The sequence below is a fragment of the Zalophus californianus genome, chromosome 4 (genome assembly GCF_009762305.2).
Source record: "Zalophus californianus isolate mZalCal1 chromosome 4, mZalCal1.pri.v2, whole genome shotgun sequence".
Lineage (NCBI taxonomy): Eukaryota > Metazoa > Chordata > Mammalia > Carnivora > Otariidae > Zalophus > Zalophus californianus.
This window is the reverse complement of record NC_045598.1, coordinates 17,600,603-17,655,824: the sequence shown is the minus strand read 5'-3', so window position 1 is coordinate 17,655,824 and position 55,222 is coordinate 17,600,603. Positions and strand designations below refer to the sequence as shown.

Sequence of the window (55,222 nt, the reverse complement as noted above, 5' to 3'; positions counted from 1 at the left end):
AGCATTATCGTACAGACTTGTATGACTGCAAAATAATTAAAGGGCCATAAAGAATAAAAACTTGGAGGAAAAAAAACTCTATGGAAACTTTAAAACACACTTCAAAATAACTCACTGATCAAAGAAGGCACCATACAAGGAATTAGAAAATACTTAGAATAATAATGAGACCACTATGTACTGAACTTTGTGAGATGGAATGAAGTCTTTAGAGAGGATCCTGGGAAGATGACAGGAGGCACCAGGAATCTGTCTCCCGACCTAGACAACAAGTACACTGGCGGAATTTGGTGGATCTCTTGGAGAAGTACGGAGTCTACGAAGGCTCCAGCTTCCAGAGGAAGATTCGGATGATAAATTGTGGTTTTGGTCAATTCACCTACCTATCCCCCAGCCCCATGCATGTAGCGGGCAGCCATGAACGTGTTCCTGGAGCAACTTGCACACAGCTTGTGGGAGCCAACGTGGGCAAAAAGGACCCTGTCCTCCAAATATCTGGGATTTGAGCCCTGATCTCTAATTGCTGCTTCTGATCACGGAGCTATAGGCAAAGATTTTGGGCAGATTTTGTTGTACCCCACCCCCCCACTGCTGCAAGTTCCTCCTGTGGCTGAAGTGACTTCCAGTGGATTTAAAGGGCTGATGCCCCCCCCCCATTCAAATAGTCCCCCTTTTAGGAGCACACGTTAAAAACTAGGACATTCAAAAACAACTGCGTGGGGCGCCTGGGTGGCTCAGATGGTTAAGTGTCTGCCTTCCGCTCAGGTCATTATCTCAGGGTCCTGGGATGGAGTCCCGCATCGGGCTCCTTGTTAGCAGGGAGCCTGCTTCTCCCTCTGCCTGCCACTCCCCCTGCTTGTACTCTCCTTGTCTCTCAGGCAAATAAATAAAATCTTAAAAAAAAAAAAAAAAACACCATGTATGAGGAAAATTAGAAAATGACCACACATGCCCAGGGAAAGGCCTAAGTTTATACCTCTGGCTCATCTGCAACACAGAGACTGCCTACAACAATCAAAATGCAAAAATTATAACAAGCCCAGCAAGCCCTGGGAAGTGTGGGGGAGGGGGAATCTGATTCCCAGAGTTACCCCATTATTAGATTCCAATGTCCAGATTTCAACAACAAAAAAAATCACAAGGCATGCCGAGATACAGGAAAGCGTGACCCATTCAAAAGAAAAAACTAAATCAACAGAAACTGAAATAGACCTGGTGGCAGATAAACTAGATAGAACTTAAAACAGCTGCCTTAGAGATGCTCAAAAAACTAAAGGAAGCTGTGGGGGAAGTTAAAATGATACATGAATGAAACGGATATGTCAATAGATGGCTAGATAACCTAAGAAGAAACCACACACATACACAGTTCTGGAGCTGAGAAGTACAACTGAAATGAGAAATTCACCAGAGGGATTCAAAGGCAGATTTGAGTAGGCAGAAGAAAGAATATTGCACTTGAGTCTGAGGAAAGAAGAAAGAAGAAAAGACCATATGTTAGAGCAGAGATAAACAAAATAGAGAAAAACAACAGAAGATAAATGAAACAGTTGGTTTTTTGAAAAGATCAGCAAAATGACAAACCTGTAGCTAGAATGGACTAAGGAAAAAGAAAAGATTCAAATTATTAAAATGAAAATGGGGACATTACTACTAATTCTACAGAAATAAAAGGATTATGAGAACTAAAGAGCAACTGTATTCCAACAAATTGGTTAACCAAATGAAGTGGGAAATTTCTTAAAAACATGAAACCTACCAAGACTAAATCACAAAGAAATAGAAAACCTGAATAGATGTATAACTAGTAAGGAGATTGATTCAGTAATTTTAAGATCTCCTGACAAAGAAAAGCCCTGGAACCAATAGCTTCTTTGGTGAATCCTACCGAACATTTAAAGAAGAACTAACTTTTCCAGAAGAGTAAAGAGAGAAAACTTCCTAACTTACTCTATGAGGCCAGCATTAACCTGATGCCAAATACAAAGACACTACTAGAAGACTAGACTAACATCCCTTATGATCACTGATGCAAAACTCTTCAACAAAACACTAGCAAACCAAAATCAGCATATTCAAAGTATTACACACCATCACCAAGTGGGATTTATTCATGGGATGCAAGGATGGTTCAAGATACAGAAATCAATCATTGTAATAAACCACATTAACAAAATGAAGGGAAAAGAAACACGATCGTCTCAATTGAGGCAAAAAAGCATTTGACAAAATTCAACACCTTTTTATTTTTTATTGTTATGTTAATCACCATACATTACATCATTAGTTTTTTTTTTAAAGATTTTATTTATTTATTTGAGAGAGAATGAGAGATAGAGAGCACGAGAGGGAAGAGGGTCAGAGGGAGAAGCAGACTCCCCGCTGAGCAGGGAGCCCGATGTGGGACTCGATCCCGGGACTCCAGGATCATGACCTGAGCCGAAGGCAGTCGCTTAACCAACTGAGCCACCCAGGCGCCCACATCATTAGTTTTTGATGTAGTGTTCCATGATTCATTGTTTGTGCATAAAACCCAGTGCTCCATGCAGAACGTGCCCTCTTTAATACCCATCACCAGGCTAACCCATCCCTTCACCCCCCTCCCCTCTAAAACCCTCAGTTTGTTTTTCAGAGTCCATCATCTCTCATGGTTCGTCTCCCCCTCCGACTTACTCCCCTTCATTCTTCCCCTCCTGCTATCTTCTTCTTTTTTTTTCTTAACATATATTGCATTATTTGTTTCAGAGGTTCAGATCTGTGATTCAACAGTCTTGCACAATTCACAGCACTTACCATAGCACATACCCTCCCCATTGTCTATCACCCAGCCACCCCATCCCTCGCACACCCCCACCACTCCGGCAACCCTCAGTTTGTTTCCTGAGATTAAGAATTCCTCATATCAGCGAGGTCATATGATACATGTCTTTCTCTGATTGACTTATTTCACTCAGCATAACACTCTCCAGTTCCATCCACGTCGTTGCAAATGGCAAGATCTCATTCCTTTTGATGGCTACATAATATTCCGTTGTGTATATATACCACATCTTCTTTATCCATTCACCTGTCGATGGACATCTTGGCTCTTTCCACAGTTTGGCTATTGTGGACAAAATTCAACACCTTTTTGTGATAAATACACTCAAACTGGGAATAGAGGGGCACCTGGCTGGTTCAGAGGAGCATGCGACTCTTGATCTCAGGGTCATAAGTTCCAGCCCCACATTGGGTGTAGAGATTACTTAAAAATCTTTTTTAGGAAGGCCTGGGTGGCTCAGTCAGTTAAGCATCTGCTTCAGCTTGGGTCACAATCCCAGGGTCCTGGGATCGAGTCCCACATTGGGCTCCTTGCTCAGTGGGGAGCCTGCTTCTCCCTCTGCCTGCTCTGCCTGCCCCTCCCCCTGCTTGTCCTCTCTAACAAATAAATCTTTTAAAAAATACAGATTTTATTTATTTATTTGACAGAGAGAGTGCGCATGTGAGTGCACGAGCAAGGGGGAGGAACACAGGGAGAGAGAGAAGCAGACTCCCTGCCAGGCAGGGAGCCCAATATGGGGCTCCATCCCAGGACGCCGAGATCATGACCTGAGCCAAAGGCAGACACTTAACTGACTGAGCCTCCCAGGTGCTGCTAATTCCTGTCTTCTTTAATTTCAGGAATTGTTTGTAGTTTTCAGTGCACAATTCTTGAAAGTAAAAAATAAATATGTCATAATAGTCATGAAAATCACATAAATATTTTTATTTTTTTAAGATTTTATTTATTTATTTGACAGACACACAGTGAGAGAGGGAACACAAGCCGGGGGAGTGGGAGAGGGAGAAGCAGGCTTCCCATGGAGCGGGGAGCCCGATGTGGGACTTGATCCCAGGACCCTGGGACCATGACCTGAGCCGAAGGCAGTTGCTTAACGACTGAGCCACCCAGGCGCCCCTTTACATAAATATTTTTAAATAAATGTCATGCTAATAGTTTTGGGTCATGTTCAGTCCTCTAGCTGCAGGTTTGAGAAATCTGTGAGTACTGCTCTGTTATGATGGAGGAAATTTTTGATGCTGCAGAAGCATAACAGAACATTTACCAGGTCTTGTGCTCTCCCTACCTAAAATCTGAGGCCCCTGAAGGCAGGGACAGACAGTGCCCTCTCTGCCTCCCCTGAGAAGGCCAGTCAGTACACCTACCATTTGGATATCCACCCACCCAGTAGCCACAGTGACTATTGACGAAATGCAAATTTGATCATCTCTTTTTGCTTAAAACCCATCAAATGCATTGCTATGTGTTCTCCAAAGTGGGTGATATGGTCCCTGTCAATCTCTCCCATCTTAGTAGGAAGTCTGTCCCTACTCCCTCGCAGCTCCACAGTCATTCTGGCCGCCTTTCCATCTTTCTAAAACAATTTTTTCCCAAACATTTCTAATTGCAGCCTACAGTAAGAAATTTATTTTACATTGCAACCTGGTTGACATATATAAAAATAAGATTTGCAAAGCAATGCTTAGCTTTATTACTTATGCAATACACTCCAGTGCTTGCTTTTTTTTTTTTTAAGTTGGCACCCACTAGATTAATGTTATGACCAATTAATGGGGTACAACATGCATTTTGAAAAACACTGCTCTAAGCATTCAATTTCTTTGCCTCAGAGTCTTCGCATATGTTACGCTCTGGAAAACTTTTCTTGTGTCCTCTTCACCTGGATAAATCTTACCCATTTTAAAGGTATGAAATCAAAGGATGCTCTCGCTCACTAGCGCGCGCGCTCTTTCTCTCCCTCCCGTCGACTGCCTGTATTTGAATCCTGGAGATCGTGATGGAAGAGTTAACACGGGCGAAGAACTCAGAACAGCGCATGGCAAATAGTAATGCTTCGTCTTTTATTGCGAAACGTAGTAATTATACAACTATTTGTGTGATTATTAATGTCTTCCAAGAGCTCCCAAACTCTAAACCCCTTGATTATTTTCTGTTCATTTTCATAGTCCTAGCCTCACTTTTCCATGGCAAGTAGAAAGCACTCAGAGAAAAACATAACGGGTAAGGAAGAACTGGCCAGAAGGAACAAAAACCTAGAAGCTGGAAAGAGAGCCCGCGTAGGGCGTCATCACGTCGCTCCAGAAGCCCCGCCCCAAAGGCGGGGGCACGCCCACCTGGCCGTCGGCGGTCACGTGGGACTCAGCTGGGGGCCGCGGGGCAAGCTGGGCGAAGATGGCGACAATGAGGAAGGTGCTGCCGCGGAGACTGGTGGGCTTGGCGTCTCTCCGGGCTGTAAGTGCCCCGGCCCGCCGAGGGGTGGCCCTGCAGGCACCGTGACAGTCGGGGTCGGGGCCTTGGCCCGTGGCGGCAGCTCTATGAGAGGCGAAGCCGGACAGCTGCTCAGGCCACTATCGGGAGGGCTTTGGAGTCTCAGATGTACTTTGTCCCGCCCAAATCCCTTGAGGGGCATGGGGAAACTGAGGCTCGTAGATGGGGAACGACTTGCCCGGGTCTTGGAGACCTGGGGCGCCATCCCAGGTGTCCTGATTACGTCCAAGGCTCTTCCCGGCGACCCTGGCACCTTCTCCCTCTGAGCTTCCAAGCTCTGCAAGCTCCTCAGTAGTGAAAATCACGAATAATCTTCCAGTTTCCGAGGGGAAAAGCAAGGTCCTCCCCCTCCCTCTGCCTGCATTTCCAGCTCTTGTTGCGTTTGGGGACGCTTGGAGAGCTATCCTGGTGTGCCAAGTAGGACCGGGGTTGCGTAGAACCATGTGTGATTTGATTCCCTTGGGATTGTACTTTGGTCATGTTCGATCCTGATGTTTCCCCCTCCCCTGCTGGAGTGGAGGGAAAGCGTAGGAGACCGAGTTGAATGAGGGGTTGAAGAAATTGTTTTGGTTAAAGCTGAAGCTGTGGTGCCCCAGTGGTTCTGCCACTTTCTAGGTCGAATGACAATTATTTGCTCTCTAAACCTCAGTTTTCTCATCTATAACATGGGTAAACATTACCTCAGAGTTCTTTGGAGGTTAAGGGAAACGTAGGTAAAGCATTTGACATTGTTTTAGCTCATAGTAAGTGATAAATCAGGTGTGTTATTTTTGTTTTAAGTTTAGAAGGGGTTATAAGTGTGTAGTGGGGAAATTACACTATCTTGGCAAGTGTACCCCTCAGAAAGCCACTTTAATGTCTACTAGGCCACCCAGCCCTACCAATTACTAATGTGTAAAATAAAGATGGTACTTCCGGTTTGGAAAACTACGTGAGATGGTGGGTATTAATGTGCTTTGAAAAAATTCCTAGTGTTAATGAGGTGGTGGTTATAGGCTCTCCATGGGGTTACTAGCAGAGGCTTGGTATCAGAAACAGATGGTTAAAGGCCAGACTTCTTCACTTGGTAGCTATGTGATTTTGGAGAATCTTTCTGAGGCTGTTTCTTCCTGTATGGAGTTGAGATAATGATAGTCCCTGCCATGTAGCTACTAAATGAGGTACTGATCCTGAAGTTAGCACTGGGCTTTAGTTGCTATTAGCTGTTGGTATAGGTATGCCATAGCTCAGGAGGCTTGGCCCAGGACTTCTGTGGTTAGAGATCATCTCTGAGCAGAGCTGGGCAGAGGGAACCAACAGGGTGTTAACCAAGACAAGAGAAGATTTGGCGGGTGGGACGACAGAAAAGTGGCAAAGGGGCAACGTGGCCCAGGGTTTAGGAGGGAGCGCTGTAGATCAACACTGCCAGGTTCAGATAATGACTCATGACAAGCTAACTATGTGACCTTGGGAAAGCTACTTGATCTCTGGGCTTCTTATTTTTCACAGTAAAATACAGATTGTAATAGTTCCTACCTAATAAGGTTGAGAGGATGATAGGGTTAATATGTGAAAGGCTCTTATGAGTGCCTGGCAGATATTAAATGCTTAATAAATGTGATCTACTGTTTTATTATTATGTGAAGAGTTGTTATGGGGAGGGACGTGGAATTAAGTTTGTTCTGTTCTAGTAGAAGGAACCTGGAAGCAGGTCTTGCATGCTTTCAACAAGGCCCTGTTATGTCCCAGGGCCTTGGAATTACAGGAACGGATAAAACAAAGTCGCTGCCTCATGCAGCTTACATTCCAGTGGGATCGACTTAGGGCAATGTACCAGCATAAGCTGAACATCCCTGTTGTAGTGACATTCAACTTGCAGGGACCTTCTTCTTCTTCTTTTTTTTTTTTTAAAGTAGACTCCGTGCCCAACGCGGGCTTGAACTCACAACCCTGAGATCAAGAGTCGGATGTTGTTTTTTTTTTAAAGATTTTATTTATTTATTTGAGAGAGAGAGAGAGAATGAGAGATAGAGAGCACAAGAGGGAAGAGGGTCAGAGGGAGAAGCAGACTTCCCGCTGAGCGGGGAGCCCGATGTGGGACTCAATCCCAGGACTCCAGGATCATGACCTGAGCCGAAGGCAGTCGCTTAACCAACTGAGCCACCCAGGTGCCCAAGAGTCGGATGCTTTACTGACTGAGCCATCCAGGTGCCCCCTTGCAGGGACCTTCTAACCTAGCTTGTTGACTTCATGAAATTCAGTGGCTCATCACCTTAGTCTCTAGGAAGTTTTGCTGACCAAAAGCAAGGCCAGTTCAGGTGAGTTGTTCAAGTTCCAGCTGATTCATAGCAGGGAATGTTACCTTCCTTAAGGGTTTCAGGAGTTTGGGATCCTTAGCAGATTACCCAGTGCACTTCTTCCCTTTCCCCATTGCAGTATGTTTATCCAGATGAAATCTGGTAAAACGAAGTTATTTTGAAGAGTTACAGTATTAAGAACAGAGGAAAGAGGGAAAAGAAACCTCATACTGCTTGGTGGTAAGGAGGGGAAGATTTGGGGCAGACTTTAAATGGAGGAAATTCAAAGCCTTTTTATACTGTCTTCAGCTGTTGGTGTCCTCTCTCCCCAGACCCACTCCTTGTCATCACCCAGCCTATGACTGTAACAGAACAAGTCCTCCTCCATCCCCCAAACCCCACAAAGTCCAAGGCTAACTACTCCTCTCCTTTACCTAGGAATTGCCCTCTCCCCGGGGTGGCTATGCCCTTCATGCATTTATTTGTTGTTTCAGTGACTTTTTAGTGCATGCCTGCTTTGTGCCAAGCGCAGGGCCACACATGAGGGATGGAGCAGAGGTGGAGACAAAGTCTTGTAGAGCTTATATTCTCCTGAAGGAAACTGAGTAGGCATTATTGTCAGGGCTCTGAAGGAATTAGAGTTTTATTTTTTTACTTATTTTTTATTTTATTTATTTATTTATTTATTTTTAAAGATTTCATTTATTTATTTGACAGAGAGAGACACAGAGACAGAGGGAACACAAGCAGGGGGAGTAGAAGAGGGAGAGGCAGGCTTCCCGCAGAGCAGGGAGCCCGATGTGGGGCTCGATCCCAGGACCCTGGGATCATGACCTGAGCCGAAGGCAGACGCTTAATGACTGAGCCACCCAGTCACCCCATAGAGTTTTATTTTTTTTTTTAGAAGATTTTATTTATTTATTTGACAGCGAAAGAGGGAGAAGCAGACTTCCCACGGAGCAGGGAGCTGATGCGGAGCTCGATCCCAGGACCCTGGGATCATGACCTGAGCCGAAAGCAGACACTTAACGACTGAGCCACCCAGGCGCCCCTGTTTGTTTGTTTTAAAGCGGGGGCAGAGGCACGGGGAGAGAGAATCTCAAGCATGCTCCACGCCCTGTGTGAGACCCAGTGTGGGGCTCAATCTCACAACCCTGAGACCGTGACCTGAGCCAAAATCAAGAGTTGGACACTTAACCAACTGAGCCACCCAGGGACCCCAGGAATTAGGGTTTTGAGATAGAAAATAATGAGGGTCAGGGGATTGGCAGCTTTACAAAAGGCAGTCAGAGGCAGCCCATCTGGCTGAAAGGTGAGAAGGAGCCAGATGTGGAAGAGCCAGGTGAAGAGCATTCTGGGCAGAGGGAACAGTAAGCCTTGAGGCCCTGCTGTGAGAGGAAGGCCATTGGGGCTGCAGTATAGGGACCCCACTGGGGGAAAAGGGGGAGTCGGGACAAGTAATGAGTTCACTGGGGGATGTGGGACGGTAGAAACAAGTCATGAGCTCACTGAGATCAGCAGGAACCAAATGATAAGAACCTACTAGCCTGTGGGGAGTGGGGTAAGGGGATGAGTCAGGTTTCTGGCTTAAGCAATAGAATGCATGTGTTGTTTTTTACTGAGAAAGGATGAAGCCAGACGGAGCTTTAGAATTTAAACAGTTCTGTTTAGGGACTTCTGAGTTTAGGAGGTGCAAATAGGTTTGTGTAAGAAACAACCTGAATGCTCAGCTGGCAGACCGGCGGTGAGAAATGGGCCGGTACGAGGAGCAGGAATCTTGCCCATTCCTCAGTGAAATGCTTTAGTTCTTTTTGTTCTTCCTTCTACAATAAACCAAATGTGAGAGATACGGAGTGTTTACAGGGAGAAATACTGCTTCCTGTCGCAGTGAAGGTGGATCCATTCTTTTAGATCTGTCCCCTTGGAGAATTGTGACAATCTCCTCTCATCACTTTTTGTTTCCTCTTTTAAACCAAAGGTCAGCACCTCTTCTGTGGGTACTTTCCCAAAGCGAGTGAAAATTGTGGAAGTTGGTGCCCGAGACGGACTACAAAATGAAAAGGTAAAGATGGAATTCAACCAAAAGAGGTTTTTTGAGCAGCAAGCGTTGCCTGTGGTGGGCACTGCGGGGATGGACAGAGCAAGACATGATCACCCCCTCCCCCCAACTCAACGCAGAGCAAAGTAGAGAAGGCCAGGCAGTCGTTGGTGACAGTAAAGCAGTCTAAGACGGCGGTGCCTCAGGTGTGGCGTCCCCAGTCCATCTCAAGATCCCCTGCGGCAGGGCGGATGGGAAAGGCAGCAGGAGAGGAGAGGGAGGGTGAGGGCATGCCTGTCATCTGGCAATTCCCAATTCTGTGTAAGGCGACTTAACTTATCCCCAGGACGTCTCGAAGGCCACATGCAAAGATTTAGCCTTAGAGATGTTCCTCACAACCTCGTTGTAATAAAACAGTTGGAAACCACCTCAGTGCTCGGTGTGGAGAAAGTTAGCTCAAATACTTTTTTTTTTTTTTAAAGATTGTATTTATTTATTTGACAGAGAGAGAGAACACAAGTAGGCAGAGCGGCAGGCAGAGACAGAGGGAGAAGCAGGCTCTCTGCCGAGCAGGGAGCCCGATGCGGGCCTCAGTGTCAGGACCCAGGGATCGTGTCCTGAGCTGAAGGCAGATGCCCAACTCACTGAGCCACCCAGGCGCCCCTGGCTCAAATACTTTAATGACTTCATTAAATGGATTAGGAAGCTGTAGTAATAAGGAACATGTTAAGTGACTGAAGCAGATTATAAAATAATAGACATTTTCTTTCATCTTACACTTTTAGGTAAAACAAAAAAGTTTGTATATCTGTGGGAACATCTCCCTAGAAAAGGATCTAGAACAGTGCCGTCCGGTAGCACTTTCTGTGAGGATGGAAATGTTCGAGATGTGAGCTGTCTTGGACACAAGACTATTGAGCACTTGAAATGTGGCTAGTGTAACTGGGGGACTGAAATGTTGTTTTTATATAATTTAAATTAATGTAAATTTAAATAACCACATATGGCTAACGTCTACTATATTGGACTACACAGATCTGGAAAGTCACATTATCAGGATGTTACCAGTGTTATCTCTGGGAGATTTTAAGGGTGGTTTCCTTTGTTTGGGGCATGTTTTCTGAAATAATAGAGCATTATTTTTTCAATCGGAAAAGCTCTTTCTTTTTTTGGAAAGTGAAATAGTGAGAGCTTATTGATAACAATAAAGGATAAGCTCTGTGAGGGTAGAATCGTGTCTGTTCTGCTCACTGCTGTATCCCTAGCACCTAGCACCATGCCTGGAACATGGAAGGCTCTCAAAAATTATGTATGGGATGGATTAAGGTAAAGCAATGGAATTGAGGGGGTTGGCGTGAAAGGGCCTGGTGAGAAGGACTTGGAGTTCTTAGAATTTTTTTTTTTTTACCTAATCCTGTAAGTACCAGGGAGCCATGGAAGGCTTTTGAGCAGGAGAGTGAAACAATGGAGACTGTTTTAGATTCCTGCATGGTATGAATTGGTAGAGTGGGACCATGCCATAAAATACAGGGGAGAATAATAGTAGATTTGGAAAGAGGGATCCATAGAATCTGGTGAGCAACTAGGCACGGTGGGGGAGGGAGAGAGAGAAGCAGCAGGCTGACCATGTGAGGATGAGGTCCAGCGCCAGTTGGGAGACAGAAAAGGGGACAAAGTGATACTTTGGGGGCCCCATCTCATGGGACGCAGACAGAGGGTTAGTCATCTCTGCCCTTTGAGGTCATGGCACATTGCTCTCCATTTGCTTATGATGGGGTCATAAATTCACAAACAGTTAAGAAAAAGCCTTTATGATAGAAAAATGTTGTTTCCATGTAAATATTAACTCCTTTTCAGGCGAGAAGCTGCCTCCACTGCAAAATGCTATCTGTAGAACTTGGACACGTCCCCCGTCTATTGGCACGAATTACATGTGAATTCATGCTCGTGTTTGGAAGTTGAGATAGTGAAGTGCGTGCTGTAGCAAAGCTTTGAACTAACAGGCTCTGGGTCTCAGACCATTTTATTCCCACTGTTGCTAACCCCATCTTTTCTGGTGTTTCTTTCTCCATCACAGAATATCGTATCTACTTCTACGAAAATCAAGCTGATAGACATGCTTTCTGAAGCAGGACTTCCCGTTATAGAAGCCACCAGCTTTGTGTCCCCCAAGTGGGTTCCCCAGGTGAGCCCTGGCCCTCAGTAATAAGCGTTTCGCAGATGAGAGAGATGTGAAGTTTTGCATTTGCCCTGGAAGTAAGTAGAAGCTGGGAACATAGGTCTCCAGAGCTCTGGCTTGCTCTCGTGACCTGTGGGAGCATGGAGCAGCAGAAGACCATCACCTGGAAGGCAGGAGGCTTGGATTCCGTCTTGGCTTTGCCCCTGACTTGCTCGGGGGCCTTGGGAGGTCTTCCCCTCTCCAGGCTGAGAGTGACCTCTCAGGCCTCTTCTGGCTCTGGAAGTCTAGAATCTCTAGCCCTGTCTAGAAAAGTGGTACCTATGTTTGTAAAAGGGAAAGACGGATGACTCCTGTTTCACAGAAATAATCAAGTGGGAAGAAAGATCCTGTTTCAGCTGAGCGTTAAGTAACCCAGAGTCAGGGGTACGTGGGTGGCTCAGTCGTTAAGCGTCTGCCTTCAGCTCAGGTCATGATCCCAGGGTCCTGGGATCGAGCCCCGCATCGGGTTCCCTGCTCGGCGGGAAGCCTGCTTTTCCCTCTTCCACTCCCCCTGCTTGTGTTCCCTCTCTCGCTGGGTCTGTCTCTGTCAAAATAAAATAAAATCTTTTAAGAAAAGGGAAAAAAAAGGAACAGAGAGTCTGTTCTCAGTAAATGGCTGGTAGTGTTGTTACTGCTTGTGTGAAGCTGGCGATATTAGCTGTAGAGAGAAATTGGGGGACTTACCGGCCCCAAGGAGCCCTCGGGCCCATCCTCGGTCAAACAAAGAGTAAAAGCACTGGGGAGACATAGCTCTGGAAAGGGACTCATTCTTCAGGGGTTCTGGACAACAGAGATTTCGTGATAAAAATGTTTTCTCTACCTGAGCTCTCTGCCTGACTTGGCAGTGACCTGGCAATGTCTCCTTTGGCTCCCAGATGGCTGACAATGCTGAAGTCTTGAAGGGCATCCAGAAATTTCCTGGCATCAACTACCCAGTCCTGACCCCAAATATCAAAGGCTTCCAGGCAGCGGTAAGAGACTCGCTTGATGGTGGGCTCCCCTGAAATGAGATTGATGACATTGGTCCCTGTCTCGTCACTGGGCCCTCGTCCCTATCCTGGGCTGTCTGTCTCAAGGGCTTGTCTCCAGTAATGATGAGCACTGTCAGACAGACGCAGGGCAGTTCTGGCCCTGCCACCCCCAGCTCTCTGACCTTGACCAGCTATTTAACCCTCTGAGCCTCAGATTCTGCCTGTAAGGTAGGAGTGTAAGTCCATAGTACCTAATGCTGGGAGGATTTCAGAGGATAGAATGCACCTACATTACTTAGCAAGAGCCTGGGAGAAAGTAAGTTGTTTAATACATACTAGCTTTTGTTGTTATTATCCATTTCCTCTTTAGAGAAAGGTGATCGTGCTGTCCACGGTGGTTGCGGGTATCTGCCATCTTTCTTAGAGTGTTGGACAAGAACATCATTGGGGATGCTGACTCTGAATTTAGGCAGAAAGCTGTTCTTAAGAGTGATGTCCAGGGGGCACCTGGGTAGCTCAGTCCTTAAGTGTCTGCCTTCAGCTCAGGTCATGATCCCAGGGTCCTGGGATCGAGCCGCACATCGGGTTCCTTGCTCCTCAGGAGGCCTGCTTCTCCCTCTCCCACTCCCCCTGCTTGTGTTCCTGCTCTCACTATCTCTCTGTCAAATAAATAAATAAAATCTTAAAAAAAAAAAAAAAAAGTGATGTCCAGGGCAGTGATGTCAGCGGCAGTGCTGGGCCTCGGGGGAAGGCCAAGGGTGGTGGTGTTTCTTTAATGGAGATAGAATTCACTGTGTTAATTTCCTAGGGCTGCCATAAGAAAATACCAAATGCTAGGTGGCTTAAAACAACAGAAATGTATTCTCTCACAGCTCTGGAGGCGAGAAGTCTGAAATCCAGGTGGTAGTAGGGTTGGTTCCTCCTGAGGGCTGGGCGGACACAGTTCTCCTAGCTTCTGGTGAAGACTGGCAGTCCTTGGCGTTCCTTGGCTTGTAGACGCCTCACTCCCATCCCGCCTCCGTCTTCGCTGGCCTTCCCCTTTGTGTGTGTCTTCACAGGGCCTCCATCTTAGAAGGACGCCCGTCCTCTTGGAGTCAGGACCACTGTGACCTCATTTTAACTAACTACTTCTACACCCACCCTATTTCCAAATAAGGCCACATTCTGAGGTGCCGGGGATTAGGACTTCTACAGATGTTTTTTCGGGGGGACATAGTTCAACCTATGATAGTCGTGTGTTATAAAATTCACTGTAAGACAAGGGTTTTTGCCATGCTGGTGTTCCTTGAAGAGACAAAGGCTGAAAGGAATTCACCTGGCTATTGGCAGGTTGCTGCTGGAGCCAAGGAGGTGACCGTCTTTGGAGCTGCCTCAGAGCTGTTCACCAAGAAGAACACCAACTGCTCCATCGATGAGAGTTTACACCGGTCCGACGAAATCCTGAGGGCAGCTCGGGCTGCTGGTGTCCCTGTGCGCGGGTGAGTCACCGCGCGTTGGCGCCGTCTGCCTTTTCTTCGGTACCGTTCTGGAAGGGGGGCCAGGCTCTGACTCAAGCCACCGTCCCCCTACATACTCCCTATCCTGGGCGCAGACAGCCCATGCTGCACACCTTGAGATCTTTCCCACAGTAGCTGTGGTCAAGAAATCCTGGCAAGTGCTTTCTCCAAAACCGGTTTTGGGGTCAGTTCCCCAGAGGAATCCAGTAGGGAGAGGACACTCCCCGGGGTCTGTGGGTGTCAGATGAACCCCTCTCCGTACGTGTCTGAGGACCCCCGTCGGCCTCTAGGTCTCCGGGCATGGTCCCTGTGTCATCTGACTGTGACCTCGCGGTCACCCAGCAAGCAGGGCTCTCCCTGCTTCCAGAAGACAGACCCGGCTCAGGAAGGCCAAAGAGTCGGCTGTGAGGTCGCACACACCGCAGCCAGCGTGCTCTTTCTGAAGGTGCACGTGTGATCACCTCCCTCCCTGGTTAAAACCTGTCAGTGACACCCCGACTCTGGGCGTCTCCCCCGGCTCCCGAGACACCGCCTTTGTCTGCAGCCTCTCCCACTGCCACTCACCATCCAGCCCCGCTCCTCAGCTCGCGGCGTTCCAGCGCGACGGGAACTTCATTCCTTGTGTCCCTGCTCCCGCTCTCTCTCGCCTCTGGGTGCTTTCCATAGACTCAGAACTCTCTTGCCCTGCCTCCTACTTGTCCGGGCTAGCTCCTGCTCATCTTCCAGCTTCTCCGGGAAGCTTTCTCTGGCCCCCAGCTGGGGTTCGTGCCCCTCGTCGGGCTCTCATGGCCCCCTGGACGTCCTCTGACAGGGCACTTAGCTGCATGTTAGCTTCTCCCCTGCCTCGCACCCCCGCCGGACCCTGCACCCCGTGAGGGCAGAGCCCACGTGCCACAGTTCGTGGCGGGCTCCCTCCCGCGGTGCAGGGCCAGCACGCTGGGGTTCTGGGGATGCGAGGGGCACGGGGAAGCAGGGGCCCACAGGGTCTGCCCAACTCCCAAGCCTGTGCTCGTTCCTCAGCATCTCCCTTCTCTTTGCTGAGCAGTGACTGGAGAACAAGGGCGAGAAGGAAGTTGGGAAAACGCCTTGAGATCTTTGAGCCTGAAATGATGTACCCAGCCAACATCTGTGACGCCTGTCACATGCGGAACAGTTTGCCAGACTCGAGGTCTCAATGGGGCCTTAGCGCCAAGAGGGCAGGTGGGAACAGAAGCCCACCAGTGTCCAAAGCCAAACTCCCCGCAGCTGGCAGGTCGCCGGGTCGGCCCGCGCCCGCCTGTCCGGCCATGTGCTGTGCTCGCCGCCGCAGGCGCTCCGGGCCCGGCCCTCCGTCCTTCTGAGGCTTGAGCACACCCTCTCTACCACCTCAGGGGCTCCACGCTGCTCTGCGCTCTGCCTGTAAGGCTCTCCCAGTGGCTCTCCCGCCACCTGCCCCCCCCCCCCCCCGGCTCCCGTGTCACGGCCTCGGAGGTCTTGCCGGGCCACCCTGGCTCCAGTCAGCCTCCCCTCCGTCGCTCCCGCCACGTCCCCTGTTCTCCCCTCCAGCACAGCACTCCCAGGTCACCTCACCCGTTCCGTCGCTTGCCCGCGTATCGGCTCTGTCTCTAACTGGAAATAGCCTCCGTGAGGGTAGGCACCTTGTCGGCCTTTTCACAGCGTGACCCAGCGCCTGGCACGTAGTGGGCGACTCCGTCGGTGCCCGTAGAATAAATGAGTGTCCGAACCCTTGGGCAGCTCACCGGAGCAGCTGATCCTTGGCCCGCAGGCCGGCCCAGCCCTTCTGTTCCTGCTTGGGTTTCATGTGTCCTTGCCCTCCCCCCCCCCCCCCCCCGGGAGTAGGGCCCCAGCTGCCTGCGGCAGATGTTCTGCTCTATCTCACCGCCCCACGGCTCAGGAGCCTGCTCACTTTGCCCTCTCTGGCTTCTCCCCTCAGGCCCGGGCAGCCCCCGCTTCCCTGCTCTGGCTCGCCACTGCCCCCTCCTGGTGCCACGCGGCACTCACGCCGTTTTGGCCCTGCGGTATCGAATCTGCCTTTCCCCAGGCCTTTGACCTTGTCCCGCTTCAGGGATGGCTGTCAGACTTCTGCCCTGCGTCAGCCCTGCTGGCCTGGGAGGTTGGGGACACTGACACCATCCCTCCCCTGTCCTCCCACAGGTATGTCTCCTGTGTGCTTGGATGTCCCTATGAAGGGAAGATCTCCCCGGCTAAAGTAGCTGAGGTGTGTGTGTATCGGGCCGGGGGTTTTCTGAGGGTTGTCTGCCTTGCCTGCCCCTGAGGTTCCCCTCACCACCCTTTCCTGGCGGGTCACTGATGTCACTCGTTCACGCAGCTCCCAGCCCTTGCTCCTGGAGGCCCACCTCCTAGCGTGCGTGAAGCCCGACCCTCTGCCCCAGCCTGGAAGCCTCTGACTCAGTATGCAGTCTGGTCAGTGGACAGGTGATAGTTGAGGGGATCTGTGGAGGGGCTCCCCACCCAGGCTCCCCGCAGTTCCTTGCCGTGGTTGGAGAGGCCACCACGCCCTTGGTGTCCTCCGAGCAGGAACCAAGTCCGCGCCAAGGAGAGCACAGTGTGGGAACAGAGTCTGAGCAACCCAAGAGCTTATGCCACTTAGTTGTCAAAGTCACCCTGCAGATTCGGTGTTCTTATTCTTAGTCCGTTTCTCAAGCGAGGAAACAGACTAAATAATTTGCCACACAGGTTGCAAATGGGGACACTAGGTCTCAGTCCCCACTCTGTTTACCTGCAACCCCCCTGCTCTTCCTGCACACCCGGGAGCCCCAAGGAGAGCACGCTGCTTACTGACAGTGGCCGTGGTGCTCGTCCCAGCCGCCCGTCCCGCAGCCTCCAGTCCTCACTGCCGCCCCGCCAAGTCCCACACTGCTTCTCGGAAGGAGAAATGGAAGCTCCAAAAGGATCAGCCCTCTGCCAGCGCCCCCCAGCCAGGGAGTGGCCGAACTGGGATGGTGACCCAACGTGTGTCACTCCAGAACCCGCTCCTTCGCTGCAGCGTCTGCCCCCACCGGCTGTCCTCAGTCTCCCGCCTGGGCAGTGGGGGGCTCGCCGGTCCATCTGCCTGGCAGGCCTCTGAGAGTGTCACCTGCATCCCTGGCCCTGTCACACGCCCACCTTCTCTGGCAGCGCGGTGTGGGGCAGCATCTCCTCAAGGGGGGGCACACGCTGCCCTGGCTTCTCAGTGACTTTAGGGATTTGCAGATGAGCTTCTAAAAGTTTAAACAGTTAGGTACTTCTATTAAAAATACATAACTAGTCCCTCAGACCCACGAGATCGTAGATCTTCCTGAGGGTAAAGTCACGTGAGAGAAATCCGTTTTATTGATTCCAGTCGTTGGCTCTGACCTGGTGTGTCGAGGTGGCACGCGAAGGCCTGAAGCCGGGGCACAGGGGCAGGAAAGGGTGGGAGGAAAGCTCGGGGGTTGCAGCCCAGGGTTGCTCCAGGGGCCAGCTCTGTTCCCGTACGTCTCCGCTTCCTGGTGAGTAGAGTGGGGATCATCATTCCTACTCAGAAAGTTGTAAGGAGCCGATGATCGGACAGGAACATAGTATTTCCACAGGGAGATGTTTGACACAGGCCCGGGACCCCTGCTTCTGAGGTGTTGTGCCCCTGGCTTGAGGAACCTGGTGTCCTCCAAGTGCTTGCTTGCTTGCTTCCCCAGGTCACCAAGAAGATGTACTCGATGGGCTGCTACGAGATCTCCCTGGGGGACACCATCGGTGTGGGCACCCCTGGGATCATGAAGGACATGCTGTCGGCTGTCATGCACGAGGTGCCTGTGGCTGCCCTGGCTGTCCACTGCCATGACACCTACGGCCAGGCCCTGGCCAACACCTTGATGGCCCTGCAGGTAATCAGGGCAGGTCCGAGGAGAAAGGCACGTGTCCATTCTCCGAAAGGACATAGTGGCAGGACAGCTAGGTACCCTCCTTCTTTCAGCGAGGATTCACAGATACCTGTGTGCCAGGCCCTGGGGCGGCCACAGAGGACACGGACACGTGACCCTGGCCTGTAAGGGTGTGTGAGGGGGATAGTCAAGGGAGTTTTGTGGTAGTCCCCGTGCGTTATGACAGGTCACCTGCAGGGAGGAAGCACGTGGCTGAGGAAGGCCTCCATCCCAGCTGGGGAGGTCCAAGAGGATTTGCCAGGAGAGACCCGAATGAGGCCTGGACGATGTGAGGAAGTTAAGCAGCTGGAAGAGGGAACGGGAAGCTGACTAGGCAGCCCTGCGCTGTAAGGCTGACGTGGGGTTTGGGGAGAACACACCCCCCCCCGGGGGGGTGCTGTGACTGCGCATGCACAGAGGGAGTGGGCAAGGGGGGCTCAGAGCGGCAGGCAGAAGTCACTCCAGGGGAGCCTGACCTGCTGTCCCCCGAAGACTGAACTGAGGGTTCAGATTGGGTTTCCCTTGAGGTTTGCTCCTTGTGGACTGGCCACCCCTTAGAAAGTTCTGAGTGCCTGACCACAGGCTGTGTCTGCGCCTTGTGTCTGACCTTGCTGTCACATTGGTTGAAGTCTGGCCTGTTGTCTTTAGGTTTGCTAAAGCAATCCTGGGCCATCTTTGTTCTTGCGGGGTTTTTTTGGGGGAGGGGGGTCTTAAGTTATCTCCTAGAGGCTCAGGTCTCTAAGCCGCAAGATTCTGTAACTTTCTGGGTCTGTTTTCTCTGTTGCAGCTGTCCAGGTTAAGGTCTGTGGGAGGTTTGAGGGAAGAAGAGAAAGGGAAACGGTCATTAGGAGAGTGGGCGGTGCTGCCCCAGGGAAATGGGATAGGCCCCCTGGGGTTAGAGGCCCAACTTGAAGTGAGAGCAGCCTTAGGCTGGGGTGGTGGGACGTGGGTAAATGAATAGCAGTAAATAACAGGGGCCTGAAATCTCAACTGTGAGAGGTGCTTCCTTTAGGTTTGTGGCCAGGAAGCGCCTAGGGAGATCTTTCAGAGTGAGGAGTTGAGTGTGAAAGGAACCAGGGAAGATACCCCTGGCATAGGAAACAGTGTCCACAAAAAGGATTCACACTGTTCCAGGAACTAAAAAGAGAAACATCGACAGAATCCTTAGCCAAAGGAAAGAGTAACTCTCAGTGGAATTTCAGGCAGCAGTTGATTGGGAGGTTTGCAAGGACCTCCCGGCTTTGTAGGCTCCGGCCCCACAGTGACACTCAGGTTTCCCCACCCTCGTGTTTCCAGATGGGAGTGAGTGTCGTGGACTCTTCCGTGGCGGGACTTGGAGGCTGTCCCTATGCACAGGGGGCATCCGGAAACTTGGCCACTGAGGACCTTGTCTACATGCTGTCTGGCTTGGGCATTCACACGGTAAGCGCACCTGTCCCCTGCTGGCGACAGCCCCGAACTGACTAGAACTCTCCTTGAAGCCTGAGGACAGAAGCTGATGGTTTTGTTTAGGAGTTTTTTGGTGAAAGGGAAGACAGTTAAGAGGTAGCAGAGGAGGCGCCAAGGAGTAGGGAAAGGGCCGCATCCATGACCTGAGGCAGTTCCTTCTGGGCCTGTATTGCTCCCTGTAAAATGAGGGCAGGAGGAGACAGCCCTCCCCAGGGTTCTGTTAGAGTCAGTGAGGACCCTCAGTGGTGGGTTGGAAGCCGTATCTCGTCTGAGCTTTGGGACCAGATGGATCTTGGTTTAAAACCTAGTCCTGACACTCACAGGCTGTGTGACCTGACAAACGACTTCACCTCCCTGGGCCTAGGAAACGGGAATGCTAACAGCACCCCTTTGTGGGGCTGTGATGAGGACTAGGTAGGAAAATGAAGAGTGCCCAGACCAGAGCTGAGCACACAGTACGCATCAGTACATGTGAGCTCCTGCCACGAACAGGTTTTCGGGGTGGCCCTTTCAGTTGGTGTTTCCCTCCCGGCTCACTCTGCCTGGCAGTCGTTATTACTTCAGTCTGCACTTTTTGACTGCTGCAGGCCAGGCCCTGTGCTGGGCGCTGGAGATGCAGACTGAACAGGAACGACGAGATCCCTGCCATGGTGGCAGCAGTAGAAACCATTCCACAGTTGGAGGCATGTTATACAAGGGGAGCCCCCGGGGTAACCCCAGATGGCAGAAGTCTGCAGCCTTGCAGGCAGGTGCTGTCCCAGCACAAGAGGAACGAGAACCTGTCTTCGCCTTTACTCTCTCAGTATCTGTTTTCTGTCCAGTCCGATGTCTCCCTGGGTGTTGCAGGCATGTCATGACCTAGTGCATCCTCTAACTTGTTTCTCAAAGGGTGTGAACCTCCAGAAGCTCCTGGAAGCTGGGACCTTTATCTGCCAAGCCCTGAACAGAAAAACCAGCTCCAAAGTGGCTCAGGCTACCTGTAAACTGTAAACCCCCTTCGGGGGGACTCAGTGGGAATAGGGACTCACGTGAATGATTTGGGGAAAGGGCACGTGGAAATGGGAATGAAATCAACAGGAGTGGGCACCTCCCTGGCAGGTCCACACATAGGTCTCTCCTGCAAAAGGCAGGCAAGGGACAGGAGCTGCTTGGCCTCGGGCCCTCCCTGCCGGAGTCTAGTCTGAGTGAGAGGCCTGGGGGGCTGCGGGTCTCCCTGCCCTGTGGACCCACAGGCCCAGGAGTTGAATGCCTGGGGTCCCCCTTGGAACCCAGTTCCCTGGTGCTCAGGCCCCATCTCTGGATGAAATCCGTCAGCTAGCTACACAGCCTGACCTGCTGTGGCTCTGGGGCCATCGCTGACTCCATAGAGCAAAGCGGCCTGGAGTTTTTCCCCAAGCTGGCGAGGGCATTTGGAAGGGGTGAGGGCGGAGCTGTCTTCGGTGACCACCTGCCGACTCCAGCGTCTTTGGAAAATGTGCACTCTGGACCTGACTTTTGAGCACAGCTTATGTAATTAAAGGTTTAACACATAACAGCACGTGCCAGTATTGTGTTGTGCAGCTGTGTGTGTATGAATGGGGGGGACTGGTGGGGAATAACACATCTTTACAGCATGGCATTCTGAGAGGAACGTGTAGACTTGGAACTAGTCTGTGCATCTCTGGATCTCCTCCGTTTCCCCACCTGATTCCCGAATTCTTAATGACGAAACCAGTGGCTTTGGGCTGGCTCAGGCCTGGCCGGAACACCCTGGGTGCTGCGGCTCCTGGCTCTGTGGGCAGGGAGTCCGCCCGTCAGTCGTCCTTGCTGGACTCCGGGCCCAGGGCATTCCGGGCTGGGCACGCACTTTGGCTCATCACTCAGGATGCCATGACTTTGCCCCACCTTCCCTTTAAACAGAAGCACCACATCATTTTCTAGCCGACTCTGGTAGGCGGAGTGCGGACCGACCGACCGACCATCCCCGGCGGTTCGCGTGGGGGCTGAGCGCAGTCGGCCGAGCGATCTCCCCCTGGGCCTCAGCTTCCCCAGCTCTCGGGGGCGGGGGGTTGCAAACCAGACCTCCCAGAACCAGCTTTCTTCGGTCAGCGCCGCCCCCCGGCTGCCTCTGCTGCTCGCCGTCGCTGATTTCCTGCGGGGCTCGGCGGGTACGGAAAGGCTGGAGAGGCCGCGGGGAGCGCGGAGCCGGGCCCGTCCGCTCCGCCCTCGGCCTGCGGCTCCCGCCTAGAGACAGCTCCCGAGCGCGCCGCCTGCCTCCCGGCTCCCAGCCCCCGCCCCCGCCCCCGCCCCGAGCCGCGCCGCGCAGGCACCTTGATGCCACAGCGCCTTTGGTCCTCCCGGGGCCCCGTAGCGCGCTCCTCGGCGACACGTTTCCTTGGGGGCGTGGGGGGGGCGGGACCAGGCCGGTCGTCGGCTCTTAAAGTGACCCGGACGCGGGGTGCGGGAGGCGGCACCGCTGGAGGCAGCGCGGGGAGCGCGGTCTGGAGCAGGTTCGCGAGGCGAATGGGTGGGAGGGGGCCTGGCGGGCTCGCGAGGGGCTGGGTGGTCTGCGGAGAGCGAGGGAGGGCTTCAGGGGTCCGGGCAGCGTCCTGGGTAGAGTCCCACTAGGGCGGGCCCCTGCAGCTCTCAGCCCCCGCCGCCTTGGCTGGGGCGGCCCGGGTTCATTCATTCCCGACCCGGAGACTCCGAGCTCGGCCCCTTCGGAGCCACGGCCCAAATCCCAGCCCGCCGCTCACCTCCTCCTCCCCTCCATTTTGCAGACTGGGAAAACCGAGGCGGCGACAGCCGACCGAGGTAAACCCGTCGGTCCGGGGCGAGGCTGGCCTCACCAGCCTTCCTGCCCCCTGGGGCTCATCCGCGACCACTTTTCAGGCTTTCGCACGGCGGGGTGGGGGTGGGGGCGGCCTCGGGGTCCGGAGCAAAGTCCAGCTGGAAGCGGTGGTGAGGGGGAAGGGTGAACTCCTTGGCGCGAGGTTAGCGGGCTGTGAGCCTGGAGATCCGGATTCTAGCCGGGTTGTCACAGCTGTGTGTCCTCAGGCAAATTACTTAACCTCTCTGACCTTAGTATCCTTCTCGGTAAAGTGCCAGCCATAACACTTGGCTCAACGGGATGTTGGGGGAATCCAGGAAAATAATGCAGAAGTGGCCGGTACAGAGCCTGGCACGCAGGAAGCACTCAGTCAAGTGGGTGGGAGTGGATGAGCCCAGAATGGGGGATTGAGGGCAGCCAGGAGGAAGGCGGCTGCGGGCCAGGCCGCACCGAATGAAAGACCTGAGTGTCTGGAGCCTCCTCCCCCCTCCCCAACTCTACCCGCAGTTTGTTCAGGGCGGAGGTGCACACCTGGCAGTGGATTCGGGACCAGGGCCACGTCTACACCGCCCAGCTCCGTGCCGCCTAAAGTTGGGCAGCGACCCAGCTGGCCCTGGCATGCGTCGGTAGAGGCTGAGCCAGCCTGATTGACCTGGGGTGGGGTGGGGCCCACTCCAGGACCTTGGTGCTGCAGCTCCAGAGCTGGGCTCAGCCTGCCTGGCAAAGCACCCCACCCTGGGGCCGTTTGGTTTATTTCCTGCTTCCTCCCAGCTGACTGAGGGAGAGGGAGTCAGGGGAGCTACCCAGAGCAGGAGGTATTAATCACTGGCCAGTTTACACCCAGTGATAGCAGAGGGACTGGGAAGGCCGGAATTTGAGCAGACAGAACCTCTTCCTGGGCTCTTGGGAGTCCCGGTGCTGCTGCCATGTTTCCTGCTGGCCACGACTGCTTAGTCCCCAGACACCTGGGAGGCTTTAGGTTTCCTCTTCTCAGTCCCAGGTAAATTGGGACTAGAAATTGTGGTGCCTGCACATCAGTCTCCCACCCGTGCGGTGTGGCAGGCCTTTCAAGTCACCTCATTCAGCCCTCACACTACCACATGACGTTTGTACAGTTACAAGCTCCAACTTCTAGAGATGGAAAGTGAGGCCAGGAGAGGACAAGTGATCTCCAAGGCCTATGGCCAGAAAGAGATGGTCTCCAGACGTGGAGCGGGGCTGGTTCCAGAACCACCCTGTTCACGAGGACACAGTACTGCCTCCGACGTGAGCCGGACGCTCTGTGTTCTGGGCCAGGTACAATGGCAGAGAAGGTGCTGGTGACCGGCGGGGCTGGCTACATCGGCAGCCACACGGTGCTGGAGCTGCTGGAGGCCGGCTATCTGCCCGTGGTCGTCGACAACTTCCACAATGCCATCCGTGGTGAGCACGGGGCCGGGGGGCTCTGGCTTCGGCCGGGGGTGGAAGGAAAACCGTGGGTTCCACCGCCGCCTCCTATGGATGCGTGTGTGTGTGTGTGTCTGTCTGTCTGTCTCGTCTCTTGGGAGCCCAGGACCCACGTCCTCTTTTGATGGCCTCCCTGTGCTCAACCAGGAAGGGGCTCCATGCCCGAGAGCCTGCAGCGGGTTCAGGAGCTGACAGGCCGCTCTGTGGAGTTTGAGGAGATGGACATCTTGGACCAGGCAGCCCTACAGCGTCTCTTTAAGAAGGTAGGTGCTGGGCAGGCAGGCAGGGGGCACCGCCGAGGGCCCGGCCTCTAAAGTGACCTCTGACCCTGGCTTCGCCCCTGCAGCACAGCTTCACAGCAGTCATCCACTTTGCGGGCCTCAAGGCCGTGGGAGAGTCGGTGCAGAAGCCTCTGGATTATTACAGAGTTAACCTGACCGGAAGCATCCAGCTGCTGGAGGTGAGCTGAGCGGCAAGGTCCCAGACACCAGGAGACCCCAGCCAGGCGGGCCATGCCAGACACAGTGGCTGAGGGGCCTGGAGGGGAGAGGCGGGCAGGGCCCAAGCTGTACCATTCTAAAACGGTACACGTCTCTCTACCTCTCTGCCTCGGTCCCCCCATCTGTAAACAGGAGCGCCCGAACCTCAGCCCCTCTCACCTGTGAAGGAGGAAGGGGGGTGGGAATACCGTGGGAGGCAGAGGCCACTGACGCCTCCCCTCCGTGGCCAGATCATGAGGGCCCACGGGGTGAAGAACCTGGTGTTCAGCAGCTCAGCCACTGTGTACGGGAACCCACAGTACCTGCCCCTGGATGAGGCCCACCCCACAGGTGGCTGTACCAACCCCTACGGCAAGTCCAAGTTCTTCATCGAGGAGATGATCCGGGACCTGTGCCAGGCAGACAAGGCGAGCCCCCCGCCCCCCCCGACCCAGCCCCGGTCCCACTCATGGACTCAAGGCCTCCTATGAACCTGAGGGTGGAATCCCGGGCACCGCCCACCCAGGAGGAGGGGAGGACTCTGGAAGTGGCAGTGACCTGCCCCACATCACAGCCCCGGGTGGGGGGACCTCCCAGGCGGGGGGGGGAGGTGCAGGTAAAGAGCTCTGGGTTCTGCCCCCCGCCCAGCTGACCTGGTCCCGCAGGCCTGGAATGCGGTGCTGCTGCGGTATTTCAACCCCACAGGCGCCCATGCCTCGGGCTGCATCGGCGAGGACCCCCAGGGCACCCCCAACAACCTCATGCCCTACGTCTCCCAGGTAAGGGGGAAGGGGAAGGTCAGGTCACAGCTGGTGCCGAGGGCCTGGGAAGAGCTGACCTGACCCCCACCCCAGGTGGCCATCGGGCGACGGGAGGTACTGAATGTCTTTGGCAATGACTATGACACGGAGGACGGCACAGGTGAGCCGAGGACCGGGGGGAGAGTGCGGTCCCACAGACACGGTACCGAACACCCCCCCCCCCCCCCGCCGCCTCCGCAGGTGTCCGGGATTACATCCACGTCGTGGATCTGGCCAAGGGCCACATCGCAGCCTTGAGGAAGCTGAAGGAGCAGTGTGGCTGCCGGGTAGGGAGAGAGGCGAGAAGCGAGGCTGGCGAGGGCGTTGGGGGTCCAGAGGGGGTAGTTAGTCCAACCCGCTCCACCACCCGTTCTCCTCTCCTGGGCAGATCTACAACCTGGGCACGGGTACGGGCTATTCGGTTCTACAGATGGTCCAGGCCATGGAGAAGGCTTCTGGGCAGAAGGTAGGCCGGCTGTACCCCAGCCCCACGTCAACCCCCCCCCCCCCCCCGCCTTGCCCTGACTTTCGAGGCGACCTGGGCCCCTCCCACTAGCCTCCCTGATGGGCGTCCCAGCACTGCCCAGCTCCTCTGCCTGCCTGCCTGAGCGCTGGGTGCCTACACCTGCGTTTCTGAGCCTGGTCAGCAGCTGGGTGGGCGAGGCCAGGGCCGGCTCAGCTAAGCCACAGCCGCTTCGTCTCTCGCAGATCCCATACAAGGTGGTGGCACGGCGGGAAGGCGATGTGGCTGCCTGTTACGCCAACCCCAGCCTGGCCCTCAAGGAGCTGGGCTGGACAGCAGCCTTAGGGCTGGACAGGATGTGTGAGTTTCCACCCCCACCCCTGACCTTGGGTGCTGGCTTGACCCCTGAGAGGGAGTCGGGCTGGGTGGGGGCTGTCTGGGTCTGAGCACGCCCACCCAGGGCTGCCCGAGAGGGTGGCGGTCCTGCGTTCGGATGTGGACCCTCACTCCACCCCTCCCCCCATCACAGGTGAAGATCTGTGGCGCTGGCAGAAGCAGAATCCTTCAGGCTTTGGTGCGCAGGCCTGAGACGCTCCCCTACCACACACCAGAAAAGGAGAGAGAAACTGGCTGCTCTCCAGCCTCTGGGGGGAACCCAGGGGCCTCAGCCTCCCCTACCTCAAACCCAGGCTGGGCCTTCTCAGCCCACCAGGCATGAAGCCAAGGGCTCCACTGACCAGGAGTTGGGGGGATCCCTAACTCTTCTCTGCAGCAGCGTCCAGGAACCCATCAGGACCACCAGAAGTGAATGGGGGAGGAGCAAGGGTCCCGAGACAGGCACTAATTTATACTGCTCTGAAAGCGCTTTACGAAGTATTTAAAATAAAAGTTTTCTAACAATGGGGCAGATTCTTGCACGCGATCACTCTACCCCTGGGATAGAATCATCCAGTCTGAGAGTTGAAGCAATTTAATTTTATCGGAATCCAGGACACAACAAGAAAAACACCCAAAACCACATGGAGACAGAAGACAAGACACAACTCCTCCCCCACCTCTCCCCTGGCCCTAGAGTGGGGACAACATGGGGGTGGGACAGCTGGGGGAGACCTTGAGCCTCAGTCCAGCCCTGCAGGCTCCAGGCCCGCGGGGGAGCAGGGTAAGAGGGAGGCAGGGCCCAGCCCCCGCGTTGGGGAGGCTAAGGGAAGGCCCCCTTTCAAGGACTCTGCCCCCTCACCAACACCCCTGCCCAGGGGCAGGTAGCCCACAGCAGCACAGGGGCCCAGGGCCATGGACACATTCATGATTGAGAAGCAGCTGGAGGGAAGGAGGAGAGACCCACGATTATCTGGGCAGAATCACTTGGGGGTGGAGTGGTAGGTGGGGCCAAACCCTGAGGTCACAGGAGGGGGCCCAAAGCGGGGCTAGTGAGTGAGGTCCTGAGTGAGTGGGTCAGCGGCTGGGCCCCTTTCTCCCGCTGCCTACAGCCCCTCCAATACTGCTGCCAGGGGGGCCCGCCTCCAGGGACACGGGAGAAGTGGGCGGCCCACCCCCTGCTGCAGACAGCCAGGTGGCTGAGGCCAGGAAGGAAGGCCTGGCCAGGCCTCGGCCTGCCTGCCCCAGAGGCCTATGGGAAGAGGACAGGTCAGGGATGGTGGGGACAGGGGCTCGACCGGCTCAGATCCAAGATGGTGCTGCGCGTGCTGGACCCCCAAGAGCTGGGGGGCTGCGCTGGGGGCCGTTGCCTCCGGTCAGACAGGAGGCAGCAGCTTCTCAAGGAACTCCTTCACAGCTGCCATCTCCTGGGGGTGAGGAGGGATTGTGAGAGGCTCCCAGGTGGAGGGAGGAGGGAGAGGGCTGGGCGTAGGCCGGGGCCCCTCATCACTGACCTGAGGACAGGAGCTGTGCATGACACCGGGGTAAGTCTTGAACTGGACCCTGGCGGGTGTGACAACGGAGCGGAGCTTCTCAGCCGTCAGGGCCCCAAACCGTACTGGAACCATGGGGTCCAGCTCCCCATGGCACTGAAGGATGGCCAGGTCCTTGGCACTGCCATTGGCTGCCTGTGGGCCAGAAAAGACCTCCAGAGCAAAGCCGATGCTTCGGCACAAGCCCCAGGCCACAAGGAGACTCAAAGGGCAGGAGTGGGGTCACGGAGACACTCACCTGGGGGAAGGCCCGGTGCAGAGGCAGCCAACAGCTCAATGCCACAATGCCAGCCAGAGGGTGGGGACAGGTAAGGGCCGTGTAGAGGGACAGAGCCCCACCCTAGAGGGAGGAGAGAATTAGAGGTCATGAGGGCACAGCTCACCTACCACCCCCCACCCCCTCTCTCTCCCCTCACCTGTGAAAAGCCTCCCAGGACGATTCGATTGGCAGGGATCCCATTCTTCATCTCGTGCTCAATCAAGGCCTTGACTGGGGGGAAGGGGCATGACTGGGTAGGGGAAAAGCTGCTGGGCGGCCCAGGGAAGGGAGCCAGGTACTGCCTAATGCTTTTGTTGGGGGGGGGGATGGAAGGTGGGGAGGGCAGATGCTGAGGAGGGGCTGGGGCCTTACTGTTCTGTGCTGCCTTCTTGATGCCAGCCTCGTCCTCTGGGGCATCTGGACTCAGCCCCATCAGGTCAAACCTGGGGGAGGAGAGGTGTTGGCTCCCGGAAGACCCTGGCCAGCCCCCTACAGCTCTCTCAGCTCCCATCCTTCCCCCCACGCCCCCCACTCCCACTCACCAGGAGGGCATCACCATCTTCATGTTGAGTGTCACAGGGATCCGGGGTCTGGGGAGGGGCAGCGAGAAGAGCCATCATGCGCAGAAGGGATGTGGAAGCCACAGCAGAGAGCCAGGAGGGGGCAGAGTAGCCCCTGGGGGGCCCCTCCCAGCAGGCAAGGGCTGTGTTTAAGGTGTTGCCAGGCAACCTGCCACGTGGGGCTGGAGGCTGTGGTTGGGGCACCAGCAGAGAAGCAGAGCCTGATACTAGGTGTGACGGGGTTCCAGCTCAGTGGGTGAGTACTTGGGGGAAGGGGCACAGGATCTCCTGGTTCTAGGAGATCCCTGGTCTAGGAGGGCCTAGGGCTGGGGGCTGGGGCTGCGAGCTCCACGGGAGTAAAGGCTGAAAATGGCACCTCTAACTGCCCTGGGCTCAGGCCGCAGGATGCAGCTGACAGGACAGAGCAGGCCCGAGACCACAGGACCACCCCCCAGCGGATCCCTTGCAGGAGTGACACTCACGCATGGGGACAGATGTACTTGACGTGAGGGAGCCGGATGGTGGAGAGGGCGTCAGCCCAGCTGTGCCTTTAGGAAGGAAGGGAAAACCGGCACCCATGTGGGGAGGGGGAGAGGGAGGGCGCAGGCCCCCTAACCCTGCCCCCTGGGCCCTTCCCCACCTTCCCAAGGAAGTACCCCCTCCCTCTCCAGCTCACTCACCCTGTGTCTCCAAGTCCATGTAAAAAAATAACCTGAAAAAGGGTCAGACATGGGGACGTGGGAAGAGGGCAGTCACCACTACCCTGCTCTCATTCCCCCTCGGTCCTCCAACTTCAGGCCATCCCCCTGCGCCCCCAAGGACCCGGGGGGGGGGGGGGGGACAGTGGTAGCAGCCAAACAGGCTATTAACCCGTTACTGCCTGGCTTCAGGTTGCTCCCTTCTCAACTGTGCCACCTCCATTTTTCCCCACACCCCTTCCAGCCAGTTTCCCCGGCTGGGCCAGCGGCTGGGCCAGGGGCTGCCGAGGGCAGGGGAGGACCCTTACCGCGGCCGTTTCCCGCTCAGCTCCAGACACAGTGGCAGCATCGGTGAGCAGGGGCACAGACATGGTGTTACCACACATACACTGCAGGCTCCACGGCTGGGGCCTGTGCAAATTTGGGGGAGTGGTCAAGAGCAAGACCAGGCAGGGGAGAGACTCCTGACACAGGAGAAGAGCCTCAAACTGAGGGCCCACTCAGAATGTCAGCGCCCCATAACACCCTGGTTCTGTCCTGGGCACCAAGAAAAGGCAGGCAAGTCGTCTCGGGTCAGAGCAGGGAGGAAGTTTGCCTCCATTCCAGGGCTGAAACCACAGTCCCTGGTTCTGGCCCACCACACAGCCTGAGCTTGCTGGAGACCCAGAAGGGCAGAGAGACGGCTTAGGGACTGTGGGGGAGGGGAGCCAGGGCATCCCCTGCTGTCGTCCCCCCACTAACTGCCTCCTCCCTGCTCTCCAATCATCATGCCTCTAATAGAGCCCCGGGTTCCCTCTTCCCCAACTCCCAGCCCCACCGGGAAATGAAGGGGAGAAAAATGCCAGAAAAATATGCTTTTAGCCCCTACCCCCCAACACCCCCACACGCACATTTTCTCCAACCTCCCCCCACCCCCCGACAACCAGCCCCCACCCGGCCTTCACAAGCAGTTTCTGGCTCAGCCATTCCCTGAGCCCCCAGGGGCTGCCCATGTCCCCAGAAGGCACACAGACTCGGGTCCACTACCCACCCTGTAACTGTGCCCCACGCCCCACTGAATGGGGCTACCTGCGGCTGCTAGTGCCTACTGAATCCAACCAGGTCCCCCGGTTTGACCATGCTCTGGGACTCCTGAACACACAAAAGAATGCGTGGCTGGTTGGCTCCTCCCCATCCTTAGCATCCTCCCAAGTCCCCAGAAGCCACCTGCCCCTAAGCGTCTACCCTTCAGAGTGGTGCCCACCCCCTACCCCCCTCCCCACCTGCTTCAACCTTCCATCTCTGACCCTGAGTGCACCTCTCCACGTGGGATCCCTCACCTCTGACCTCGGGGTCCCTCTTCCCACACGGGGATACATCTTTCGCCCTAAGCTGGGATTCCCTTCCTTCCTGGCTGGGAGACTTCCACCTCTCATCCCAGGTCCCCCCTCTCAAAGTGATGCCTCCCCCGACAAGGGAAGGAAGCTCCTCAGAGTAACTACTTCCACCCTAACCCAGGGTCTCCCACTCTCCACACTAGGAACGTCTGTCCTGACCAAGAGTCGCACCCTGCCTACTGTGACATTTTCTACCCTGAGCCAGGACCCTCTCTCCTGCCCACAAAGAGGCGTTCTACTTTTGACCCCGGGGAGCCCCAGCCCCACAATGGGATCTTCCACTTCCGACTCTAAGTCCCTCCAATCACAGCCGGACGCCTTCTTGCCCCACTCTACCCCCAAAGTCCCCAAGACCGGCCAGCTTCTCTTCGCACCTCACTCCCCGCCCCCATCCCTCACAACTGCGGTCCCCTCCCCACTCGCCGGGACCCCCGCGGAGGTCCGGCCTCTCCTCCCCCCGCCCGGTACCCTCCCTCCGCCGGCTGGTCCCGGACGAGGGTACCTCTACTCCCTGCGGGTTTCGAGACCTCTCGGGCGATTCTCCTCTTTCTCCTGCACAGACACACACTCTTCCCCCTCGGCCGCCCCCGCCGGAACTTCCGTTTGAGTCCCGGGAACCCAGCCATCGCGCTGCCGGAAGTAGCCTGGCCAGCGGTACGGAACCCGGAAGTGGGCGTCGGCGATCCGCCAGATAGGAGCTGCCATGTTGGGTACGGTGGGGCCACTCCCCGTAATGAAGCCACGGAGTCACCTGCAGAATCTAGACAGCGCGTCAGTAATTCCCGCCTGCTACCACCACCCATGCGCCTCCTAAAGGAAAGCTATCCGGAAGGAGAGGCACCCCTCACACTAGCAGTTTCGGATGGATCATACACTGAAGACATCCTTAGAGACCATCCAGTTCTCGTCTTATTCTAAAGATGAGGAAACGGACGCTCAGGGAGGGGAAGGAAACAGCAATCTCAGGATGACACTGTAATGCCGCCTCTCTGCATCTGCTTCCTGAGCTATAACACGGTGATAAACACCACCCTGCCTACTTCACAGCTTTGCTGTTAGACTCAAAATAGGTCGTATGGAAATGCTTTATACACTGAAAAATTAGTGTGAGGACTTGACTAAAAAGTACCTGGGAAAACAACACAGGTCACAGCAGGACAGCTGGACAGGCAGTGTTGTCTTAGCTCTGCCCTCAACAAGCAATGCCATGTGGACAGTGAACAGAATACCATCAATGAGCCCCAGTTTGTTAAGAACAAAAAGGCCTGCATTTTGTCCCCATTTTCCTCCTTGCCGCACTGATAAAGTGGAAATGGGTTCCGGGTCCACAGAAAGGCTGGCAGGGGAAGCAAACTGAGTTGAAGGACTATGTGGGCATCTACAAACAGGAAATGAGTGATGCTGCTACCTACAGTTTTCTTTGAACTGAAAGAAAACAGTAAACTTGGGAACTCCAAGCACCTTTCCAGGCTGAGAGGCAGTTTGTCTTAAGTGCTCAACAGGTCACAAAGACAGAGCCTAAAATACCAGAATTCTGAACAGGGAATCTTTTGAGTCCTGAGGACTGCAACAAGCCAAAGAACCAGACTGGATGTCAGAAAGGGATGAGTGTGCCCAGACCACATAATTGCCAGCCACCGCCCCAGGAGCCCTGCTAGGTCTGCTTATAGAAGAGTAAACAATTCCTCCTGCACCCCCAATCCCCTGGGACCCTGGGGCACTTCTTCAAGTTCTTGAACAAATTCTTCAGAGTGAAGCTTCAAATTCAGAAGCCCAGTCCCAGGGCCTGCCTGTGATTAGGCTTTAATTAGTGGAACTAGTGAAGGGATAGTCTGCTCTAAGATTTCTAACTTTATTTTTCCTCCTACTCCAAATTTTAAAACAGCCTTTAATCTCCAAAATGATCCAACTGAAATAAAGAGGCTGTGGCTGAGGAGTAGGACCTTTAGTGCATCAAGAATTGCGTTTGCACTCTGGTTGATTTCCAGTTACATTTTAGAAATCTTGAGGCTTGGCAAAGCTTGGCGGTGGCACGCTTTCCCTTGGACAGGCTGGAGAAAGTGTGGGCCAACACTTCAGAGGAAGTCTTTCAAGAGGATGAGATTCGACACTAATTTTCATTATTCACTGTTTCTATTTCTGCAAAGGAGAGAATACTGACCATCTCAAATCCCCTCATTTTAGATACTTAAATTGTCTCCAGTTGCTGTCTTGACTTACAAAATTTAAGTCCAGTCTTGGGTCCACATGTGCTGCTCACTTACTTTCCTTGCTCTCATTTCTTCTGGTGAGCTCCGGAAACTGTTCTCCCTTGTTTTGTAAATGTCCCTCCACTTTGTAAACGTTACTTCCTCTCATGAGAAATGGAACATCGGTTTGTAACCTCACCTTCCTTTTTACAAAGTGTGGGTGGGTGGCTGTAGGAGTGTTTTTAGTCCAATGTACCCTTCCTGAAGAAAATAATCTAGTCTTAAATATCACTGTGGCACTATGACCTACCTAGTACAAAACAACAACAAATTTCAAATCTCCATACTACTTCCCAGTAAAGTAAAAGTTTCATCAGTACTACCAAGAAATCAAAAGAATATACAAACATTAAGTCTGGCAAAGATTTATTAGGAAGCTTATTAGGTACGGTGAATAAAAAGCCATGAACAGAAGAACTGAGATCTCCAATTTCTGGCATTGCGCTTACGACACTAGTTAGAAGCTAATAAACATTAAGGATGTCCCAAGGGGAATCTTACCTAAGTCCCACTCTTATCCAACCAGGATAACTCACAAACACAGAAATGCCCATGCTCTCCCCAGACTGCTTACCTAGGCAGTAAGAAAAAAAGAGCTCCTCAAGCTAGTAGGCATCATCAGGAGATTCCTGCTCTTCTAGCTATAACCACGGGACACTAGTACATGACAGACAACTCCAAGCTGGGCAACTTGACAAGAATGCTGAACGCTGACAGGAAGAAGGAGCAAGCAGGGACAAGTATTTCTAGTTGGAGACCCTCCTGATGGCTAATAGAAACACAATGCTGAGGCTTCAGAAAGTTTACTGCAGCCCAGGAAATGGTTTCCATTTAAAAAAAAAACAAGTCACACAAAAATCCTGCCACAAAGCAACAAGACACTTGGGATCCCATGGCCACGCTGACTGGAAAGGCAGACATTATCCAATGACTGCCAGATGCTGCCCAGCCCAAAACTCAATTTCTAGGCCCTAGAGAACCACGATTGTCCCTCAGCACCCACACTACCCTCCCTGGTGGTGTGGTATCTTCCATAGGCCAGGTTTCTGCAGCAAGCCCCAAAGACAAAGCTTGGCAGAGGCTGTGGCACCAACTCTCTCTGGAACCCTATCTCTTTGTCTTCCCCAACAGGATGCTGTACATCTTCACCGACACAGCGCCTCTGTGGGAGCCCTGGCCAGTCTTAGGAAATGAAGTGTGTCTGTGGGGTAACCTGATGGACCCTGTGGTCTGCTGGGTTGGCTGATGCTTCATAATTGCAGATGGTCACCTCATGTCGGCGAAGCTGCAAGAAAAGTGAGAGGCTGGGTCAGCTGGCCATTTCCCAGACCACACACTGGAGTAGTCCTTATTCAGGTTCATTTCTGGAAGTCATCTCTTCCCCCTTTTGACACTTTTATCCTAGTAAGACTGCAAAGATCATTAGCAATGATTCACCCCATAACTTAAAAGATTCATTCCCCCACTATTATGGCGCCACCACGAAAAGAGGACCTTATCTATCTTGTTTATTATCTTATCTCTGGGTGCCTGGAACAAGAACAGTTATCAAAAATGTCAAATGAAGAAAAGAATCTCCAAGTGAAAGAAATGAATTGTTATCAACTGTATTATTTCAACTCCCTTAAAAATACCTACAGCCTGTCAAAAGAAATGGACTGTTTACAGTAATGAAACCAAGAAAAATTATACACAGACTGAAAGCAAGTAGTATCTCACTTGCTCTTTTTTCCTTTCCTCGGAGTGCCCATACCACAGCATACAGACGTACACACACATATATGTGCACGGTGGAGGGGGGGTGGGGGGTTGGTCATGCTTTCTGCCCCTTCTTACCTCAGTCCACTCTCCTCTCAGACCAATATACAAGATCTTTGTGGTATCAGCTCCGAAGTTTTTTGAAATATGGATTGAGAGATGATAGACGTTTGAAAAACGAGAAATTCTAGAGAATGAAAGGAATGGGGAGAGAAGACACAGGTTAGAGTTCAATGAATATCTCACCACCAGGACAAAAACAACAATTCTAGCTCCAACTTGTGGTAAAACCCAGGTAAATGTCAGAGAACATTCTGGACTCTTATGTATCATTCTTCTCTTTCGCACAAGAATTGATTCAGTGGAAACTGCATGAGCATCTGCCAGGTCCTGCTCCAGGCAACAGGAATAGAAAAATGAGTCAACACTGCCCTGCCCTCAAGGAGCAAGAATGAGAAATGCTGTATGACCAGGCAGGGATTCTAACACAAGTTCGGTGTTGATCTCACCAACCTTACCATTAGGAAAAAGAACCAGTGAAGACATAAGGTGGTCTTGGGTAACGTGGCCTATTGTAAGCCCACTACGCAAAGAGGAATTCTGAAAACCTCTTTCCTAAGACCATCCTAGGAGATCACTCAGATCTGTCAACTGCTTACAAGTTTAACAAGTCCATGGCTTGCACTGCATCTCTGCCCAAAATTGACCAAGCCAAGGATCAAGTTTCCTCCACTGTTTTAACTTGTTTCTCATGCTAAGAAAGCAGGAAATGGGCCAAAATTGAATTGCAAGCTCAGGAAGTGCTAGCATGTATGTTCACTGCAAGTGAACACCTGCTGTTCCTCAGAAGCCAGAGAGTGGAGACAGGCCAAGTGCTTACTTTGTAGCATACTCTAATTCTCCCGTAAGATCCCGATTCAGACTAAAGGTCTGATCTGGTTCCCTGTCTGTATCATCAAAGGACATCTGTGGAATGTTTTTGTACCTAAGAAAGGAAAGGGAAGAAAAATCAAGAAATGTGCATTATCACATTGTGCATATTTTTCAGTTTTTCAAAACTTCTTTTTGACTCAACTGCCTTCCATTTTATTAAAAGGAGATCAAATTTTAGGAATGGCATTTTACTGGCATTTATACACAAATATCTTTAAACCAACAAGAAAAGAGCTGAGAACTGCAACATAAGCCAGTGGCATCTTTGAGTGGGTTAAGATCACATGAGAAGCAATACACAAAGAGGAGGCTCAAATCAGGTCACGTGCGGCAAATGCATGGAGAGAATCAGCAACTCAGCACATTCAGACAAAGCTGAGGAGGTTAAATAAAACAGCTTACTCATGGGAGAAAAAATACTTTTGGCAGAAACCTATTAAACAGAGTTAAGAGATAAGAGCAGGTAACTTAACGCTCAAGCAATTTTTGTGTTCAAAATTACCCTGTATATTGAGTCCTCTTCAGTTCTTTTAAAAAAAAAAAATACAATTTGGGGTTTCCATTTTGAAAAGAGCACAAAATGCTACCAACTCACGAGCTTTGGAAAGTCAAATAAAACTGCTAATGAAGAAAAAGTTTTCCAAAGGAATATCTAAGAAACAGCTGTCTCGGGCGCCTGGGTGGCTCAGTCGGTTAAGCGACTGCCTTCGGCTCAGGTCATGATCCTGGAGTCCTGGGATCGAGTCCCACATCGGGCTCCCTGCTCAGCGGGGAGTCTGCTTCTCCCTCTGACCCTCTTCCCTCTCGTGCTATCTCTCATTCTCTCTCTCTCAAATGAATAAATAAAATCTTAAAAAAAAAAAAAGAAACAGGTGTCTCCTCTATAACTCAAAGATTCTAAAGCCCTAAGCCACACCCCCACCATCTCTAGAGTGTTTTAACACCCACACAGGAGGGGCCTAGACATTAGGGGCAGCAAAATGCATGTAATTTAAGAAAGCAAATGTTTGCTTCAAAGTGTTTCTAAGAATGATGCACAGAATAATAACAGTGAATATTTATGAGTAGCATTATGAGAGGCAGTGTAGCACTGTAGTTAAAAGCAGTGTCTCTGGAGCCAGACTTCTAGGTTTAAAGCGTGGCTCTGTCACTTACCAGCTGTGTAATTTTGGGCAAGTGATTTAACCTCTCTGTATGTTTCCTCATTTATAGAGTGGGGACAGTGATAGTACATATCCCATACAATGATGAGATTAAACTGAATCAATTCTAAGATACATATAATTTAAAATTTTTACCATGGAAAACTTCAAATATATACAGAAGCAGAGAAAAATACAATGAATCTCCACTTATTTATCACTCAGCTTCAACAATCAACATTATGCCTATTTCCTATCACCCCCATTTTGTTTGTGCTTGATATTTTAAAGCAATCCCAAACATTTCATTTCACTCATACTTTAGTATGTATTTCTAAAATGTAAAGACTTAAAATACCACTCTTAAAATGATACCATTTTACAAAAATTTACAATTAACAATTCCTTAAAATCATCTAATACCTAGTCTGTGTTTAAATTTCATTAATTACCATTTTAACTTTTCTAGATGTGTCAGTGGCATGTCACAGTTGAATAAGCAAAATTTTTTTAATTAATGGCATAGATTTGATAAAGTATAATGTATATAAAGTGCTTAGAACCAAGGGCTATGTATTTGTACCTGCCCTACCAAAATTAGGCATTTATTATGTTCCAGACTTATTCTAAGCTCTTTACATGTTATGTATCATTCAATTCTCTCCGCAATCTTATGAGGTTCATACTATTACTATTGTCATTTTACATACGAGAGCACTGAGATAAAGAGATGTCCCAAATGCATGCACCTAACCAGCGGTACAGCCAGAATTTGAACCCAAGCAGTTTATTCCAGAGCCCACTCTTAAACACAATGCAACACAGATTTCTAGTTTTCTGAAGCCAATCCATCTCCCCAGTAAACAAGTCTCCAAAAGCATCAACTCAGACGTACGGTTTCCTTAACATGATTAAATATGTGGGTTTGCTTTCAAATTCATGTTTCCAACTTTCAAAAAAAGTATCAATTTCTTAAATCTCTCCAACTGACCGATTTTTCAGGAAGAAATTTTTTTTTTTTAAGATTTTATTTATTTATTTGAGAGAGAGAGAATGAGAGATAGAGAGCATGAGAGGGAAGAGGGTCAGAGGGAGAAGCAGACTCCCTGCTGAGCAGGGAGCCCGATGCGGGACTCGATCCCGGGACTCCAGGATCATGACCTGAGCCGAAGGCAGTCGCTTAACCAACTGAGCCACCCAGGCGCCCTGGGAAGAAATTTTTTTAAATATAAAGTTCTTCTGGTATTTTTTTCTCCAGCACTCAAAAAAGTTTTCACCTTCTTTTAGGAAGGCTATGCTGGACTAAGGCAAGCTGTCAAAAATGGAGTATTAACCCTCCTAGCAACAGATCCAGTGTTGCAAGAGGAATACAGAACTTTGCCAACTAAAGGGCATGCACACTCAGATGGAGTAGTAATTCCATGTCAACAAAACACACGCAAAGATTTTAACTGTGTGAAATAACAAAGGTAAATTTGGAAACTAACCCCGAGAGTAGAAACCACCATTTGAGATCTGCAGTTGGGTTACTAAGAAAACTGCAAAGTCATGGACAATTGGCATTTATAGGATGCTCTCTGGATGAATGGTGCCACGGCAAGTACTTTGAAAAGACACAAGCTGTTGGCCCTAAAGATGCTTAATCTAAAAAAAGGTCATTAATTCAGGAAGAGGTAAGTGTATTCTGATGAAGAACAAGACCAACATTTTTAAAGGGGGGAGGGAATATTTAACCCAGTAAAAAGAAAAAAGTGTGTCATTCTGGAATAAAGTGCTACCACAGAAAACAGAACTAGCTTCTTGAGAGCCTCAGCCCTCGCGCCACTTACAGTCTCATCTCAGAGGGGTGTGAGTCATCATCCTCTCCCATTATAATGATGCCTTTGAGTTTGACATTGCCTGTAAATCTGCCAGAATGCAAAAGAAGTTGTCAACTTGGGTATGAACTTTTGCATAGCTGTGTAACCCTGGACAAGACCCTTCCCCTTTCTGGGCTTCAGTTTACTCATGTGTCAGACTTGTACCAGAACATTTCTAAGATCCTGTCTGCCTCTGGCATTCTGCAGTTCTATGAAATTTACCTTGACTCCTCAGTTATCTTTCAACAGATACATCTTTATGCTTTCCTCCTCAAACCCACCACACTGTAATTTCCCCCATTTCTAGAACCAGATGTGTGCCCTTGACACACCAATGAATGAATCCTGAGAAGACAACTGGGTACAGCCTGTCTAGCCTGAGGCAAACACCAAGGAGATACTTACGGAATATTAAACAGAAGCTCTTCATCTGCATCACTTTCAACAAACTGGAGGGGATGGGGAGTGGGGAGGAGAAAGCAACAAATATTTGCTGAGAGCCTACAATTTCACGCATTTTCCACCCTGTTCTATGACCGGAGCGCAAGGCAAATAGTCAAACTCCCTCGGTTTTCCAGCACTTAATAACTTGATGCTAATAAGTTAATAGTCCTTAAATGGGGAGCCCGTGAATGAACTTCCAGACCCAACTAGCCTCCTCAAATTGTGTGTAAAAATCCGCGCCTGTGGGGTCCACAGCTTTCAAACGGCTCTGTGACCCCACAGTGGTAAATGCTCTAGAAAGAATAACATGCTTCATCTGCCTAGCCTGTCTTTAGTCTTCATCAGGTGATTATGATCGGGCAGCCATTGGGACTAGCAGTCAAACAGTAGGGAAAACGCCCTCACGGCCATCCTCCGCTACCTCCTGAAGCTCTGGAAGAGAATATTGGCGTGTAAAGCCAAAGCTCCCGTTTCCCTCTCTGGGCCTTAGTTCCTCTATCTGCAAAATGGGGAGACTCGACCCTGTTTTCTTCCCAGGGGGCGGGCAGGTGACGGGCACGGGAAAGCGCTCGGCAAGCGAGCTGTCGTTATTTTTAACAGCAGGACTGAGACGGACAGGGCAGACGGGAGGCCTGAGGCCCCGCGCGGGTCCCCGCCTCGCCCTCCCGCCCCAGGCCCCGGAAGGCCCACCTTGGAGCGGTCGGTCCGCTCCTCCCACGGCTTGAAGACGCCGCGGCCGCTGCCCTCACGACTCTCGTTGAGGCACTGCAGCCGCTCCAGGTCGATGCGCAGGTAGAGGCCGTAGGCCAGGCCGCGCTGTTCGGGCGGCTCCTCCCGCTCGGCGGCGCAGCGACAGCCGCCCCCGCCGTGGCTGTGGCCGTGCGACATGACGACGCCGCCCCCCGCGCGCCCCCTCGGCCCTGCCGCCGCCGCCGCCGCCGCCCGCGCAGCGCTCGCCCCGCTTCGCTCCGGCCGCCAAGCGCTCCGCGGCGGCCGCGTCGTAAAAGGCGCCCCTGAGCGGCGCATGCGCCCGGGGAGAAAGGGGGCGGGGCTCGGAGAGGGGTTGACGCTTGACAAGCGCTTGCAGGTGCCGGGGAGTCAGACCTGGAGTCAATGCTATCGCTCTCTCCGCTACTGAGGTGTGGAAACTGAAGCGCAGAGAGATTAGGCTGGCGTTCCGAGTAAATGATGGGGCTGGGATTCGAATCCTCCTCCTCATTAGGCTAAAGTCTGTGCTCTTTTGCCACCAGCGGTTTTGGGGAGTTGGTCGAGGAAAGCGTGCGCAGGGATAAGGCCCCGAAGGGTTGGGAGCACTACGTTATCGCTGCTTCACATGTGCACCTGCAGGCATTTAGAGCTCACAAATTCACTTTCATAACCACTCTCTTCATAGTGGGCTTAGCGGTCGAGAGCAGGCTTCACGGACGACCGGACCTGGAGACAAGTCCTGGGTCCGCTACTAACACTGTGACACTCTGAATAAGTCATTTTCCCCATCCTGAGACTTCGTTTTCTCGTCTGTAAAGTAGGAATACGTTTCATGGGATCACAGTGAGTATTACATGAGATAATGAACTTAGAGAACTCAGCACAGTGGCTGACACATGGTAAAAGTTCAAAAGCTGAGTCACATCTTGGTTCAAATCTAAGCACCGCAGACTTCCTAGCTATGTGGCCTTGGGCAAGTGACTTAACCTCTCTGAGTCTCAGTTTACCACCTGTAAAGTACAGGATTGGAGTAGATAATCTTTAAGTCCCCTTGCCATGTGACATGTCAGAGCAGTTTGTTCAAATGGCTGGTTGTGACCCATTAATGAGTCTTAAAACCCATTTAGAGGATTGTGACTAGAATTAAAAGAAAAGAGTATGTAATTTAAAAATTCAGAATATATCACGCTTTTAAGTCTCAATTTATAGAACTTTTGTTTCAGGTTTGTGTACTCAGGTGCAATATAAAGTGTTTTTCATATCCTGGGTTGAAGTCAAAAGAATTGGAAGCCAATGTTTAGAGTTGGAATGATTTTTTTTTGTTTTTTTTTAAGATTTTATTTATTTGACAGAGAGAGACAGCGAGAGAGGGAACACAAGCAGGGGGAGTGGGAGAGGGAGAAGCAGGCTTCCTGCAGAGCAGGGAGCCCAATACAGGGCTCAATCCCAGGACCCTGGGATCACGACCTGAGCCAAAGGTAGACACTTAATGACTGAGCCACCCAGGCACCCCTAGAGTTGAAATGATTTTGGATTCAGAGTAGAATGTGTTCTTACTGCTGGTGGGGAGGGGGAAAGACAGAGGATGTAGAGAGTGTTATGGGATACTCTGGATATCCCTTGCCCTTCATGTCTGGCTCTTGAGTGTCCAGACAAGACTGGAGGCTGGTGAAATACAACCTAAAATATCCATCTGCTTAAGTTCCACTCTAAAAATATTTTGATGTCTGGGGTGCCTGGCTGGCTCAATCAGTAGAGCATGTGATTCTTAATCTCAGAGTTGTGAGTTCAAGCCCCACATTGGGTGTGGAGCCTACTTAAAATATTTTGATGTCCTAGTTCAATTCTTTGTGAAATAGGCAAGCTTGGTTCTGATTCAGAACAGCACAATGTCACGAATTATTTCTACTTTGCAATCACAGTTTCAGGCCAGGAGCCTGGCACATAGTAAATGCTTGGCAAATATTTGTTTAATTGAATGATACACTTAGAAGCCTTTCTTTGGGAAGACCATGTCCCACTGCAGGACTAACACAGGCCTTACCCGAGACAATTACTCACTTTTGGCTTCTTTCCTGTCATTCTCATCATTGTCATCCTTTACTGATTTATTGAGCACTAGGTTCCAGGCATTATACTCGTAATTCTGTAAATTACCTGGGCACTTCTTTTTTGGGCCAGTTTGGCTTGGGCTGGATAATTTGGAATGGCCTCACTCACATGTCTGGTTGATGCTGGCTCTCCGCTGAGGTGGTGGGGCTATATGCCTCTAGCAGGCCACCTGAGCTTAGTCACGTGGTGGCAGTTACGGATTTTTAGGAACAAGAGAAGGAAGACCCAATTGCATGAGCACTTTTTAAGCTTCTGCTCCTGTAATCTTTGCTAATGTGCCATCAGCCGAAACAAGTTTCATGGCCAAATCCAAACTCAAGGGTGGAGGTATTGACTGCACCTTCTGATTGAGAGAACTACAAAATGCTGTGGCTCCTTTCCCCCTCCTCCCTAATATTTCTGTATTAATTATCTTTTGTTGTGTAACAAATTACTCCCAAACGTAACGGCAAAACAAGTTAGTACTTATCTCAGTCTCTCTGAGCCAGGAATTTGGGAACGGTTTAGCTGGGTGGTTCTGGCTCAGTTCCCTCATGAGCCTAGAGTCTTTCAAGGCTTGACTGGGGCTGGAGGATCCACTTCCACGATGGTGCACTCATATGGCTGGCAAGTTGGTGCAGGCTGTTGGCTGGAGGTTTCACTTCCTTGTCATATACACCTCTCCATGGGACTGCTTGAGTGTCCTTAGGACATGGTAGCTGGCTTTCACCAAAGCAGAGAGAGCAAGGTAGAAACCACAATGTGTGTGTGTGTTTTTTTAAAGATTTTATTTATTTATTTGACAGAGAGAGACACAGCGAGAGAGGGAACACAAGCAGGGGGAGTGGGAGAGGGAGAAGCAGGCTTCCCGCCAAGCAGGGAGCTGGATGCGGGGCTCGATCCCAGGACCCTGAGATCATGACCTGAGCCGAAGGCAGACGCTTAACAACTGTGCTAGCCTTAGAAATCACATATTGTCAATTCTGGAATATCCCATGGTTCCATAGGTCAGGCATATTCAAAGTGTGAAGGAACTGTGTCAGGGTACAAATAGCAGGAGACAGAACTCGTTAAAGGCTGGCCACCACACTACCATACATGCTAAGTGATCATTGACAATGTCTTTATTTTTCTCATATGCTTAATTTAACTGAAGATAAAATTCATTTAGAATTTTGAAGATATTGCTGTTTTCTTCTAGCTTTGAGAAGTACACTGCCATTCTGATTCCTGATTCTTTGCATGGATGTCCCCCCTGCTCCCTTTCTGGAAACAAAATTTAAGCTTTTCTCTTGGTCCCTGGTACTCTGAAATGTGATGATGTTGTGCTTTGTTGTGGCTCTTTTGTGATTCACGGTGCTGGATACCTGATGGACCCTTTCAGTTTTGAAACCTTAGAACAGAACATGAGCATACAGGTGCACAAGGCCCCTTGCAGGGGAATGCACTTAGGGGTATAAAGAGAAGGGGGCATGGGGCTACCGTCCTGCTTTTCCACCTTCCACCACCTTCTAGTGCAGAGCTCCGAGAAGCCCAGAAATTTGGATGTGGCCTTCCAGGTCATTGTGAAGGTTTATTTTTCAAGGTAGCCCAACAGACTGTATTTTATATAACAGTTCATGAACTCCATTTATAACTTTTTTTAAAAAAAAAGATTTTATTTATTTATTTAAGCGAGAGACCCAGAACATGAGCAGGGGCAGAGGGAGAGGGAGAAGCAGACTCCCCGCTAACCAGGGAGCCTGATGTGGGGCTCGATCCCAGGACCCTGGGATCATGACTTGAGCCGAAGGCAGATGCTTAATCGACTAAGCCACCCAGGCGCCCCTCATTTATAACTTTTCAGGTATGCCTCCATATGTACTTTTGCCCCAGTCCTGGAAATATTAGGTGTGGCCTGCTGGGCAAGTTGCTTAGTTACTTTCGTCAGATTTGTCATGTCTAAAATGGGAATAATAAGAATACCTACTCTGTAGGGTTTTACTGTGAGGGTAATATGAGATCATGCATGGAAAATGTTTGGAACAACGTCTGGTCAGTAGGAAAACAGTTAAATAGTGACTTACTGTTGCTAAGAGCAAGACTTTTGACTCAGTGCCCCCGTCTGGTTGGATGGGAAACTGCAATTGCTTAAAAGGGGGCCGGGTTTGAGGGAAACCAGCAGTTGCAGAGTAATTTAGCTCTGATTTGGGAATAATGCCCTTTCGCCTCTGCTTACTGGACTTACTCTTGCCTGTCCCTTCTCTTGAACTTCTATGCTGCAGGGATGACTGAGAACAAATGGAAATTCTCACTGACTTCTAGGACTCCCTGGGGCAGGTAGGAAAAGTTTCCAGTTTTTTTCTTTTTCTCATTCCCAGGTTCATTGGCAACATTTCTGTGGTTCAAGGACTGCTAAATTTGTGTCTTCTCACCCGTCTTAATTAGGCTGGGTGAAACGAACTGTTTTTCTTTTATTTTTGGTTGCCTCTGTGTGGAAAGCTGAGAGTGTGGTAAGAGAACGGCTAACAACCACATGGTGCTGAAAATGTGCCAAACACTTGGCCACGGGGTCCCTAGGGCTTTACTTATATTGTGTTTTAATCTTCATAATTGCAGGTGTCCTATTATAATCCTCATTTTATAGATGATAAAACTAGAGTGCAGAGAGGCTTAGCGACTTGCCCAAGGTCACACAGCTGATGACTGTTGGAACTAGGATTTAAACCCAGGCAGTGTTCATACTCTTAACCACACTGAACCTTCTCCAAATATTAATTAACATTACTGAGTATTTCTGAGTGCCAAGGTGAGCCCTAACCCCAGAGCTCAGTCTCTTAACCACCATGCTGAACTTACCAGCTGGGTTACCTTGGACATTCATTTCCCTCAAAGCTTCAGTCATAACAACAATCCTTTACCAAAAGCCCATTCCATGTGGGGTACTTCACCTTATTCATCAACATCCTGGCTAACATGTCCTGAGCACCTTCTATGTGCCAGGCACTGTCTTAAGTGCTTTATACGTTTTAACTCATTACATCATTGTATAATAGCTCTATAAAATAGATATATTTTCCTCATTTTTGGAGGAAGAAACAGAGACACAGAGAGGTTAAGTGACTTGGTGAAGGGCACACAGCCAGGAAGTGTGGGATTTGAAGCTGGGTGGCCTTGCGGATTACCTGAGGGTGCAGGCTGTTGTAAATGCTTTGGGAGTCTTTGGTGCTGTTAGCAAATATTTCCAGTTCTCTGTGTACAATCCCTCCAGGCACATGGAGGGATTGTACTTCCTTATCCCCTTGAATTTAGGTGCAGTCAATGGAAACATGGAGGAAACGATGGCTGTCACTTCTGGACATAGCTTAGCGGCCAGTGCAATATTCTTTACTTGTCCTGAAAATCTTAGCAGCACAGGTGCTGCCTCCCTTCGCCTGGGTCCCTGAGTGAGGATGACATAAAGCAGAGCCCCATCAGCCCCACAAAGGACATGTAATGTGAGTGAGAGACAGACCTTGTTGTTTTGAGCCACTGAGATTTGGAGCTGTTACTAACACGACCAGGTCCAGGGTTTCCCATCCTCAGCACTATTGACATTTTGAATTTCTTTTTTTTTAAATTTTATTTATTTATTTGAGAGAGAGAATGAGAGACAGCATGAGAGGGAAGAGGGTCAGAGGGAGAAGCAGACTCCCCGCCGAGCAGGGAGCCCGACGCGGGACTCGATCCCGCGACTCCAGGATCATGACCTGAGCCTAAGGCAGCCGCTTAACCAACTGAGCCACCCAGGCGCCCCAGCACTATTGACATTTTGGGGCCGATAATATTTTGCTTTGGGAGGCTGTCCTGTATGCTGTGGGATACTTAACATTTTTTGCCAAGTGTCTTGTTAGGGGTAAAATCACGTCCGGTTGAGAATGACTTCCCAGCCTATCCTAATAGACTGAGTATCCTGCCAGTCCTAAGTAAACCCCATTTAGGCATGATTTCTTTGTTTTTTCTTTATTTATTTTAAAGATTTTATTTATTTATTTGAGCGAGAGCGAGAATAAGCAGGAGGGAAAAGAAAAATCTGAAGCAGACTCCATGCTGAGCGCAAAGCCCAACGTGGGGCTCGATCCCATGACTGCAAGATCACGACCTGAGCTGAAACTAAGAGTTGGACGCTTAACTGACTGAGCCACCCAGGGGCCCCTATTTGTTTTAATACGCTGTTAGATTCTGCTAACATTTAGGATAGTCACGTCAATATTCATAAATAAGATTGGTCTGTAATTTTCTTTTTGGTTCAATCTTTATCCAGTTTCCATGTCAGTGTTATACTAACTTCAGTAGCATTTTCCTTCCTTTGGTTTGCATTGCCTTGGAATAGTTTAAGTGGTATTGGTATTATCTGACTTTAAGGTGGAAGGAATTTCCCTGTGAAACCATCTACAGGGGAGGCTCTACAACTACTTTCCCTATTTCTTCTGTGGTAACTAGTCTGTTTAGACTTGGCATCTCTTTAAGAGTCAATTTTGTAAGTTGTTTTTTTTTTCTGGAGAATTATCCATTTCATATAGGTTTCCTGATCTGTTTCATAGAGTTGTGGCCCAGGGTTTTAAAAGCTGGGAAGTTTTACAAAGAAGTCTAGGTTTCTGGGGGTACTTGGGTGGCTCAGTCGGTTTAGCTGGGATCAAGCCCCGCATCAGGCTCCCTGCTCAGTGGGGAGTCTGCTTCTCCCTCTACCCCTACCCCCTGCTCATGCTCTCTCTGTCTCAAATAAATAAAATCTTTAAAAAAAATTCTAGATTTCTGTCTTTTCTTTAAAATTCTGGGAAGAGGTAGGGATGCCCGGGTGGCTCAGTCGGTTAAGCGGCTGCCTTTGGCTCAGGTCATGATCTCAGGGTCCTGGGATTGAGTCCTGCATCAGGCTCCTTGCTCAGCAGGGAGCCTGCTTCTCCCTCTGCCTGCAGCTCCCCCTGCTTGTACTCTAGCTCACTCTCTCTCACCCATGCTGTCTCTCTCTCTCTCTAGCAAATAAATAAATAAATAATCTTAATTAAAAAAAAGATTCCTTTAAAAAAAGAATTCTGAAGTTGCGGCAGCAGTGGGCCCTGCCTTCCACCCTGAGACAATCTGGTGGATGTGGGTAAATAGCTTTCATTTCCTGTTTCCACCTACCCCCGCTATTATCTTCTACCAACTCCTGGCATATGAGTTTGTGATTCCTGATTAAGAAGGAATTACGTAGAGTCTGCTGTTTTTGTGGTTGTTAGGGGCTATAGTGTAAGGGACCTGAAAGAATAGATAGGAGTCCAAAAATAGAAAAGTTGAATGACCCTGTCTGGGGCACAGGCTAGGATTTCAGTTATCAGGAAGGACTTGCTGACCTCAAAATAGTGCTCAGCTTGTGACCCTAAGCTTCAATTCACATCAATAGGAAATAAAGCTTTTCCTTTCATTCCACATTTCGAAGGAATGAAGGAAGGACATTAAAACATACTGAGCTCCCTTTCTCTCATTGAATCCTTACAAGAATTCCTGTGGGGTGTCATTATTTCCATTTTACAGGCAAGGAAACTAAGTCAAAGAGGTGTCACAAAGCTAAAGGATGGTGGAGCCAGGATTTGAACCTGGACCTTTCTTCAAAGCTCATGCATAGTTTTTCCACTACACTCGGCATTTCCAAACCAGGCTGCTCATCACTGGGGAAGGCCCTCTGACCTATTTGAACAGATTTCTGCAGTGGGGCCCAGAAGAAATCTGTATTTTAGCTAATGATTGATGCAGTAATCTGATTACTGTCTCCCCTACTAGATGGACGATCCAGGAAGGCAGGGACCATGTCTGTCTGATTCAGTGACGCAGGGTGGGGGGCAAAGTGTGTGCCATGCGACCGAATGTGCAAACTTCCCAGCCCTGACCCCTGGGCCAGCTGCAAAGGGCTTGTAAACTATTTGTGGCAAATCAGCCGGAGCAGTTCTCAAACTTTTGAATGAACATTTTTTTTAAAGATTTTATTTATTTATTTGAGAGAGAGAATGAGAGAGAGAGAGAGCACATGAGAGGGGGAGGGTCAGAGGGAGAAGCGGACTCCCTGCTGATCAGGGAGCTGGATGCGGGCCTCGATCCCAGGACTCCAGGATCATGACCTGAGCCGAAGGCAGTCGCTTAACCGAGCCACCCAGGTGCCCTGAATGAACATTTTAAGATTTTTTTTTAAATTTTTTTAATGTGCATGTTGGGGCCCCAACCCCAGAGATTCTATACTTGAGAAACACAGGTATGGCTATATAAAATTTTAATGGCTTGCCCTTTCCCCAGAGGTTTTTGAAAGGGGTTGAGACAGTAGGCATCACAGAAAGAGAAGTCAGGGGGCCTGTGAAGACAAACTGCCTGTTTCACCATTTGGGCAAATAATCAGAGAGACTGAAGTGGATGTGAAACCCTAGGGGAGAAAGTCTGTGAAGGGGGCATCTGCCAAGGTGATTAGCCAGCCGGAGGGTTCTTCTGGGCATTAATTACATGCAGCAAAGAGAAGAAATCATTGTTCGCAACAATTAGGGCATTTTTTTGCCTTGGCGTTCAGCCTAACTCGGGTGTGTGTGATTGTAGAGATGGTTAAATGTGACTGACAACATGTGCTTGGGGTAGGGCCAGCACACAGCACCCTGCTCACCGGTTGTGTGAGCTTGCACGCATTCTTGATTTCTCTGTGCTTCAGTTTTCTCATTTTAAAAATGGGGCCATGACCACCTACCTGGAAAGATACCGTGATAACCGAGACAATGTAGATGAGTCAGAGCGGTGCCTGCCAAGTGGTGGGTTCAGAACCAGTGAGGCCAGTTACTCTTACCTGACTGCCTGCCAGATGTGTGTGCTACTCTGTATCCCAGGGTCTAATCCAGGTTCTGGTTTAGCAAATGTTGAATTAATGAGTAAAGGACAAGGTGCTAACTTAACAAACTCCAGGTGAAATCGTCCATCAGATACCATGTTCCATAATTTACCTCAAATGCATTGTAACTTCTTAGCGTGAGCATTCGATCCAGTAAAGGCTAGGGAAAGTTAAGTTCGTATACCAAGAATGCCCTCATTAAGAGAGGAGAATAAAAATGTGCTCCTGGGAGATGTTGTAGGTTTGATGTAAGATCCAATCCAATACAGGGGCACCTGGGTGGCTCAGTCGGTTGAGCGTCTAACTCTTGGTTTTGGCTCAGGTCCTGATCTCGAGCCCGGTGTTGGGCTCCCTGCTCAGCGCAGAGTCTGCTTAAGATTCTCTCTCCCTCTGTCCCCCCTCCCACCCCCAGCTCGTAATAAAGATACAATCCAATGTCTGCAGAGGCTGCAACCAAGCCCTGGGCTCCACTAGTGAAAGGCTGAAGCTCCTGCAGCTCAGCCAGGGCCTTAAGTTCTTGCTGATGTGACCTTTCTGCGTTAATTGTCATTATGCTCTCATTGGCAAGTCCGTGTAAGACTGAAGAGACCGACCTGGGTCCTTCACACCCCCCCAGGGACTGGCAGGTGGAGTGGCACCCACTTTGCCGCCAGAGAACCTGGGTTTCACATCCTTTCCTTCGCTGCAGATTGGCTGCATTATTTCACCCCAGCTTCCGGCTTGTAATATGGGGTTAATGCCTCAGTGCCGGGAGGTACTCCTTGTCATCTGAGGTTCCTCCCTTTGCTCAAGGGTTCTTTCCCCCCAAATTCCCATCCCCCAGTCCCACTTTGCTATAGAAATCCAACATCCTTTACGAAGCCCGGTCCAGGTCCAGGGATTAAGCTCTCTGCCTCATAGCCCAGGAACCAGACACTTGGTGACCAACTGCCATTCTCAGACACAATAAGGGAGAAAGGAAAGAAGAACACAGTATATGGGGTTTTTTGTTTTTTTATTTAGACATGGAATTTTCCTTCCTTTTCATATAACTTATCTAATTAAAATATTCATCTTGGTAGTTACCACAAAAAAGTAACATAGAAAATTGTATTTACATTTTGGGACCAAAATACAAATGAAGAGCAGGATGATACCTTGCTCCTTTCCCTCCCACTTCCCGGAAAGAGAAAGCCCCAAAGAAACTGCTCATTACACCAAGGATCACAAAGGGTTAATTTGTAATTTGGTGATTTGTATGTAGTGTAGCACAGGAAGAAAATTGCACACGTTTTCACAAATGAGACCAAAGGTTCAACATCATCCTGTGTGTCTGCTCTGCAGCCATTTCAATAACCAGGTAAGAAGGTGGTTCAGAAATTCGGCTTCTCCTCTTCCCTCCTTCTCCTTCTCACCAAGTCACATCCCTGATGCAGACACTCGTGGGGGGAGGAGGGAAAGATCTGGCTCTACGCAAACAGGGCTGATCAGAAATCTGTATGTGCTAAAAATGGGCGGCGACGTTGGCATGAACAAATGTGTCCTTCCTTCCCTCCCTAAAAACTCCTAATAAAGGAAATGAAATCCTACCCAGCGGAATCTGCAATATGAAAAACTGGTTTCAATGACAAAGACGTGAACACACAGCTAAGAGACAAATTCAAGCCGGTGGATACCTACAGGAGGAAGTGTCTGGCCCCTGACCCAGATGTTCATTTGGCTTTTAGGGAAGAGGCTTCCTTAACACCAGATCTGCAGAGCAGGCCAGGGCTGGGTGGGGGTGAAATGGTAAGACAAAGACCAAGAGAAAGAGTGTTTTACCCAACTGAGAAACACAGCAAATGAAAACACAGCGATACTTGTGTCCTGTGGCAACAGGCAGCCTGCACAGCAATGCACACTGAACACTGCAGCCTTTGCCACACGGGAGTCTCTGCTCGCTCTGGAATCTTCAAAGTCAGCCTGAGGTCTCCAGGATGGTTAAATGCAGTGGACTCACTATTCTGGGCTTTGAGAGAGCTTGTCAAGGGGACTAACTGCCAAGCTCCTGAGGCTGTCCTACGAATCATGCCCGCCATCTACCGTGTAGGAATCTTAAGGACAGGCACCTCAAATGTATAGCATCTCCTTCCCCCGGGGTCCCAACCAAGTGGGTTCCTGTGAGATCAGTGCTCGTCAACAGCTGAGAAGGGCACCAACGCTGCCCTCCTAGGTGCTGATCCTGCTCCTATGTCAGCTTGAAAGGGAGATCCTCCCTTCCCCAACCTGGCGGGTGTCCTTGCGGCTCTCCCCCATCCTGACACTACAGCTCAGACACTTTCCCTAAGTTGGTCATTCCCTCCAAATTCTGGCTTAAACACTCAAAAAGTAGAAGCGCTTCAGCTGCAAAGTTCTCTGCAAAACAGCAAATTCTTGTGCTCTTCCAATCACATGATCTTACCTTTTAAAAAAAGGCAAAACAAAACCAATTTCGACCACAGCATTACAACTTTTAAAACCACTCACTTCTGTTAGCAGTTCACAGGGAACAAGAGATTAAAGTGCTGGCTTCTTAGACTCTGAAGTTGAACGGGGGGGTAGAGGCACAAAAAGCCCTGCCTTGTGTGTTCCCCCTCTGCTAGTGGGGAGAAGGAAAAATAGGGGAGAAAAAAAAAACAAACCCTAAAGTTTTGAATCAGAAATTGTAAATTGTAAAAATGTTGGGGTTCTGTGCAAATCGATCCCCCAAGGCTCTGTGTCCTCTAGTGAGCCTCAAAAAAGTGGGAACTGGCAAAAAGGATGGGGAAAAACTCTAGACCTTTACAAGTAACTTCCTTTAATAAATACTATTTAATGAAGAAAGAGATGCACCTGCATAGGAACTCAAAGCAACACTGGGAAGGGCCTCAGAGGTGAGGGGTCTACCTTGGACACTTTGGGTCTCCATGTCAAGGCGCCCCGGTAGGACAGGCAGCCCAGGACCCACTCCTGGCCCTCCGTGCACAAGGCACCACACAGGCTCTGAGGACGCCCAGCCCACCCTCTGAACCAGAGTCCCCTCAGAAGAGCTGAACCGTGACAGGGGAATGGCTTTCACTAGGTTTTTATCTAAATTTAATAAAGGACCCTGAAAATAAAAGGCTAAGTATATGGTAGAGGGCCTAAAAAAAAAAAAAGAAAAAAAAAATACTGGGGTAATATAAATACAATCTGGGGGCAATATTTATTAATTAAAACTATGTCTTATAGTTTACAAAGAAGCTAATTAACAACAAAAGTATAATTGACCTTAAAATCCTCAGTTAAGACTGAGGCTTCACATCTTCTTCAGACTTCTGAAGTGTTCTCCAGGCCGAGGCGAGCAGGCTCACGGGCAACACCTGCGGGCCGTGCAGGTTCGGAGCCCACAAGGTGCCTCCAAGCAAAGGGTCCTGGTCTCCTTTGGAAGTTCCATTCCCCAAGCCCCGTTGTCCCGGTACTCCTCTCCACAAATTTCGTCTCCAAGGCAAGTCCTCAGTTTATCGTCGGGAGAACCTGTTCTTGAAAGCTTTAATCGTCTTGGCCATCATTGGGGCAATTTCTGTGAGAAGGGAATAAGGCAGCTGCTTCAGCTTGTGGCACTTTGGACACACACTGTGAGCGGCTGACAATCGAGGCCCAGCCTTGCTGCTCTGGGGTCCGCGCCAGCAGACCAAGGGGGACACGCAGGCATCCTGTCCCAGCACCACAGCAGAAGAGCGGCCTGTGGCTCCGCTGCCGGAGCACCTGCCGGGCCCATGACCACCTCACCAACCCCAAGACACGGGCTGACCACCCCTGCCTGCCATCCCCCAGGCTGGGCAACGGGTGGCAGAACTGGGATTCACTACCTCTAGACGCTCACGGCCGTTCTGAGCCACGGTTTCACTCTGCCTCCCCAGTATCCAAACCAGCAAAAAGTGGCCCTCTCACTCCCGTCTGCCCAGGGCAGCAACAGGTCCAAGACCAGCTCCATGTAGCCGCCACCTAAGGATGGTGAGCCTGCCCTCCTGAATGATTAACCCGAGCACGGCCGAAGCTTACGCCACGACTTCTACCCGCCCGGGGGCCCTGGAGTGAATACAGAAGCCTGCTTTTAGGGAAGGACGCCCCCCTTAGAATACTGGAGATAGTCTATGGTAATACACTTAATACAATACAAAATACACGCAACTAAATATAAAAAATAAATACTTGGAAGCTGGGGGTTATAGGTTTAAACCCTCCACATGGACAATAGTAATAGTTATGAACCCCATGTTGTTATTACTTGGAGAAACCGGTTTACATTTAGTTTAAAAAAAAAAACACAGCACCAAAACGATATTCAGTACGATCGTTACTTGGAAGATACTTGTGTATGACGCACAAAGTGGGGGAAGGGGGCACCAGCACTCGGACCAGCTACGTGCAGAGCATCGGACATGTGCCTCATCTACATCTAGCACGCAGAACACGATGCAGCTGCCGGGACGTTAAAGGCTGCAAATACCAGTTTTGAGGTATGTGAGCATGACCCCCGAGCTACTTACTCTTCACAGTCGGTTTCCTAGGATCATAGGAAACAGTGCTGAGCACGGGAGCCAAGTGGGTGCCACTGGTGCTCGGGCCATCGTAGGCTGGCTCCTCGGGGCTGCCGCTAAAGCTGTTGCAGCTGCCACTTGCGGAGGGGGCGGGGCTGCTTCCTGTGGGGTACGGGGCTGGCTTAATCCTGCAACACAGAGCAACACAGAGGGTTAGGCCCAAGTGGGAGAAATCTGCCCTTGGCTGCAGCAGCCTGAGGCTGGCCTGTCAGAGGAAGACCCCGTTCTGTGGCTCTGCCCGGCCGACCCTAGCGCCCCCGATTCTGGCGACGGCACAGAGATGATGCCGTTCGCCCTTCAAAATGAAGGACCTCAACTAACTTCACCCTCTGGGTATAAATCTTTTTCTGAAAATGCTAGTATGACTGAGCTTAGGTAGTCATCACAGTAGCATGGTTCTTATTTTTTGTTTAATCTCTACCATCCACCGTGGGGCTCAGATTCATGACCCCGAGACCAGGAATCGCATGCTCCAATGACTGAGCCAGCCAGGCGCCCCAGGAGCACGGTTTGTTTAAATGGGGAAAGGGAAAGCACAAGGGAGTGTCTCCCAGAAGCCAGGTCCTGTTCTCCATTTAATCTTAACCCTCCCTGAGAGGCAGGAATAATTATGGGCCTACACTGCAGTCGTGGACATGGAGGCTCAGGGTGGGTCAAGCGCTGAGCTGGTTAAGGTCGGCCTCCAAAATCCACTCTGCAAGGCCATGCTCTCACCCCCAAAATGTACTGCTTCCTGCCCCTGAGCTGCCTCGTAGGGCTGAACGACAAACTCCTGGGGCTCTTTTCCCTGAGCACACAGAAACACTGAAGTTGCCGAGCGCTTACCTAATTTTCTCAGGCACAGCTGCTCCTCCGGTTCCAAACTTCTCCTGTCTCCGTCGAACATCACGAGGCGGTTTGGCCACAGAGTTGACAAAGGCCATCTTTGCTTGCCGGCCTGTTGAGAAATATGGAGATCAATACCTGCCTTTTTGAGCAGAGATCCTACTGTGATTTTAATAATCTACACTATTAAGAGATAAAGGCTTTTCAGGTGCCCCCAAAGCCAGGGGATTATTAACCCTGAAAACCCCTACAGATAGTATGTGTGGTGGCAGAAGGTACAGGCCATCCCTGCCCAGCTTCTGCATAAGCAAGACAGATTCAAGAGTTGGAGGCTACATCAGCACGGCCCGCTAAGGCCCCGCAGTCGACCAGAGCACAGGGCTCACTGTTGTGCCAGGTCCCCCCTCCCCCGGAACCCCCCTCCATTACCTTTGGGCTTATTGGCATGGGCAGATCGGATATTCTTGGTCAGCACTCGTAGCCGCTGCTCCCGGGCATCCTGCAGCCGCAGGTACATCTCCCGCCACGACTCATACTCTTCTGGCCTTTCTTCCTTAAAGTCTCTGTGACAATGAACTTTCCATAATTGATCTGTTTCTTCAATTAATACCTAAAATCAGAACCAGGGCATCACGTATGTGCACGCACTCTGACATACCTCTTTTCCATCCTAATTACCTCAGGGTGAGCACTTTCCTCATGGTTTTTTGGTCCTCGTAGTAGTATTTTAAAATACAACAGTTCTAGAAAAAAAGTCACTATATTAAAAAAATGTTAAGTGCGAGGCATTGTACTAGCTGCTTTTGGGGGGTTGTGGGGTTAGGAGAGAAGACAACACAGAAACTAGTTGAAGACCAGGTTTTTCCTTTCGGAAACCGGTGACAGGTAGAACTGGGATGATGACACACCCAGGCACGGGGACCACCTAAGGATGATCCCTCAGAATTAGAGACAGCCAGCTAATGCAATCATTAGGTGTCCCAGCATTGTAAGAAAGACATTTGGTCACACTGGGATGTCTCTAGGAGACACCTAGCCCATCTGTGCTCTTTTTGTTTTTCTTTCTTTTTTAAAGGGGGGAGGGGCAGGGGAAAAGAGAATCTCGAGCAGGCTTCATGCCCAGCACGGAGCCTGACATGGGGCTTGACCTCACGACCTTGAGACCATGACCTGAGCTGCAATCAAGAGTCAGACGCTTAACCGACTGAGGCACCGGGTGCCCCTGTGCTCTTTTATATTCACCAGACACCTGCGTGTCCACACAAAGCTCTGTCCCTGCCCTGGATCCCAGAGGCCGTGCTGCCAAAATTCTTCCCTGCCCT

At 50.9% G+C, this 55,222-nt stretch overlaps 5 protein-coding genes and 1 long non-coding RNA gene across 8 annotated transcripts in view; 3 read left to right on the top strand and 3 right to left on the bottom strand.

Annotated features, from left to right (window-relative positions):
* The first annotated feature begins 4,877 nt into the window (after nucleotides 1–4,877).
* HMGCL (3-hydroxy-3-methylglutaryl-CoA lyase) lies at nucleotides 4,878–21,187 on the top strand. Its single transcript, XM_027576931.2, has 9 exons — nucleotides 4,878–5,272; nucleotides 9,563–9,646; nucleotides 11,700–11,807; nucleotides 12,716–12,811; nucleotides 14,141–14,289; nucleotides 16,462–16,525; nucleotides 17,982–18,170; nucleotides 19,503–19,628; nucleotides 20,544–21,187. Exons 1-9 carry the CDS (start codon nucleotides 5,213–5,215, stop codon nucleotides 20,643–20,645), a joined length of 978 nt encoding a protein of 325 aa, XP_027432732.1. The 5' UTR covers nucleotides 4,878–5,212; the 3' UTR covers nucleotides 20,646–21,187.
* Nucleotides 19,507–26,573, top strand: GALE (UDP-galactose-4-epimerase). 2 transcript variants are annotated; one of them, XM_027576324.2, is made up of 11 exons: nucleotides 19,507–19,628; nucleotides 23,761–23,886; nucleotides 24,058–24,173; nucleotides 24,257–24,370; nucleotides 24,641–24,817; nucleotides 25,055–25,168; nucleotides 25,244–25,310; nucleotides 25,391–25,476; nucleotides 25,578–25,655; nucleotides 25,898–26,012; nucleotides 26,182–26,573. In XM_027576324.2, the coding sequence occupies exons 2-11, from the start codon at nucleotides 23,766–23,768 to the stop codon at nucleotides 26,238–26,240; spliced, it is 1,047 nt and encodes a 348-aa protein (XP_027432125.1). In that variant the 5' UTR covers nucleotides 19,507–19,628; nucleotides 23,761–23,765; the 3' UTR covers nucleotides 26,241–26,573. The 2 variants fall into 2 exon arrangements, with proteins under 2 accessions (XP_027432125.1, XP_027432201.1); XM_027576400.2 differs by lacking the exon at nucleotides 19,507–19,628 and adding an exon at nucleotides 22,006–22,144 and having other exon boundaries at nucleotides 26,182–26,568.
* A 33-nt stretch (nucleotides 26,574–26,606) lies between these two features.
* LYPLA2 (lysophospholipase 2) lies at nucleotides 26,607–32,928 on the bottom strand. Its single transcript, XM_027577946.1, is given in 10 exon segments — nucleotides 26,607–27,454; nucleotides 27,542–27,715; nucleotides 27,819–27,920; nucleotides 27,997–28,070; nucleotides 28,212–28,282; nucleotides 28,382–28,429; nucleotides 28,882–28,947; nucleotides 29,080–29,111; nucleotides 29,406–29,508; nucleotides 30,976–32,928. Coding segments are annotated over 10 exon segments (924 nt in total). The 5' UTR covers nucleotides 31,179–32,928; the 3' UTR covers nucleotides 26,607–27,403.
* A 143-nt stretch (nucleotides 32,929–33,071) lies between these two features.
* Nucleotides 33,072–39,841, bottom strand: PITHD1 (PITH domain containing 1). Of its 2 annotated transcripts, XM_027578051.1 has the most exons (6): nucleotides 39,549–39,841; nucleotides 38,820–38,863; nucleotides 38,385–38,462; nucleotides 35,361–35,465; nucleotides 34,559–34,667; nucleotides 33,072–34,007 (listed from the first exon to the last, which is right to left on the bottom strand). In XM_027578051.1, exons 1-6 carry the CDS (start codon nucleotides 39,744–39,746, stop codon nucleotides 33,906–33,908), a joined length of 636 nt encoding a protein of 211 aa, XP_027433852.1. In that variant the 5' UTR covers nucleotides 39,747–39,841; the 3' UTR covers nucleotides 33,072–33,905. The 2 variants fall into 2 exon arrangements, with proteins under 2 accessions (XP_027433852.1, XP_027433937.1); XM_027578136.1 differs by lacking the exon at nucleotides 38,385–38,462.
* A 76-nt stretch (nucleotides 39,842–39,917) lies between these two features.
* LOC113914314 lies at nucleotides 39,918–45,105 on the top strand. The gene is made up of 4 exons (XR_003517445.2): nucleotides 39,918–39,997; nucleotides 40,252–40,409; nucleotides 43,922–43,976; nucleotides 44,949–45,105. It is a non-coding gene; the product is annotated as an uncharacterized LOC113914314 (long non-coding RNA).
* A 4,388-nt stretch (nucleotides 45,106–49,493) lies between these two features.
* Nucleotides 49,494–55,222, bottom strand: part of ELOA (elongin A) — a 15,984-nt gene continuing 10,255 nt past the window's right edge. The window contains exons 8-11 of the mRNA XM_027574840.2: nucleotides 54,330–54,510; nucleotides 53,901–54,012; nucleotides 53,025–53,203; nucleotides 49,494–52,054 (exon numbers count right to left, since the gene is read on the bottom strand). Of these exons, the coding sequence (XP_027430641.1) occupies nucleotides 51,993–52,054; nucleotides 53,025–53,203; nucleotides 53,901–54,012; nucleotides 54,330–54,510 (534 nt within the window). The 3' untranslated portion in view covers nucleotides 49,494–51,992. The remainder of the gene's footprint in view (nucleotides 52,055–53,024; nucleotides 53,204–53,900; nucleotides 54,013–54,329; nucleotides 54,511–55,222) is intronic.

What these genes read in the sequence shown, in the direction of transcription:
- HMGCL (XM_027576931.2), top strand. Translation starts at nt 5,213, where the DNA reads ATGGCGACAATGAGGAAGGTGCTGCCGCGGAGACTGGTGGGCTTGGCG. An exon ending in CCCCCAAGTGGGTTCCCCAG is followed by an intron (nt 11,808 to 12,715) that starts GTGAGCCCTGGC and finishes TTTGGCTCCCAG; the next exon opens with ATGGCTGACAATGCTGAAGT. An exon ending in CTGGCTTGGGCATTCACACG is followed by an intron (nt 19,629 to 20,543) that starts GTAAGCGCACCT and finishes TGTTTCTCAAAG; the next exon opens with GGTGTGAACCTCCAGAAGCT.
- GALE (XM_027576324.2), top strand. Translation starts at nt 23,766, where the DNA reads ATGGCAGAGAAGGTGCTGGTGACCGGCGGGGCTGGCTACATCGGCAGC. An exon ending in TACAGCGTCTCTTTAAGAAG is followed by an intron (nt 24,174 to 24,256) that starts GTAGGTGCTGGG and finishes TCGCCCCTGCAG; the next exon opens with CACAGCTTCACAGCAGTCAT. An exon ending in AGGAGCAGTGTGGCTGCCGG is followed by an intron (nt 25,477 to 25,577) that starts GTAGGGAGAGAG and finishes TCTCCTGGGCAG; the next exon opens with ATCTACAACCTGGGCACGGG.
- PITHD1 (XM_027578051.1), bottom strand. Translation starts at nt 39,746, where the DNA reads ATGTCGCACGGCCACAGCCACGGCGGGGGCGGCTGTCGCTGCGCCGCC. An exon ending in GAGCTTCTGTTTAATATTCC is followed by an intron (nt 38,463 to 38,819) that starts GTAAGTATCTCC and finishes GCATTCTGGCAG; the next exon opens with ATTTACAGGCAATGTCAAAC. An exon ending in TGAGAGGAGAGTGGACTGAG is followed by an intron (nt 34,008 to 34,558) that starts GTAAGAAGGGGC and finishes CTTTTCTTGCAG; the next exon opens with CTTCGCCGACATGAGGTGAC.